This window comes from Lactuca sativa, chromosome 3, assembly GCF_002870075.4.
Source record: "Lactuca sativa cultivar Salinas chromosome 3, Lsat_Salinas_v11, whole genome shotgun sequence".
In the NCBI taxonomy this organism is placed as follows: domain Eukaryota; kingdom Viridiplantae; phylum Streptophyta; class Magnoliopsida; order Asterales; family Asteraceae; genus Lactuca; species Lactuca sativa.
The window spans coordinates 275,444,948-275,517,036 of record NC_056625.2 but is presented as its reverse complement, the minus strand read 5'-3'; the positions used below and the strand labels follow the sequence as shown (position 1 = coordinate 275,517,036).

Sequence of the window (72,089 nt, the reverse complement as noted above, 5' to 3'; positions counted from 1 at the left end):
AACAGTTTTCTCCCTCAAGATTTGGCGGAACTACCTCTATGGGATCTGTTGTACCATATATACGAACCATAAGAGTTTGAGGTACCTCATGGATCAGCCGAATCCAAACATGAGGCAGCGTCGGTGGCTGGATGTGGTGAAGGATTACGATTGTGAGATCCTCTACCACTCGGGGAAGACCAACGTTGTGGCCTATGCATTCAGTCACAAGGCAACCCCAATCAGAGACATTTGCTTGAGGATGATGGTAGTGACTCCACTTTGGGAGCGGATCAGAGAGGCGCAAGTTGAGGGTATGAAGGAGGAGCGTTGTAAGTGCGAACGGATCATAGGCCAGGTGGCCTCGTTTGACTATGACATTCATAGGCTACTGACCCTACATGGGAGGGTCTGGGTTCCATAATTGGGCGGACTGCAGCAGATTTTGATGGATGAGGCCCACAAGTCCAGATTTTCCAACCATCCCGGGGCGACAAAGATGTATAGGGATCTTCGCCCTGACTATTGGTTGTAACACCGTGAATTTCAAAATAATTTTTCGCAAAATATAAAAACATTTTTCATTTAATTTTCATAAACATCAAGTTTAAAACTTCAATTCACATCATTCAAAATCCCAATATCATATCACATAAAAATCCCTTGCGTGTGTACAATCAAGCCGGCGCCTTCCCACGGTCATCACTAGTACCTGAAACAAACAACACTAACACTGTAAGCACAAAGCTTAGTGAGTTCCCCAAAATACCACACATAACACATATTAGCCACTCGTGGCTATAACTCTGTGGGTCCGTAGACCCTACTCTGTGAACCCACTGGTTCTAACTCTGGGAACCTTACGGTTCCAACTCTATAAATATGCACAACATAAATCACATAGACATCATGCAGTACAACACATAACATACACATAACATACACATACTCTGTCACATAACTCTAATTACCTACTCAAGGTAAAGTATAGTGAGAAGACTCACCTCGTATATCTCGATAACCCGCGAATCCTAGAAATCACTCGTGCTCGATCCTCCGAGCTATAATCCTCCTATAACATCATACATCTCTAATTAACACTTTTACCACTAAGGTTGACTACCCCTATCAAGTCAACACTGGTCAACTCTGGTCAACGGTCAACGGTCAACAATCAATTTTGACCGGACTCGGCGAGTGCACTAGGGCGACTCGGTGAGTCTATACGTATTCACCAACTCTCTAGGATTCTCTTTTGACATGTCGAGTACTCCCCTGACTCGACGAGTTCCACCTGGCATGAATCGCGGGGCCACCACGACTCAACTCGCCGAGTCTCATGAATAACTCGGCGAGTTCCATCTCGACTTAGTCTATCTGTCAACCCTCTCTAACTCTCCCTGACTCACCGAGTCAACCCATAACTCGGCAGGGTACCACTCGCTGAGTGGTTAAGGACAATCTTCATGCTACTCACCGAGTCTATGCCATGCATCAACTCAAACTAGCTTCTGAGGTCAGATCCGCTCCATCCACTCATAGATTTGGCCCTCCTAAGCTCATTCATCACGTAAAGTTCATGTCTTGGTTACCATACAACACCTACAAGGCTCTTTTTGGAGAAATGACCTCTAAAATGGAAACCCTAGCCTCCAACCCAAAAGGAAGGACATAAAGCATGACATTAGGGACTCTCTGGACCTACTAAGGTCCAGATCTAAGCACCATATCCCCATGGGACCTCTCACACTTCAAATACAAAGCAAATAAGGCATGAAGAAACCCTAGATTTGACCATATCAACAAAAATACGGAAATAAGCTCTTAATGATACCTCAAGAAGCCTCCTCTGATGAAATGAAAGTAGATCCAAGCTCCCCAACTCTTCTAGCTTGACTTTCCTCTTCCTTTCTTGCAAAAACACACAAATTTGGTGAACAATGACCTCTTATCTCACTCACAAGAACCCTCAGCGGCTTTGGTGCTCTCAAGATCAAGGTAGCCGCAATGAAGGGCCATAAGGTCCTTTAAATAGGGCTTAGGACCGAGAAATTAGGGTTTCATTAAATAGCGAGGACTCGCCGAGTCCATTCCTTGGACTCGTCGAGTCCAAGCGCGAACCCGCGTCCTAAACCGCGATCCTACTCGGCGAGTTTGAGCTCCAACTCGCCGAGTCCCCTCACAAAACTCCAAAAATATAAGCATAAAAGATACCTAGAAATCCGGGCTGTTACAATTCTCCCCCACTAGAACTAGACTTTTCCCTCGAAGTCTCGCTCTGCAAACAGCTCCGGATGCTGCTCACGCATCTCACGCTCTGGCTCCTAGGTCATCTCTGATCCCTTTCGATGCTGCCACTGAACCAACAGCAGGGGTACCTCCTTGTTCCTCAAAACCTTGATCCTCCGATCTCTGATGTCCACTGGTCTCTCGGCATAATTCAGGCACGCATCCACTTGAATATCCTCTAATGGAACCACTTCCGACTCGTCGGCTATACACTTCCTCAGCTGCGACACATGAAAAGTGTCGTGAATCTGCCCCAACTCTGCTGGCAAATCCAAACGATAGGCTACCCGGCCTACCCTCGAGGTCACACGGAAAGGACCAATATATCGGGGCCCCAACTTGCCCATCTTCTTGAATCGAATCACTCCTTTCCAAGGAGAGACCTTCAGGAGTACAAGGTCGCCAACCTGAAACTCAAGCTCGGACCGGCGTCTGTCTGTATAACTCTTCGGTCGGCTCTGAGCGGTCAACAACCTCCATCTGACCTGCTGAATCTGCTCTGTCATCTGAAGCACGATCTCTGTACTGCCCATCACCTGCTGACCAACCTCTCCCCAACAAATGGGGGTCCGACACCTCCTCCCAAACAACAGCTCAAAGGGTGGCATACCAATGCTCGAATGATGGCTCTTGTTGTAGGAAAACTCTGCAAAGGGCAAATATGCATCCCAGCTACCCCCAAAATCCAACACACATGCTCGGAGCATGTCCTCGAGCGTCTGAATCGTCCGCTCACTCTGACTCTCTTTCTGGGAATGATATGCGGTACTAAAATTCAGTCTAGTACCCAACTCCTCATGAAACTTCTTCCAGAATCTGGAAGTGAAACGCACATCACGGTCTGAAACAATCGAGATCGGCACCCCATGCCGAGATACCACTTCCCTCACATACACCTCCGCCAATTTCTCTACTGAAGAACTCTCGCTGATAGCAAGAAGGTGAGCGCTCTTCGTCAATCTGTCCACAATCACCCAAATTGCATCAACTCCTCTGGCAGTCCTTGGCAATTTGGTGATGAAATCCATAGTGATCTGTTCCCACTTCCATTCGGGAACCTCCAATGGCTGCAACTTACCATGCGGCCTCTGGTGCTCAGCCTTAACCCTACGACAGGTCAAGCACCTCTCAACGAACCACGCGACATCCCTCTTCATACAGGGCCACCAATACTCCTTTCTCAAATCCAAATACATCTTAGTAGCCCCCGGATGGATCGAAAATTTCGACCGATGTGCCTCCTCCATCAAAATGGTACGCGTTCCTCCCACAAACGGTACCCAGGTAAGCCCCTGAAATGTCATAAGCCCCCGACCATCGGTAACGAACTCTGAAACCAAGCCAACAACCCGTTCCCTCTTCTGCATCTCAGGTTGCACAGTCTCGGCCTATGCCCCACGAATGGAGTCCAACACTGGAGCTATCACGGTCAATCTCAAACATACATCCTGCAGCGGGGTGCTCTCCGCCCTGCGGCTCAATGCATCGGCTACCACATTAGCCTTGCCTGGGTGGTACAGGATCTCACAATCATAATCCTTGACCACATCCAACCACCTTCTCTAACGCATATTTAGGTTGGGCTGATCCATCAAATACTTCAAGCTCTTATGGTCCGTGTATATCGTACACCGAACCCCATACAATTAGTGACGCCAAATCTTGAGGGCGAACACCACTGCCCCCAACTCTAGATCATGGTTGGGATATCTCGTCTCATGAGGCTTCAGCTGCCTCGATGCATATGCTATCACATGCCCTCTCTGCATCAGCACCGCTCCCAACCCCAAAATCGATGCATCACAGTATACCACAAAGTCCTCCATCCCTTCCGGGAGGGCTAACACCGGGGCTTCGCACAACCTTTGGCAAAGTGTCTCAAAGGAGGCCTGCTGCTCAGGGCCCCATGAAAAAGCAACACCCTTCCGGGTCAATCTGGTGAGTGGCACTGCGATCTTGGAGAAATCCTTAATAAACCTCCGATAATACCCTGCCAACCCTAGGAAACTCCTGATCTCGGAGGGTGAATTCGGCACCTCCCAACTCATCACCGCCTCAACCTTGGCCGGATCGACCAATATCCCTTCCTGGTTAACGAGATGTCCTAAGAACTGGACCTCCTGCAACCAGAAATCACACTTGGAGAATTTGGCATAAAGCCTCTCCGATCTCAGAACTCCGAGAACCTCTCTCAAATGCTCCTCATGCTGCTCTTTAGATCTCGAATATACCAGAATGTCATCGATAAATACAATCACCGACCGATCCAACATCGGCCTACACACTTGGTTCATGAGATCCATGAACACTGCCGGGGCATTGGTGAGCCCGAAAGGCATCACCACAAACTCGTAATGCCCATAACGCGTCCTAAACGCTGTCTTCTGGACGTCCTCATCCCGCACCCTCACCTGATGATATCCAGACCTCAAATCGATCTTGGAAAACCAAGATGCTCCCTGCAACTAATCGAACAAATCATCGATCCTCGGCAACGGGTAACGGTTCTTGACCGTCAGCTTGTTTAACTCCCGGTAATCAATACACATCCGGTGTGAACCATCCTTTTTTTTGACGAACAGGATAGGCGCTCCCCACGGCGAGCTGCTCGGCCGAATAAACCCCTTCCCCAGCAGCTCCTGAAGCTGCGAGGATAACTCTTGCATCTCTGGAGGTGCAAGGCGATAAGGCACCTTGGCGATAGGCGCGGACCCTCGGAACCAAATCGATACTGAACTCCACTTGCCTCACAGGAGGCACACCCGGCAACTCCTCGGGAAACACATCCGGGAACTCACGCACAACCGGAACCTCCTCAACTGAACTCGGCCTCTCTGAATCCACCCGCGTATCCATCACATACGCCACAAAACCCTTGCAGCTCTGCTGTAGACACTGCCTCGCTCTAGCGGCCGAACAAAACGCTGATCTTGAACGTGTACCCTCGCCATACACCGAAAGAACTGCCCTACTAGGGTCTCGTATGGTCACCAGCTGTCGCTCACAGTCGATAACCGCACCGAATCTACTCAACCAATCCATGCCCACAATGACACAGACATCACCCATCGCAATAGGAATCAGATCAATCGGGAACTCAACACCGAAAATCTCGACTATGCAACCTCGGAGAACCTCCGTGGCATATATCACCCTCTCATCAGCTATGGAAACTCTCAGAGGCCGACTCAACGCCTCACGACTAACACTGATATGCTGACTAAAAGCCAAAGATACAAAAGACCGACTCGCACCCGAGTCAAATAACACCAAGGCAGGTATAGAATTCACAAGAAAAGTACCTACACATAACATAACATAAGCATAATATCTCAACATCAAAATAAATACATGAAAGAATACATACCAGCCACGACATCGGGCGCCGCGCGGACCTCCTCTGCGGTCAGCTGAAAGGCTCTCCCTCGTGCCCTCGGCGCCTCGGCCTTCACTGGCCGACTCTCTGTACCTCTGATGGCGGCAGGGGCAGATCCCTGAGGTGCTCCCTGAGATGACCCTCGCAACTGCGGACACTCTGCCGTCTGGTGTCCAGTCTGATTGCAGTGGAAGCACATTGCAAACCCCTTGGGGCAATCCTTGGCCATATGCCCCTCCTTGCCACATTTGTAGCAAGATCCTGCTCTGCAGACTCCATCGTGACCCTTGCCACACTTACCACAAGTGCGGCCCTTCTGGCTCCCTGGTTTGGGATCAGCGGGCTTGGCCCGCTTGGCTGCCGGCTGAGACTGTGCCGGTCGCCGATCCCTCCCCTGAGACTCCGCCTCCTCCCTGGCCTGAGTCTCCAGCTCAATCTCCCTCTTCCGGGCATTTTCCTGAAGCTCAGCAAATGCCCGGTATGAGGAGTTCGCCCCGAACTCCCGAATGTCTCGCCTCAAAATACTTAAATATCGGCTCATACGTGCCTGCTCAGTGGACACGTGCTCAGGGCAGAACATCGCCCTCTCATGGAACATCCTGGTGATCGCTGTAACTGACTCAGTACCCTGCTTGAGGGTCAGAAACTCCTGTGCCAAATGCTCCCTCTCAACCTGGGGAACATACTCATCTCGGAACATGGTAGTGAACCTCTCCCAGGTCACTGCCGCAAGCTCAGCAGGCGTAAAATGCACCGTCACAAACTTCCACCAGTCCTTCGCTCCCAAGCGAAGCTGGTTTAGCGCGAACCGAACCTTCAAATGCTCAGGAGATGAGCAAGTGAAGAAACACCCCTCCATATCAGAAATCCACCTCATAGCTGCCACCGGGTCCTGGGTCCCATCAAACTCTGGTGGTTTTGTGTTGCTGAACTCTCGGAACAGCAACGCATCACCACCTTGCGGCCTCGCGGCAGCAATAGCTGCGGTGGCCGCTGCAACAGCAGCCTCAGAAAGAGTGGCATAACGCTCATCAAAGGTCTCAATCAGCATGGTCTTAATAGACCCGAACATCTCTGGTATCTCTGCCCTGATGGCCGCATCCACCTCCTCGTGGATGATCCGGCGGATCTCCTCATCACTGGTATCACTGCTCTCAGGCATCAAACGTGTCCTCATCATGATCTACCTCTGAAATACAACATACGAAAAATTAGAACCCCTTCGAGCATACTCACACTCGACAACTCATTCCTCCTTGATCCTTGGTATTCCAAAGATTCTTACTTGGGTTGTACACCGATCCGGTGCTTTCACTAGTACTGGCCCAATACTACTGTCTGCACCGTCTCAGAATACACCCCAAGTCCTCCTCTTCGGATCCCAACTTCCAAGTACTCTATCATGCACATGCTATTCTCTAATAGATCCCTCATAAGCCTCTCGCTGCTACCTACTCACTCTCAAGTATCTCATAGCAGCTCACCACTTCCTAGGCTAAGGCATCACAAATCAGGCCACGCTAGTCCTAATAGGAATACTTAGCCTACTCTAGCATGCGAATACATCATATCAATATCATTAGCACATAACATGAGGGTATTTTGGGAAATCACCGTTCGAGCGCGGACTGATCGTACACACAACTCTGCTCTGCGTTTCTTTTCAAAATCTTTTACTCTTTTTGAAAATACTTCTCAAATCCTCAGTTTGAGTTCAAATACACCCGAAGGTGTACTCGAATCCCTCAAACCAAGGCTCTGATACCAACTTGTAACACCGTGAATTTCAAAATAATTTTTCACAAAATATAAAAACATTTTTCATTTAATTTTCATAAACATCAAGTTTAAAACTTCAATTCACATCATACAAAATCCCAAGATCATATCACATAAAAATCCCTTGCGTGTGTACAGATCAAGCCGGCGCCTTCCCACGGTCATCACTAGTACCTGAAACAAACAACACTAACACTGTAAGCACAAAGCTTAGTGAGTTCCCCAAAATACCACACATAACACATATTAGCCACTCGAGGCTATAACTTTGTGGGTCCGTAGACCCTACTCTGTGAACCAATTGGTTCTAACTCTGGGAACCTTACGGTTCCAACTCTATAAATATGCACAGCATAAATCACATAGACATCATGCAGTACAATACATAACATACACATAACATACACATACTCTGTCACATAACTCTGATTACCTACTCAAGGTAAAGTATAGTGAGAAGACTCACCTCGTATATCTCGATAACCCGCGAATCCTGGAAATCACTCATGCTCGATCCTCCGAGCTATAATCCTCCTATAACATCATACATCTCTAATTAACACTTTTACCACTAAGGTTGACTACCCCTATCAAGTCAACACTGGTCAACTCTGGTTAACGGTCAATGGTCAACGGTCAATTTTGACCGAACTCGGCGAGTGCACTAGGGCGACTCGGCGAGTCTATACGTATTCACCAACTCTCTAGGATTCTCTTTTGACATGTCGAGTACTCCCCTGACTCGACGAGTTCCACCTGGCATGAATCGCGGGGCCACCACGATTCAACTCGCCGAGTCTCAAGAACAACTCGGCAAGTTCCAGCTCGACTCAGTCCATCTGGCAACCCTCTCTAACTCTCCCTGACTCACTGAGTCAACCCATAACTCGGCAGGACCACTCGCTGAGTGGTTAAGGACAATATTCATGCTACTCGCCGAGTCTGTTCTTCAGACTCGGCGAGTCCATGCCATGCATCAACTCAAACTAGCTTCTTAGGTCAGATCCGCTCCATCCACTCATAGATCTGGCCCTCATAAGCTCATTCATCACGTAAAGTTCATGTCTTGGTTACCATACAACACCTACAAGGCTCTTTTTGGAGAAATAACTTCTAAAATGGCAACCTTAGCCTCCAACCCAAAAGGAAGGACATAAAGCATGACATTAGGGACTCTCTGGACCTACTAAGGTCCAGATCTAAGCACCATATCCCCATGGGACCTCTCACACTTCAAATACAAAGCAAATAAGGCATGAAGAAACCCTAGATTTGACCATATCAACAAAAATACAGAAATAAGCTCTGAATGATACCTCAAGAAGCCTCCTCTGGTGAAATGAAAGTAGATCCAAGCTCCCCAACTCTTCTAGCTTGACTTTCCTCTTCCTTTCTTGCAAAAACACACAAATTTGGTGAACAATGGCCTCTTATCTCACTCACTAGAACCCTCAGTGGCTTTGGTGCTCTCAAGATCAAGGTGGCCGCAATGAAGGGCCATAATGTCCTTTAAATAGGGCTTAGGAACGGGAAATTAGGGTTTCATTAAACAGCGAGGACTCGTTGAGTCCATTCCTTGGACTCGTTGAGTCCAGGCGCGAACCCGCGTCCTGAACCGTGATCCTACTCGGCGAGTTTGAGCTCCAACTCGTCAAGTCCCCTCACAAAACTCCAAAAATATAAGCATAAAAGATACCTGGAAATCCGGGTTGTTACATTAGTGGCCTTGCATAAACCGGGATGTAGCCTGGTACGTCGAGAGATGTCTAACCTATAGGAAGGTCAAGGCGGAGCACTAGAGACCTCATGGCAAGACACAATCGTTGGATGTCCCTATGTGGAAGTGGGAGGATATTACTATGGATTTCATCACGAAGCTTTCCAGGACCACACGGGGAGTGGATTCGATTTGGGCCATCATGGATCGATTGACCAAGAGTGCCTATTTCATTCTGATCCAGGAGAGCATTTCGGCCGAGAAGTTGGCTGACATGTACATTAGAGAGGTAGTAGCTCCACATGGAGTGCCAATCTCCGTGATTTCTGACAGGGATGTGCGATTTACTTCCAGATTCTGGAAGAAATTTCATGAAGAGTTGGGTACTCGTCTGCACTTTAGCATAGCCTTCCACCCACGGACAGATGGTCAGAGCGAGCAAACCATCCAAACTCTAAAGGATATGTTACGGGCGTACGTCCTAGACTTTGGTGGTAGTTGGGATACCTACCTTCCCTTGGCAGATTTTTCCTACGACAATAGCTACCACACAAGTATATGATGGGTTTTGAGCATTCTAACACTCCTATGGTGTACATGCAACCCTAGAAACCTTGGATCTATGTTTGACTAAGATACATGCAAATAATTATTTTTCCAAGGTTCTTATCCTATCTAGCATGGCATGGGGAACTTGAATAATATAAAACTAGTAGAATTACTTACCTTGAAGTTGTAGTTGATTGCTTGGAGTTTTAGAGCCTAGCACCAATAGTGTGGATGCCTCAAATGGAAATCACAAATCACCACAAACTTTGGAACCTTGAGAGAATAGTTAAAACAATCTTGAAATCGGCCCTCTTACTTTACTCACCACAACTAGTGTGATTTCAAGAACAAAAGCCTCATTTATATAGTGTGGTGGATTAGGGTTACATCCATGTAAACCCTAAATACCCATGTCTCTTCATTTCCATGAGATCCATGTGTTAAAGCTCCATGGAGTATCCATGGACTTTCCAAGCAAGCCTAGCCCATTCCAAATAAGCATTAGCCCACACTATATAAATATAAGAGCCCATATTTAATTAGTAATACTTTTGATCTCTAAATTAATCCAAGATTAATTATAGATCAATACTAACTAAATAATATGATTTTATATTAATATATTAGAACTTATAATATATTAATAAATCATAACTTATACTATTCTCAAAAGATTATCCATAAATTGTTCGGGTGAAGTGCAACCCAAATGGACCATGTCGGGTCGGGTCAAGTACATACCAAATATAGTTATGGACTTAGACACTATATCCAACAGTATCGACCGTCCTCCCTTCGATATGTTGTATGGGAGGAAGTGCAGAACCCTGATATGTTAGGGTAAAGTTAGACAGAGGGTCATGGGGAGTACCGAAGTGGTACTCAAGACGACAGAGAGGATCCAGCAGGTCCAGAGCTGTCTTTAGACTTCTCAGAGTCGGCAAAAAAGTTATGCCGACAAGTGTCCTTCGGAACCAAAGTTCTAGGTCGGGGATATGGTCCTTATGAAGTTGTCGCCATGGAAAGGTGTAATCCATTTCAGAAAACGGGGCAAGCTGGGGCCCAGGTACATCGGACCTTTCAGGGTTGTAGCCCGGGTGGGCAAGGTAGCATATAGACTGGATCTGTCGTCCGAGCTTAGTTAGATCCACAGTACCTTTCATTTCTCCCAGCTGCCAAAGTGCCTGGTAGATGACTCTATGGTGGTACCTCTAGAGGATATTCAGGTGGACGACAGCCTGAACTACATCGAGCGACCGATAGCCATCCTTGACAGGAAGATGAAAGATTTGAGGAACAAGAAGGTCGAGTTGGTGAAGGTGCAATGGCAGCACCGCAAGGGCTCAGAATGGAATTGGGAACCGGAGGACGAGATGAGGGAGCACCACCCTGAGCTATTTCTAGGTACAGCAGACTTCGAGGACGAAGTCTAAAATAAGCAGCAGAGATTTGTAATGCTCGGTTCCTGGTATGTATTTTAAATTAAACTTTCATTTTTGAAAAGGGACTTGATGATTCGGAGGCCCTAGACTCGTCGAGTAGGAACGAAAAGCACCAAATAGTCAGAGGCCCATGCGAGGGGTACCACACCTTCTAGCATGCTCAGTAGATAGAAAACTTGAAGCGAAAAGCACTAAAGAAGTCTTAGAAGTCAGTAACCACCGAAGTATTCCCAGTAGATCTCATAGGAAGATCACTTGTACCGTAGGTCAAGTTCAAGAATAGAGACTAATAACTCATTAGGTTAATCTATCGCTGCTAAGTGTATATGCAAGAGTGGTATATAATTTAGACTCAACAAGATTTAGGATGTGTGATTCCGCACTATCTCCTGTTCCTTGTCTAGTTATGGACTTAGGGCAGAGCCGCCCATTTGAACGTTTTGTCAATCTAAAGTATATACGACTCATATACACGAGGTGATAGTGGATGAGCCAAGTATGAGTCTTATCATGAACTTCAGAGCAAAAGCTCGTAGGCTTACTACAACAACCGGAGATACCTAAGTGGAAGTGGTAGCGGATTACAATGCGCTTCATAATCAAGTTACCCAAGGCAACAGGTGGACTTAATACCATTTTGGGTGATCGTCGGCAAATTAGCCAAGTCTGTGCACTTCCTACAATTTTAAAGAAACAAGCAAAATAGAGAAGTTAACCAAAACGTGTGCCCGAGAGATTAGTTGGATTGCATGGTGTTCCAATATCTGTTATCTCCGTTAGAGATAGTAGAATCATCTCCCAGTTCAGGCAGTCACTTCAGAAATCTTTGGGAACTAGGATAGTCATGATGCATAACCTACCATCCTTAAACCAACAAACAGAATGAGAGAACGATTCAAGCATTAGAAGCCATGCTAAGTGCATATGTGATCGACTTTGGTAGAGCATGGATACCTATTTGTCAACTAGTCGATTCTTTTACCATACTAGTATCTAAAGTTGTTCCATTCGAAACCTTCTATGGTCACGAGTGCAGGCCCTTTCTGCACTGGACTAAAGTAGGTGACACGCAACCAGCTAGAGACCCATTTTCCAGACAACACCTTCGTTGGTTCGGAAATCATACGAGAAACTACCGAGAAGAGAGTACAAATCCAGGAGCGACGTGAAGCTTCTCATAGTCAGACAGAAAAGCTACGCGTTCGATAAGAGAAAACCCTTGGAATTCCATGTTGGTGACCTCTTCATGTGAAGGTCTCACCCCGGAAGGGCATGATATGCTTCGGAAAGCATGGAATACTAAATCCAAGGTTCATAAAAACCATTCGATATTTTTACTAGATTTGATCTAGTGGCTTATAAACCCTGACTACCCCGAAAATTCAATAACATACACCTTACCTTTCATGTCTTTAACTTGAAAAGTGTTTGTCTGTCGAGACTTTTGTTATCCCACTCGATTAGATCGAGGTAATCGAGAACCTCAACTTTGTGGAAAAATCCGTAGAAATCCAAGACATTGAATTCAATAGGACTAATCAAAATCCCTATCCCGATAGTGAGGGTCCACTTAAGTGCATAGAGAGGACCCAAATTCACTTAGGAGCGTGAGGATCATCAGAAACATAAGTATCTACCTCTTTTCCCTTCGTCCATGTGTATACCTTAGACTTCATTTCAGGACGAAATTCCGTCTAACCAGGGGGGAGGGGGGGTGATGTAACAACCCGAAAATTTTATTCTTGTAAAGTCAAAAATAGCAACCAAAGGTCAAATTTATAGGTTTCTAATCCTAGTATAAGTCAGGGTTGTGTGTTAGGAAGTGAACCAACTAGGAAAACGAGTTTGGAGTATTGCATTCGAGCCATAAATCTCATCAAATGAGGTTCACGACCGCAAACTAGGTTCACGACCGTGAACCCATGCTATATATAAGGGCTTGGGCTCATTTTCTCATCACTTCTTCATATCCTAGCCATGAACATCAAGTTTTCTCTCAACTATCATCAACCAAAAACTCTCTTTTCTCCTCAAAATCGTAAGTAACTCACTCCCTTGCTCTTTGTTCTTGTGAAACCCACTTACTCCATCCTTGATTCAACACTTCTTTTCATGATCTTCAAGAGTTCACGACTGTGAACCCTTCATAGGGTCGTAAGCCCTTAATACTTGGCTGTGAACCCTTCAAATGTTCTTGGGCCGTGAACACCCTACAGGGCCGTGAACTCCATTTCAGCCTCCTATCTTGCTTCTAACACTCCTTTGGTGAGTTATTCTTTCATCCTAGGTTGTTTGCTAAACACCTTTGTGGTTAGATTCATTACTTTCATGCCTATATGTATCATTATATGTTATTTAGGAATTGTTGTGCTTCGGGACTTCACTCGTGAAACTTATCATCCTATATCATCTTTTCAAACGAATCACCAACATAAGGTGACTTCATGCCCCTATTTAAGGGGGGAATACAAGTTGAACACAATCTAATTATGTTAACATTTACATGTGATATCAATCACATCAAATATTATCTTATGTTTTTAAAAACACTGTTAAACTCTTCAAAAACTATTAAACTCTTTTATGATGTTTTATAAACTCTATAAATTTATATGAATATAAAAGGTTATTTCAGTCGGTGTCGTTACCTTTATATCACGATGAGCAAAGGGGTACATTCATGAGAGATCATGCTAATCAGATAGAATATATAAATTATAATAGGTATAATTTATGAAACAAACGAGAAATCTATCTTCTAAATAAGTATACGAGGTTTAAACGACTTTGTCAAGAACAGAGTATAATTCGATCTTTACTTAAACCAAAATGTGATGGTATGTCTTCAGGACATAGCAATATACTTGCTATGTCACACTCTTGTAACTAGAGTCTCCAGGAGGGAGAGCGGGCATTGTGTGTATAGATCTATACGGGACCGACAATCCCACCTCCCGACTGTTAGCTATAGTTTAGCTGGCAGGCCAATGGGTGACAAATTTCACATATTTAGTTTCGACACCAAAAGGTTGTCGTGTTTATTCTAGTCTATCAGCATGGTTACAACTTTATCACATTTTAAACCCTAATTAACTAGTTTAATACTAGGGTAGTTATTACACTAGTAGTGTATTTTTAAGAAATATTACTGCACCAATCACTTTCCACAAGAAAAATGGAAAACATTATCCTTATAATTTTATGGTGAGATAAAATTATGTCAAACTATGTTATAAGTACAATAACACTTAAACGGAACGGTTTTACGGGATTAAAACTACTTTTCAGTTGTAAAGTGAAAAGTATAGGATTTCCTATGGTAAATATCATTATCTTTAGGTAATCAGTCTCCGATAGAACTTTCCTAAAACAATAACATTTATTACCGAAAACAATGTTTCACAATAGAGTTAGTGAAACTAGAAACTTATTTATTAAAGGTTTAATACTTCTTATTAAACTAATATAACATAAAGGACCTTAAATGGTTAAATGCTATAATTCCTTAGTTTATATATATATATATATATATATATATATATATATATATATATATATATATCCGATAAGTAGTGGAATGTGTGATTTCCGCCTTATTTCCTGTTCCTTGTTTGGTTGTGGGCTTAGGGCAGATTCACACATATAACGTCCGTTCGATATTAGATTATATATAGCTAGTATAAACTAATAAATTATAGTAAGAACTATTGTGGTTACCAATTTACGAAAGGAAATATATGACTTTCTTAAAAGAACATTTCCATCAAATGTCAAAGAACTATTATAGTTGACTCCGTAAGCACCTAGTAAACACGTCAGGGTTATATACAATGAGAATCTAACAAATAATGGGATGTGTGACTTCTGCCTTATTTCTTGTTCCTTGTCTAGTTGTGGGCTTAAGGAAGATTTACACAATCGATTGTCTATTTGATTCAGATTGTATATAACTTGTATTCATTATGTACTCATAGAAGGAATTGTAAGAGTCATTTTTACTTATCATTCATCACATCAGAAAATATAGGATTTTCTGGAGGTACAGGCGAACTTTTCCAAAGAACTTAGAGTATACTTTTTATAACAAAAATACTTATAAACTCACCAGCTTAACTTCTGATCCTCTCTTTCAAAATAACTTGTATTCTCAGGAATCCAGTAGACAGGTACACTCCAGAAGCTTTTGAGAAGACAGCCTAGTGTCGTATTGTGTCTTTTGTCTATTGTTATATCTACTTTTGATGTTTGAATATGTAATGTTTAAACACTTATGTAAAAACTTATACATTATTAATGCAATGTTTCTTATACTTTGATTACTATAATGCATGTGTTGTGGTACTTGACATGACGTCCTCTGCCCCCGAACGTTTCCACCGTTCTGGTTTGGGGGTGTGAAAACTACAGCCTCCATCACCTCCAAGCGTTATTCACGAAACCCTGATCCATTTTGAGTATTCTTGAGCCCTTGTTGTGTGTTCTTGGTGATTTAAAGCTTAAGAAGGAAGAGGAAAGAAAGAGATTCAAGATGAGGCAAGTAGATCCAAAGTTTTTGTTGCATTTCCAGCTCATTTGAGGTATAAAGTATATACCTTGTATATTCATCTATTAGATCCCTTCATGGAGTAGTTTAGGGATTTAAGGAACCATTTTTGGAACCATTCATGGATGCAAGCACGTTTGGGGTTAAGACTTCAAAACCAGAGTCCTTCAGGGACTCCATGGCATAAAGGTGCCAACTTTATGGCCATGGGAGTCCCATGCATCATAAGAGCCACTTTTTAAGGCTATTTGAGCTAAATAGCCCATGCATGAATGTAAAGTTTGTAACTTTACTTGATATATCGACCCTAGGAGGCCAGATCTATGTTTTGGATGCATTAAGCCCGAATAAAATCGGATGTATGGAATTAGAATTTGAGGGACTCAATGAGTCATTCTTAGGACTCGTTGAGTTGGGTAGTGGTTCCCCAACCTTTTCTGTTACTGAACAAACTTGTTGAATCTGGAAGAGAACTCGGCTAATTGGACGTGTTTATGGACTTAAGGATCAAAGAACTCGACGATTCCAAGGATGAAATCGGCGAGTTGAGGGAAAAATGTCCCAACTGATATGAATAGGAACTGAACGAGTTCAAGGATGAACTCGGCGAGTTATAAGTGAAATACCCCAACTCTATATGAAGGAGAACTCGACGAGTTCAAACAGAAAGTCCCGAATTTGTCATGAGGAGAAACTCAGCAAGTTAAAGGGTAACTCGACGACTTAGATCGCGAGTTTGAGATTCTCTAAATCATGGAACTCGATGAGTTGACAGACCAACTCGGCGAGTTGAGTTAACCAAAAATTTGATTTGGACCAGAAGGTTGACTTTGACTAGAGTGCCAACCTTTGACTTGAACTTTGACCAAAGTTGACCCTTAAGGGGGTTATAAGTATAAAAAGGGTAATTAAAAGATATTGTTATGTGTAGGAGTTTGAGAGGATTTTATCTCAGTACCGAGGATAGTTCAGCTACTTCACGACATTGAGTTGAGTTACCTTCCAGTAGGAGTGGGTCAAAGGTACCAATGTCGGCCCACTAGTAAGTGATTATAGTTGGGATGATTCTCTTTCTGATAATTGTATGGTATCTCATTATCTGTTATGCTTTATGTGCTAGTATGCTATGTCATTATATGTTAGTGGTAGGGGAAAAATTATCCCTGGTTACCGGTTGAAAGAGACCGAAGGGGAGGCCAGCACTCGGATATGCTAAGCTGTATATGATTTATATGTTTATGCTAGGGTATTATGTGGTAGTAGTAGGGGTGAAATAGTCCCCGGTTACCGGTTAAAAGAGACCGAAGGGGAAGCCAGCACCCAGATATGCTAGGCAGATACCGGTTGAAATTGACTGAATGGGAGGTCAGCACCCAGATATGCTAGGCAGTTACGGGTTGAAAGAGACCGAAGGGGAGGCCAACACCCAGATATTCTACGCATTATGTGATTATATGGTATGTGGTATGCCGGGGGAACTCCCTAAGCTTTGTGCTTATGGTTTTCAGTTTTGGCTTCAGGTACTTCTTCCGCGAAGGGAAAGGAGTCGGCGTTGTAGCAGCGCATCACACACACGATTTCCGCATATGAGATCCTTGGGATTGTACTGTGACATTGTTACTATGTTATGATATATTTTTTAGACTTATGATCTATGTATTTTAATGAAATGAATTAACTTGATTATGTTTTCTATAAATTGTTTTATGAATTGCTATATCAAAAACGAAATTCTAGGTCTGTATTTTTGGGATGTTACAAGTGCAGGTGGCTGGAAGTGGTAAAGGATTATGATTGTGAGATGCTTTACCATCTGGGTAAAGTGAATGTGGTGGCGGACGCCCTAAGCTACAAGTCAGCTGGACCTTCTTCTCCGACATCATGTATGAGGATTTCTATGGACTCTCCATTAGTGGGATTGGTCAGAGAGGCTTAGGCCGAGGGAGTGCGATAGGAAAATTGGAAGATTGAGAGGAACAGGGGCGAGATCACCCAATTTGTTCAGGACATTCGTGGGTTGTTGACCCGTTGCGTTTGAGTGTGGGTTTCGGTGTTTGGCGGGGTTAGACAGATTATACTGGAGGAGGCTCACAAGTCTTGCTTCTCTATTCACTTGGGAGCCACCAAGATATACCAGGACCTAAGGTTGAGTTACTGGTGGTCGTGCATGAAGAGAGATATCGTCTAGTATGTCGAGAGGTGCTTGACCTACAGGATGGTCAAGGCTGAGCATCAGAGGCCGCATGGCAAGCTGCAGCTTATGTAGGTTCCCATGTGGAAATAGGAGCAGATCACAATGGATTTTATCACCAAGCTGCCGAAGACAGCGAAAGGTTTTGATGCTATATGGGTCATCATGGACCGATTGAACAAGAGTGCCTATTTTCTAGTAATTCGGGAGAGTTCATCGGTCGAGATGTTGGCCGATGTGTATATATGTGAGATCGTTTCTCGCCACGGGGTTCCGGTCTCTATTGTCTCCAACCATGATGTTCAATTCACCTCCTATTTCTGGAAGAAGTTCCATAAGGATCTGGGTACGAGACTGCATTTTAGCACCACTTAACATCCGTAGACGGATGGCCAGAGCGAGCAGACCATTCAGACCCTCAAGGTTATGTTGAAGGCCTATGTTATTGATTTTGGTGGGAGTTGGGACTCCTACCTACCCCTTGCAGAGTTCTCCTACGACAACAACTTTCAGTCCAGCATTAGTGCCCCACCTTTCGAGCTATTGTGTGGGCAGAGATGTCGTACCCCAATTTGTTATGGTGAGGTTGGTCATCGGGTCATGGGACGAACCGAGGTGGCTCTGCAGTCTACCGACGCCGATTCGAGTTGGAGTTTTAGGTCGGCGATATGGTGTTGCTGAAGGTCTCACCCTAGAGTGGTGTGATCCGCTTCAGGAAAATGGGAAAGTTGGGTCCCCGATATATTGGACCGTTTCGGATTATTGCCAGGGTTAGCAAGGTGGCATACAGACTGGACCTTCTGGAGGAGCTTCGCCAGATTTATAGCACTTTCCACGTTTCGCAATTGCGGAAGTGCATATTAGACGAGGAGGCGGTAATGTCATTGGATGACATTCAGGTCAACGAGCGCCTTACATTGAGAAGTCGGTGGTTGTCTTAGGGAGGAAGATAAAAGGTCCTGCATAACAAGGAGATACCTTTGGTAAAGGTACAGTGGCAACATCGAAGGGGATCAGATTGGACCTGAGAGTCGGAGGCTAAGATGCGAGAGCATTACCCAGAATTGTTCACCGCAACAGGCTTCGAGGACGAAGAATAGTTCAAGTGGGGAAGAATTGTAACATCCCAATCTTCAGGTATGAGTTTAAGTTTTTATATTCATATTTTCAGGGCAAATCGACGAGTTGGAGGGCTCCAACTTGTCGTGTAGAGTTTTAATGCCCGTGCCTTTTCAGCGTCTACTCGACGAGTTAGAAGGCCCCAACTCGATGAGTTGAAGGTTGAACCTGAAAGCCCTAATTTTTAGAGTTTGCGCTATATTTAAAGGCCTTAACTATCATTATTAGCCTCCCTCATCGTCCCCTCAGTCCAGAAAAACCCTAAATCATGCCTCATCTTCCATTTTGAGTGTGTGAGAGTTTTTAGAGTGTTCTTTGGCGTTTTTCTTGAAGGAGTTGAAGTTGGTGGTGCAAAGTTGAAGGGAGAAGCTTTAGATCCGAGATTTTCAGTGTTGTTGCAGCCACTTGGAGATATAAAGTCGTTATCTTGATCATCTCTTTTTCTAGATCTCGTCTTTTAAAGTTATGGCAAATATTAGCTTGTTTTGGGACCATTCTTGGATTAGAGCATGTTATGGAGCCATGGTTTCAGATCTGGACATCTTACGGCCTCCATGGACTTAAAGTTGCCAACTTTATCAAGTCTTGGCCCTCCTTCATGCCCTAGGTCCCTTGATAAGCCTTATTGGGTGTTTTAGCCCTCTTGATGCCATGCATGAACGTAAAGCTAGCAACTTTTCGTGGTATTTCAGTCCTAAGGGACCAGATCTATAATTTAGGGCTTTGGTTTTGCTTAGAAGTGTCTGAATGCATTAAGTCTAGGAAAACTTGACGAGTTGCTCTGCTAAATAGACGAGTTGGATCAAGTTTTCCCGTATTTTTGATACTGAGTGAACTCGGCGAGTTGGCTAGGGTTTTTCCCGGTTTTCTAAACATTGAAGGAACTCGACAAGTTGCTAGATACACTCGACGAGTTGGGTCAACATGGCCTGTTGACCTTGACTGTTGACTTTGAATTTGACCATGGTTGACCAAGTTTGGCTTTAAGGGGTATTTTGGGTATTTCGGGAATTTGATGGAATTGGTCTGTTGGTGGTTGTAGGTAGTTGAGTTCGGATCTATGATTGAGAGTTGGATTTGTCAGTCAGCACTACTTGTGAGGTGAGTTTTCCTCACTGTATTATGGGTCGAAGGAACCAAGGCCGACTCTTTGGATTGTTATCTTGGTTATTGTATGCTTGTATGATGTTATGATATGTTAGATTGGTATCCTGGTAGATAGGATGTTGCTACATTGTTATGATCTGTTAGATCAGTATCCTGCTAGATAGGATGATATTATGCTTATTAGTTTGTATGATATGTGCTTGCCTGTTGATTTATTATGTGGTTATGAGTTATGTATATGTCGACATGTATATGTGTGGTCGGGTTGAGGCGGTCATGCTTTGTGCTGAAGGCCAACAGGCCCATGGCGGTCCGGATAGACTATAGGCCCTGCGAGGCGGTCCAGTCAGGCCGAAGGCCCGGCGAGCGGTCCGGATAGGCTGTAGGCCCTGTGAGGCGGTCCAGTCATGTCGAAGGCTCGAGAGCCGTCCAGATGGGCTGTAGGCCCTGCGAGGCAGTCCAGTGAGGCTGAAGGCTCAGTATGCAAGTTGTTATTTGTATATGTTATATGTCGGGTGTTGGTACTTTGGGGGAACTCACTAAGCTTCGTGCTTACAGTTTTGGTTTATGGTTTCAGGTACTTCAGATGATCGCAAGAAGGCGAAGGCTTGATCATGCACCTCCTCATATTTTACGTTATGATTTCTGATGTTAAACAATTTGTGAACAATGGATGGCTTTGGAATGTTTAAAAAGTTCAAATTTTTCATTAATTTTATGGATTTTACATCAGGGCTTGTTGGCCCTGAATATATAAAGTTATAATTTTTTATTTTCGTCATTTTCGTGTGTTTGAAGCTAGGAAAACTCTCTCAATGGAGCCTTCAATGAACAACCAAATTTTTCTTTGAATCTTTGACTTTTTTTTTTGTTTATGAGATTTAACAGATGGTTTTATTTGGAAAAAATAACAAAATCGTAGGCTTTATAAGAAACCTAAGGTGTACAAACATTTACTGCACAAAACGTACAATAAATGCTTGTACACCATAGGTTTTTTAATAACCTACGTATTTCGTCATTTTTCTTTGTTTGTAACTCATTATAATATATATTAGGTACAAAATAGTAGTCAGAATTCATAAATTAATAGACAACTTCTACCAAATAGTAGTCAAATAAATCAATAAATAACAGTTGGTCGTTTATGGTCTACGGTTTGGGATATAGTAGATCAATGAGAGGAAACAGTAGACCATAAAATGGTCTAGAGTTTTGTTTTGAAAAAAAAAAAGAATAAATAATCTTTATAGACCTAACACGAAACCATAGACCATTTACACGAAATAGTTGACAATTTTAATGGCTTACGGTTTCGATAACTATTTTTAGATAAACGTTAATTTTTGGCAAAAAACTAAAAAGTTATTAAGATATTATTAGTTAATTAAGATATATATATATATATATATATATATATATATATATATATATATATATATAAAAGAACTTTTAATTTATAAGAAAATAAAAAAAATAATAAATTATTATAATGGAAATGTTTTTTTTCTTTTAAATTTCAACAAATAATTTAAATAAATAAACAAAAAAACTAATGAGCTTTAATTCGGAAAATTTGAAATTAGAAGCTAAGTTCATTAATGAAATTGATATCAATTTATTACTATATTTATTATAATTATTACATAAAGCTATTATACGGAATTTAATAAAGTATGAAAACCTATAAAACGACATGTGGAAAAAAAATTAATTTAAAATAACTACAAAATCAACCGTTGAAGATTCATCAACCAGAAAAAGAAGTAAACAAAGACAGGTTAGAATTTGTTCCTAGCGTGTTGCCACATTAGCTTTTTTGTTTCCACGTCATCTTTAGATACAAAAAAAACTTCTTGTAATTATCAAGGAGTGGTGTGAGATGCATTTTTGTATTTAAAAAAAATTATAAAAATAAGATTGAAACATTTAAATGGTCAAAAAGCTATTCAATTGCCCACTTTTCCCAATTTTCTCTCCACTCCTCTCGCTACCTACCAGACGTGTTTGGCCTTAGCGAGGGTCAGGGGCGGTGTTCGATACGTTGGAGGCGAGAACAACTCCATCTAGCCTTAATGTTTTAGTTTAACTATTACTATTGTTGTTATATGTAATGATGAGGATTTTTACTTTAGACACATGAATCACTTTTATAGAATTCAAATACAGGAGTTTCACTAGCAATGACAATAGTTCATCCATCAATTCTTAAAAACAAGAAGTTCTTACCCAAATTTGATCAAAGTTTTATCAGCCCATGTTGCAAGTTGCAACTCTCCCTTAATAAATTATGTTCCCAATTTAAATATAAATGACGGCAAAATCAACCATTGAAAATTCATCAACCAGAAAGAGAAGTAAACAAAGACATGTTAGAATTGTTCCTAGGTTGACCTTTAGGATAACGACATCAACATGCAATCAAATTCTATCATCTCCAACAACAACAAAAATAAATAAATAAATAAATAAATCTTTCGAAGTAGTGATTATAAAAATAATCTAAAATTTGTATCGATTTATCTCTTAAATTAAAACATATTATGAAAAAAAAATGAGTTAACTCGTATACCCTTTATCATAATTCTCTATCTTCAGTTAAAATAAAAGATGTCAAAATTGAAAAAATATATTTTTTTAAATGGATGAATCAAAACATAAGCTGAAATATCACCTCCCATAACCTTTGTAGAATTTATTCGGACCCAAAGAAAACGAAAATTATCTCCTTGAAAATTTCCAACTTTACTTCAATATAGGATGAAGTAACATACATTGTCGACTATTAACCAAATGACAGAAAGAGCCATCATCGTTTTAAGTAAACCATGTAGGTTAAAATGAACAATCGGTTTAGCAACAATCATAAAGGAGCATATATATGTAATTTCGCTAAAAAAAAACCTCTAATAGTTGCCATTCTAATCTAAAACAATCACATAGACAATCAAAATATAGAAAATTATTCCAAGGTTCTCACATCATTGATTACAAGAATTCATTTCGGATTTCAATCACACAAAGATTTTCTTTTGTTTTTGAAAAAAAGTAGATTGTAAGCGATTCATTACATGATAAGAAGATATAGTTTCACGGACAACACTTTGGAATTAGAAGATGTATTCCGGCAACAAAAGAGGAAATTTAGCAACTTCAACATCAAAAGTACTTCCTTTCGGATCTGCCAATCTACAAACACAATGTGCAAATCATTATTATTATACTCTCTATTGAAAACTTAATTTTTTTTTTTTAAAGTTAAAATGAACAATGAAATAGTAATACCCACTTTTAATGTTCTTTTATACTTCTTTTGATCGTTTAAAAAACATTTTCCCCCCTACTCCAAGAGCAAAATATAGAAAAATGAACAAATTTGTTTTTGTCTTTAAAGAAATGGTACTAGAGTTTTTGGATTTACTATATTCCATGACAAAATGAAATGAAAAATTAAAAACATGGAAATTCCAATCGATTCTAATTTATTTTATGCGTAATTTTTTTTTTTTTGTAGAATTTTCTTTAAACAAACCTTCCAGGGACAAATGTGAAAGAACCCTCGATAGATCCCGGTGATGATGCGGACATTGTGCAACTCTCGTAAACAAATTCTTTCTTCCCAGGACGTAATAGTGGAAACTGTAAATAAATAAATAAAGAAAACAAACTTTTACTTTCTAGAAACTTCTAGAAGCCTTTTTCAAAGTACAATGTATCATTTACTTTCGACATGTATTTTGTACTTTGACAAGCTTAATTTGTTCGATTTTTTTTTTTTTTTTTTTTTGCATTTCCTTTGTCCTTACTAGATTCTTGAATCTTCACTTTTAATTATAATAAAGTTTAATTAAAAAACCCTTGATCATTAATATAACAATTTAAGGATGAATACCTGGCCTATCACAGCTTCTCCATTGATATCTGCAACAACATGATCGTTTGCTTTGATGATCCAATGTCTCCAATAGAGTTGACATGAATTGAAGGACATTCCATGGATAAAACATCCCTCAGGTTTAAGAGACATACGGATAGAATAAGCAAACATGTATTTCTCTTTTTCTTGCACAAGGTCACTGAACTCAGGCACAAATACAGCAGAAGCACGAACCTAAATGACCATTTTACCCTTTATATACTAGCTGTTTGATTTGTTGCTTTAAAGTTGTTGTTTCTTTTTTCTCATTGAGTCGTGTATGGATAAAGTGGCTGAATGGGTAATGATGTTTGTCTGGATACATAAAGGCTGTTTCTAAATTAAAGAATATGACCATTTTACCCTTGCATTCCAGACAAACGATTTTCACAATATTTATCAATTGTAACTTGAGAGGAGTTTTGGCTTAATTCATTAAGCCACGTTTTTTTGGCTTAACCCATTAAGTTATTCTGTCTGGATTAAGTCAAAAAGAAACAACCATGTATAACTATCCAAATTACATGCATAACCCATTAAGCCCGTTTTGTCTAAATTAAGCAATGCTTCTACTAAGTTCATTAAGTCAAAAAGAAACACCACCTGAACACCACCTGTGGTAGCTGAAGAACAAAGGGGAAGTTGTTCAGGGAACAAACTAATGCTTCTAATATTTCCTTCTTCACGAACTTTAATATATCCAGTTTCAAGACGATGAACATGTTCTTCCAACCATAACAACATACCATCTTGTTGAAAACAACTTTTGGAATCATGAACTGAAGTTATCAATCCATTCGGAACACACGGCATTATCTCTCGACTCACTAAGAGATTCTTGGTGCCAACATAGAGTTGACCCTCCTCACAATCAAGAAAAAAGATCTTCTCAGTGTAAGTAGAAGAAGTTGCCACAACAATGTATTTGTGTTTACTAAATCCAAGATGGCGTACAATATCATTCGTCTCTTTGATTATAAGATCTAATGGCAACAAGAAAACATTCACGAGATATTCATAGAAAGAGTAACCTCCGATTAAACCACATAGATTTTGAAGTGTAGTTGTACTTCCTCTTGATGAAGGATTACATTGTTCTTGTCCATCACAAAATCGGTAGAGGACCCTTGTGGGAAGAGGGAGTTTTACTTTCAAACACTTTTCTAACTTGTTTATTTCATCTTCAGAAGCACCCTTACGAAGGGTGGGTAACACCTCTGGGAAATTTTTTGTTAACCATGTTCTGATTCTGTCCCAAATATCTTTCACTCGTTTAACAAGAGACCATGGGTACATACCATAAGCTTCCCTCCATGCCCCATAAGCTGCCTAAAATGTTAAAAGAAAACAAAATTAAACATAGTGATCATATAATAGGCATCAATTTTTTGGTTTTCTCATAAGAGAAAAGCAAATTCCATAAAACATTAGCATATATGTCATGATTTCTTCTCATTCATTTAAGACTTGATTGAAACAAAACACGAGGGTCTTCATACAAATAATTTCCTTGAAATCGCATATCCAAATAACCCCAAATGTGAGGGTTAGCCGTATAACACCACATTTGGGGTTATTTGGATATGCGATTTCAAGGAAATTATTTGTATGAAGGTGTTATATGGCTAACCCTCACATTTCATATACATTTGACAATTAAGTTCCCTCTATTCAATTTCAATTTCAAAACTGATGTGTATTTGTTACAAATATGACACCAATATTTTACAATTTGAGCAATATGATGACATATAAAGTAATTAACCGAATTTTCCCCCAAATTGATCAACAACCACAGAAAACCTAGCTAAGGTTTAGGCCAATTTTTTTGTTACGATAACGGCATAAGTAGATAACAGAAACGATTTTCTTTAATTTCACATCAAAAATATAGAGAACCCGACAATCAAACAGATTGAGTATCCATATTCACTGTGAATATAAAACAAAACGTGGAACTGAAATTCACTGATCTAACCTTAAAAGAGGGACATGGATTGCCCAAAGGATCAGTAGGGGAAGAGAGTTTCAGTTCTTGCGCACAGAAAGACGACCATAGAGATTCATCCGAGGCCCAATCTTTGAAGCGTTTGTTGACACATGCGACAGCTGCTGCATCAGAAGGTCCGAGTTTCGATACAATAACGTGAATAGCTAACCCACCAATAATCTCTAACCCTGTCGGTTGTTTCGTCGCCATAGTTATCGATCACAATCTGCAAACAGGAAAGGATTCTCAACGAAAGGGATTGAGATACGGACTACGGGACAAGTGACTCGACATGTCTAGAATTCGACACGAAAATAGAAATTCGACATCAAACTTTTTCTTTTTTTATTTTTTTTTTTTCTCTTTTTTTTTAACCTTAGAAAATTGGAGTTTTTAGGTGTTTTTAAAAGGGTTTTTAATCTAAAAGTCCTTAAATTTATCATGTTTTGTTTGTTAATGTTTAAAATTTGTCAATTTTTTTTTATTTTTGTCTTTTCTACAAATCTTTTATGTTTTTACCTTAATTATGTTTTTTAAATTTGCAAAAAACCCCTTAAGTTTATAAATCTTATATGTTTTTATCCAAATTATGTTTTCTAAATTTGACATAAAATTCTTTAATTTTGTTCAATTTTTTTGGTTTTATGCCTGGACACCTACTATTATAAAAATGAAAAAGACCTTACAAAATTTGGACATTAACGAACAAAAAATCGTCACAAGGACAAAACCAACAAAACCTGACAAACTTAAGGACTTTTATGTCAAAAACCCTTTTTAAAAAACTTATATACCATTACATATATTTTTAAACTTATTTACCAAAATGAATTATTGATCAAATTATACTATATATCAAATTATACTATATATTAAAATTCTCCACCCTTAGCTACAAAATTCTCCGCCCTTAGCTACAGTAAAACCTTTAGCTACAGTAAAGTGGCTAAGGGATTGGCAGAAATAGTCCCTTCTCTTATACAAAGTTGTCAAATGTGGTAATTTTCAAAATTTGTTGGAGTCGGATGGTCAATGGTGGTCGTCGCCGGACAGTCTTACTCATAGATACGTGTCCGCTTCTTCTTCTCCACCGTTTTGTTCTCCAATCAAAATGTTACAGATTAATCTCTCTCTCGATCAAATTGTTCACTTCTAACCGCTTTGCAATTAGAGCATCGTCCCTCTTTCCTTTTTTTTCTCTATCTCCACCCAATTGTTCACTTCTACATGTTCCTAATTTTCCAGAGACCACCAACGGTGGCGCTTCTCTGAAGTTACCTTTTGACTGATGTGTTCAATCAGTCGGAAGGAAAGGGAACCAGAGGCCACCTCCTTGCCGCCGATTGTGGCTGCACTGGAGAAATCGACTGATATGGTCGACTTCTACTACTATTGGAAGTCTCGAAGCCGGTGCCTCCATCGACCGCTACTGCATCTTCGTTCCATCCCCGGACCAACAACGACAACACCACTTTTCTCAGCAAACGAACCCTAAATTAGTACTATACGTGTTCCTTTCATCCGTTCTTCTCCTTCTATGTGTTCGCCTCCTGTAAATTCCCTTCACTTGACCCCGAGCTACGTGCTATGTTCATGTCATTCCCACTTGCTCCACTATTTATCATTCCACGTTTCCTCCACCGCTTGAATTCTCTCTGAATCTATCATGGTCAACACCTCCAAATCCTTCCACATTGGCTCTCTGAAATACCCCCACCTTACCGTCTCCACCTCTTAAGCCTCCATCTAACCCTTTCCATTACGATTCCTAACCCTCGGATTCCTCTCTTCTCCGGTTACCACAGATCGACAGCCGCTAACACCTCCGGAGAGGCTTCTTCGACCTCTATAATTTAATCTCTCTTGTGCTATTTGATCTAAGAATTTCTTTTTCCCGTCGCTTAGGGCTTCTTTGGTGCTAATTCAGCCATCAATTTCGCTTTTTATTCTTCTCCCTGCGAGGTTCCACCCGAACCTTCCACCTTTACAAACAAGGGGCCCTACCGATCATCTCCAGTGAGGTCGGTAACTCCGTCACGGCTGTCGCTCATCGTCTCCATACATCAACAACAATTGATTTGAATATTTCAATTGCTAACTGTCAGTAGGAGTCGATGGTCACGTGGCATGTGAACAAAACCACCAAAAGGAAACTCTACATGATTCCTGATTTCTTCATTCTCTCTGTTTCAGATCCTTTTAATCAGATCTCGAAGACGCGTAGAGGACAAGGTATGTCGATTGTTTTATTCGTTTTTTGAATTTCATTCATAAACAGTTAACAAAATCGATCAATTGATACGAATTCTGTTGAAATATGGTATCGTAATAATCAAATGCACCAACTTTTTATGAAATTATATGTTGTTGCTACGATAACGTCCTTCCAAATAGTAGAAATCCAAACAATTAGTAGCGGTTGTGACAAAGAATCATGTATTCTTGCCATTTTTTTTGGGATTTTTAGAGTTTCTTTTTGGGTAAGTTATGGACTTTTATTTTGATTTTATTGTTGTAATAGGTAATACGTTGCAAAAATGGTAAGAGGGGGACATGGCACCACCAAAAACAGAAGAAAAATGAAAAGGAAAATCAGATGTTTCAGATTTTGATGCGTACAATTGTTGTGTCTGTTCCTGCAACCTGCCTCCTTCGTCCCTCTCCTTCTTCCATCTGTTATCTCTGATATGCTAATACAATTAGGTAAATTGATTGTTTTTTTTTTCATTTTGGTGCACTATTGTTTAGTACTCAAAACTTATGGTACGCTTTCAAGAAACATGAGTCTTACACACATATGCATGTATGAATCTTTGAATCTGAACAGAAAATGTTGACAGTGTAAAGTTATAAAAAATTGTATCCTATTACAGCCATAAGAGGTCTTTACTCCTCTTATAGTTATTTATATGTATATGTGTATCTATTTATATGTATTTATGTATTTGTATGTATTTGTCTTTGAAGCTGTGTATTTATATGTTTCAATTACAGGTAAATAATGATCATAGCCCTTCTATATGTAAATAATACAAGGTATGATTTCTAAAATTTGTTAAATTTTAATGCACTCTATATGAATATGAGAAAATGACTACTTTACCCTTCTGTATATGTATATTTGGTTGATTCTAAACATGCATTGTCGTTCAATTTGTTTTTTCTGAAATTGGTTACTTTTCAAAATTTTAGTTGCTTCTTCTTTCTTATGTTTCTCAACCAATCGCTTCAAACTCCAAGGTAAGATCTTAATTCTCTACAAGCTGAGATAAATTGATTAAACTCACCAAAAGAAAAAACAAATTGAGATGCAACTGATTAAGGATTGAATAAACACAAAAGGATGCTTAATTCTCTGATTGTTAATTAAGAATTTGGTAAGCATCAATTCTTAATCAGTCATCACCATGTGATTATCTATTTGATCAACAGGCGGGGGTAAAACTGTCATCTTTAAAGAATTAAATAATTGGAAAAACAGTTCTATAATTGAAGGAATTAAAAATATTTCGCTATAATAAACAAATAAATGGAAGTACGTTACCATTTATGTTAATGTAACACAAATGCATAAAATTTAAAGAAAGAAAGACATTCAACTAGATGAGTTCCTTCAACAATATGGTGCACATAAACTTGTAAGTCAATTCATTTAATTCAAAAAGTTATCTGAACTTTTATTTTTATATTATTTGATTCAGAAAGTTATGCTATCTTTCTACATGTAGGTTCTAATTTCTGGATTGGCTGTTACTTGGGCTGCAAGAAAAACCTGGACTCCTGAACAGCTATTACTCAAATATGGAACTACCCCTTTCAGCATCTGCCAAAGAAGTGCTAAAAAACTATCCATGAATTTTAAGGTTTATGTGTCCTACATGCAAGAACAACATGCTGCTATATTTGCTTTAATGGTAACACGTGTAAATTAAGTAGTTTCATACATCATCTTGCTTTATTTTCTTGGAAGATTATGAAGTTACCATTATGGGAGATAAAGGTTCATGCCATAATCCAATAACCTATATGTGACTTTGTTCTTATGTAACATAGAAAAATGACTTCAGGTACTTCTGTGTTGTTTATTGTAAGCATGCTTATATTTCATTTTAACTTCTAAAAGAACTTTACTTTTGAATAGATGTTCCTTATGTTGATAGTCTAATACTAATAATGAATTTGTTTTTTCTTGACTATTTATGAAATCATGACGTTTTCTTTGGCGGGCCAAACCCCGCAAAGCCGGGCTCTTCCTTAATTTTTAAGAAAAGGTGTCATATTCCTTTTCTTTCTTCCACACGGTTGATGAGAAAAAAAATCCATAACTCACAAAAATTTTCACTGTAGTTAATGTTTACTTTTTTAATATAACTTTTTTGGTTTTTTTTTTAGTTTTGCTATTAATGTTAATCATTCTTTCTTATAATTTGATCACCAATTCGTGATGCATATTTCTAGCACCAAAATATAGCAATAACTTAGAAAGCAGTTAAATTTCCTTACAACAGTACCCTTGGATACTTCCTCTGTATTTATGCAAAAAGAATTTTGTTGTTAAATAAGGAACACACACTCAAGATAAAATTGATGAGAAATTAAATATCTTCCTACATTTTATTCCTTCTTATCTTCCTACCATATCAAATGTTGACATGTGTCATGTTTATTGACACATTTAATGAAATTAATTTAAATTTTGTCTATTTGTCAACATTTAATGTGGGTAGGAGGATAGTAGGAATAAAATGTAGGAGGATTTTTAATTTCTCAAAATGATACATGGAAGTCCAAGCCAACAAACATGGTCGGGGCTTTTGTTTCCTTAATATTTCATAAAAGGAACAAACAACCAACTTTCAACGACCCTTCAATTCAGGAACGGGTTTAGGAGAAACAAATCATAATAACTTAACAAATCATAATAAATAAGGATTAAGGAGGAGATATTCCTCCACATTAATTGCAAACATTTGTGATGATGATTGACATGCTCGTAGAGCAAGTCTTCCATAATCTTGAGTGAGAACAGCCATCCTAAACATCAATTTGGTATTAGAGAGAAATTACAATCTTGATATAGTTATGTACAATATAAACTGATACAAATTTCATGTCTTCTTAAACCCAATTAGCATCTCTGTTATATTTAAGCAATCAAAAATCAAACCTAAGTTCATTCAATTCTCAGAAATCAGTAAACGGAATTCAAAATTAAAAATTCAAAATTCTCATAAATCTAACATAAGCAATCTAATCAAACAAAACTTCTACACCAAAATTCGAAATATAATCATCTTCTTGTTATAACCAACACCTATTCCATACAAAAAATCAAAGATGGAGTTCAATTTCGAACCAGAGATAGAGTTCAATTTCGAACAAGAGATGGAATCACATGTTGGAGGATTGACTGAGGTGCAGTCCAGTATGGCCGGAGGTTGAATGATGGTCGGGTGGAGCGGTGGCCGGCGATGGAGGTGCAGCCGGAGAGATGAATCATAGATGGTGTCGTGCGTCGTTGATAATTTCTTCCCGCTTGCAACTTCCCTCGTTGTGACAACCCAAGTTGTCCTGTTACATTTCCCCGTTACCGTTAATGGAATATTCCAGTTTATAAAAGTTCCGTTAATTAGAGGTCGTTAATGAAATAAACATTTCAGTTGTTTATGTTTAATATGTCGTTAAGTCGTGATAAAAGGAAATAAAAACACATAACACATATTTCCATTTAATTGGAAAAGTTAGTTTTTATTATTACGACCACTAAATCGGGCGCGACCAAAAGTCCCGTTTAACGGCAATATTGGGTAGAATCCCACTAAGCTCCAACTCCCACCCATATATAAAGGGGAGTAAACTCCATTTGGAGCTTTTCCACCCTCTTTCTCTATACTCTCTCTCTAGACTCGTTTTCGCCCCGAATCCGCAACCAAACGCTTCCAAATCGTAAGTCCGCTTACCCTAACTCATTCTAAACATATTGATTCATGTTTATAGCTTAGAAATCGATCATAGAAGCTGTGAGAGAGGAGTTTACGGCCTAAGCTCCTCCTTAGGCCGTAAACCCCTAAATAAAGGCCAAAATGACCCCCAAAAGTCCCTAAAAGCTTGGAAATAAATAGAGGAATTAGCCTAGGAGTGTTTGCACATTTAAAACAATCATTTTGAGGCTTAAAAGAGAGTTTACGGCCCAGGCATATGCCAAGGCCGTAAACACCTCTAAACCTTGCAAAAAGCCCCAAAAACACCCTAGGGCTTCATACATAAATTAGGGGCTTATCATTTCGGGTCTAAACCATTTAAACACATCAAAATGGAGGGACAAAAGGAGTTTACGGCCCAGACATGTGTCAAGGCCGTAAACTCCCCAAAACATGCCCAAATATTGGTTTTTACCCCCCAAATGGCCTTAGACTATTTTTATAAAATGCTAGGAATGATGTAAGGGCTTAAAACTTCATTAAATCCATGATATAGGAGTTCATGGCTGTGAACTCCCTTAGGGATGGTTCATGGGCCGTAAACTCCATAATGGTGCCCTTAGAAGCCTTAAACTCATCCATACCACTTAGATTTGGACCTAGAATAATTCCATGATCAAGCTTGAAGCCTTAAACACACTAGAACCCTTCACCATGAGTTTACGGCCGTAAACTCATGGTGAGTAGTCCCTGGGCCGTAAACTAGGTAATTAGAGTTTACTCTCGGCGAGTAAACTCCATTCCTAAGCCATACACACCTTCAGACGCTACCCGGGACACCCCAAACACTTAACCAAAGTGTTTTCCGCTCCTTTGAGCGCGTATACTTGTTTAATTAGTATTAAATATACTAATTGTATGTGAACATATGTTATCATATGTTAAATAGGTCATTGTGTGTGTTCGAGTCCTTACGTGACACCGAACGCCCAAACGACACCTTCGTCGGACCTACTTACACCAGGTGAGTTCATACCCCTGAATGAACCTTTTAATGTTTTTACATGTTTTATAGGGGGAATACAAGTTAAACATGCCAGTTATCATATCAATCACATGTGATTGATAACCCGCATGCACAAGATTTTACCACACTGTATACTGTTTTACCGAATAGGACACAATAATGACTTTCAAAAAGTTTTTCAAACTGTTTCAATCTCTTATTTATAATGTTTTATTCAAAATCATTTCAAACCGATTTATTGTGACAACCCGATATTTCGAGACAATGTAATGTAAAACCAATCAAATCTAGGTCAAAATATAACTTTCCTAAAATCTTATTTGGGTTAAATAAAGTAGTAGGAATCATATCAAGGTTTTCGTACATATAAAGAACCCTAAAATCCGAGTTATAACGAAGAAGTTATGACCAACCGAAGATTCTCGGCAAAACCGGCAACAACGATTAAACGAAAAACGCGAAGTTTCAATACAATAGTTTTTAGCCTTAAGTATCTAAATGAAAGTTATAGATAACCTCAAACCGTGAGCGTACATAAAAAGAACGTCCAAATCTGACTTCGGATGAGGAAGTTATGAATTTTTGAAGAAATTCCTTAATCACGTCATTTTAATAAATAAATAATAAAAATAATTTCATAATTTGCCAACGGAACCTAAACGAAAGTTGTAGATCTTAGTCTCACCTACGTGTGGATATAAAGAACGTCGAAAACGGAGTTCGTATGAAGGAGATATGAATTTTAGAAGTTTATTTAAAATAAATATAAATTTAAATATAAATTCTTGGTAATATCCGAAGGGGAGTCAGCAGATAGGACCGGAGTACGCCCCGCGTACTCGAATCAAGGGCCTCGGATCGTCCACGTTGCCCTATGCGAAGCTACCGACCCGCCCCGTCCGACCCGCCCCGTCCGATCCGTCCCATCCGAAGCCGAGGCAGTCAGGGACTCGCTCATGCATGACATACGCGTACGTGCTGTGTACAAGCGTACACCCCGCGTACCGAGGCGGTTCAGCACCCGTATAAAAGGGATGCGAGGGTTTCCGAAAAACTTGCCCATTTCTTCTCTTTTCTCTTATGTTTTGCCTCGTTTTCCGTGCCCGTTCAAACCTGAAGCCCTGGTCTTTTTGCTCAAGTCCCGAGGGTCGATTTTACTCCCGAGATTCCCGAGAAAAAAATCCGTCTCCCAAGACGAAACTCTGCCCGGTTTTCCATCTCGCTATCTTCAAACTTTCAAGTGAGTTCATACCCCTACATTTTCATGTTTTATTCAAGTTTTATGGGGGGGGGGGGGGGAATACAAGTTAAATACTTATAGTTATTACTTCAATCACATATGATTGCTTTAATCACATGTGATTAATAACTAGGGAAACCAGTGATTTTATCACTGTTCAAACTGTCTATCAAACTGTTTTACTTCAAAATGTTTACAAACCCTTTTACTTTTCAAACTTATTTACAACTGCGATTCAAACAAATGTTCCTTATACTTAAACTGTTTTATCAAACCTATGCCTTCAAATTGTTTTATAGATTGACATCAAGTCGATCTTTTCTTAAAATAATACTTATGTTTCAAATGTCTTATAAAAACTTATTTCTGCTTTTATATTATAAATTGCATGCCCATATATGTATAGATGTATAAATAATGTTTAAAGGGCTTAGGAAGGCCATCCACCCTATTTCCTTTTTCTCGATTTGGATGTGGTCTGGTGGGTTTTCGGGTGACCATCCGAAGGTCGTTTCAATATTAATTATATGTCAAATATACCTATATAGACATAAAAGTACTTCCATATTCATACGTACTAGACACACCATTAGTAAGTTACCATCGGGGTAACACACGATCATACTATTACAACTGCTAGATCGATGAGTCAGTTCATTCATGAGTCCATATACAACTATACTAGGAAGAGAACATATACAACTATACTATGAGAACATATACAACTATACTATGAGAACATATACAACTATACTAGAACGAGAAACATTACCCTTACATTAATACGTTAACAATTGTGATCCACTGTATCGGAGCATGCCTTAATGTCATGGCCCGAGTTGTAGCCAGAATTCTCTTGGAGGGAGAGCGTTGAGTTTGCGTATAGATCTATACTGGATTGACTATCCTACACCTTGCTACTAGCTACAGCCGGACCTGCAGGTCTGCGGGTGCCAAACGTCATTCCATTATTACGACCATTCGTATGTCGTTGTTACCAGTCGATAGCATGGTGCAATTATCACATTTTACCTTAATATAAATCCGGTTTAAGGTAGTTAGTACAACAGTAGTTACTATAAAACTAAGCTACAATACTACAATGATTTACCCATTACATATTTTTAGTGATAACCTCACTTGAACTTTAATGTACAAACTATATTTTGTTAAAAGATAGTTGCACTTGGGAAATTACACACTTTTACAACAAACGAACATACAAAACAGTTAAGCCTTGGTAGAAGGTTACTTTAATAGAAAATATAGGTTTTTCTGAGAGATTCAAACTTTTACAAACACTTACATACATTTTACAAATTTATACTTGAGACACGTTCAAACGTTTTAATAGCAAACACCGACACTAAAATACTTATGAACTCACCAGCTTAATGCTGATAAACTCTTTCAAAATAACTTGTATTCTCAGGTCATCAGTAGACAGGTACCGATGCCAGCTTTTGAGAAGATGGAGCGCATTCAAGACTCATCATATTATTATTTTGATTTACGTTATATTTTTGGTGTCTAAAACTGTACATAACACGCTTGTATTAAAATTATATATTTAATGCAATGGATGATGTTGTTTGCTTATTTACATTTACTGTGTTGTGATACTTTACATGACGTCCTCCGCCCCAGAACGTTTCCGCCGTTCTTGGTTTTGGGGTGTGACAGATTGGTATCAGAGCATTGTTTATAGTGAATCAAGTATATCAACCCATAAAAGATATACTAAACTATAAACCCAAAAGGGATTAAAGCACTCTGACCCAGAGTCTATACTTTAAATAATAAAATCTTTAATTAAGTATACTAGTCTGCATTCATACTAAAATCAGTGTCACAATGACAAGAACAAAAGTATTACAATTGCTAAATATCACAAGTGAGCTCGGGGATGTATGGTCAGTCCTGGGAATGGCATAGCCTGATCAACTATGCTGGTACTAGGAGTGATTAGCATATGCCCTAGAATGGTTGTGATAGGTTAACAAGTCTAAAAACTTACCAACAATACCACGAGAAGATCAGTAGAACTTAAAACTTAAAATACTATAGGTGTATTTTGTACTACTAGTTACACGTATACTATATTCTTATACCTCTCTTCTCGCGTAAATCTAAATGGCTGGATTCCATCACGGCGACCCGTACTTTCCAAATGAAGGCAATGCCGGGTGGATCGATGAAGAGCCCGAAGATGAGCATCCAATCCCTTTGGATGATCACCTCGCAGAAGGCTTTTCTAATAGATCCGACTCCGAGCCTGAAGTCAACAACCTACCGCTCGTAGGTCAAGCCCCGAACAACAACCCTCGACCAGCTTTTCCAGGTCCTACTCCCTTGTGGGCAAACAACTTGAATCGCTGGAGTGATGAACAGGGTCAACCCTTACCATACTTTGGGGACCGAAGCTTTTACAACGTCAGCGATGGTGGCTCTGCTGACCGAGCTCTGCCTTTCATTATCCGCAGAATAACTCGTAATGTCGAGCAAGGTCGAGCAGCCATCGACCGGGTCATAGAGATTGATGCCAACTCAGGTGTCAACACAGTCCGCATCCGCTGTCTTGAAGAAGACACGGAACGGACCCGGAGAACCAATGAAACCCTGCAGCAGCAGCTGGCTGCCTCACGAACTGAAATCTTGGAACTTCGAGCTCGTCAAAGGGCTCAGGATCGACACCTTCAAGAGGTGTTTCGTCAAGTGTCCGACCTCAGGGCTCGCCCGAGGAATTCCCATCGCCGTTAGATGATGTCTAGTACATCTCTGCCTTTTGATTAAAGAATAGCCTTTAACATCTGTGCTCTAAGTAGCACTTGTCTGTAAAATATTCCTAACTTTCAGTACTCTAATTAGGAATCTAAGAACTGTCAAACTTTTCAATATGGTATGATGTAAGACCTACTGTTAGGTCGATTTTCCTTGAACTTATTACATCAGTAATACCAGTATTATTGAAATCTATCTAATCTGTGGGAAAAATCTATACACTTGTGCTTTCCTACTAATATTTCTTATTGTGATTTCAAACACTCATTCAACTGTTGGGCTATGGTTAGTTTGTCCATGTGTCACTCTCACGCTGCTTACAAATTGATTCTTACCATTTTTTCTTATCTTTATAAACTTATAGCTGAAAGATGCCTCCTCGCAAATCTCCCAGGAATAATCCTGCACCACCACCTCCTCCGCCTCCGGTCATCGATACTGTAGCCCTGAATGCTGTCGTAGCTGCAGCAGTGGCAACTGCCATGGCTCAGTATCACTCTTCTGATGCCAGCAGAGGTGGAACCCCTGTGGAATCAACCCCAGTTGAAACCCCTGTGCGCTCGAGAGAGTGCTCCTATAAGGATTTCACCAATTGCAAGCTGAAGCCTTTTTACGGCACCGGCGGAGTCATTGCCCTCTCGCAATGGCTCGAGAAGACTGAATCAGTCTTCGAAATCTGTTCATGCCCTGCGGCGAGTAAAGTCAAGTACGCCGCATGCACCTTTGAAGGAAAGGCCCTGACATGGTGGAACGGCCATGTCAAGGCACTAACTCTCGTCGTAGCCAACGACATAGGCTGGGAAACAATGAAAGACCTCATGACAGAGGAATACTGCCCGAGGGGCGAGATCCAGAAACTGGAGCATGAACTTTGGAACCTGACGATGAAGGGCACCAACGTGGTCGCTTATACTGCCCGATTCAGCGAGCTGGTGGCCCTCTGCCCCAATATGGTTCCCATCGAGGGGAAGAAGATCGAGAAGTACATATGGGGGCTAGTGCCTCCGTATCAGGGGAATGTTCTAGCATCAAACCCCGCTACCTTCGACAGTGCCAAATGATTGGCACAACGACTCATTGACCATGGAGTCAAAACCCCTGCAACCACAACCACCCTAGCCATCCCGGGACCCTCCAAACCCGTTGATACTAAGCGGAAATTCTGGGATGAAAGGAAGAAGCAACAGGCTGCCAAAAAGCAGCAAATTGTGGCAATGCATGCTGCAATAACCCCTGCTGCTGCTACTACTGCTCCGGTGGATCGGTATGCTGGAAGTTCGCCCAAGTGCAACAAATGCAACTACCACCACAACAGCCCCTGCCGTGAAATGCAGTGCTCTAACTGCAACAGGAAAGGACACACCGTCCGTTTCTGTAAGTTCCCGGCACAACCTATCAACCAAGTCCCTGGCTTTGGCGCGAGCCCGACCTGCTATGGATGTGGCGAAGCAGGCCACTATAAGAGGGACTGCCCCAAAGCAAAGAATGCTGGTGGAGCAGGAAGGGTACTAGCTATAGGCCACGGGGAAGCAGTTGCTGACCCGACAGTGGTGACTGGTACGTTCCTACTCGATAACTCCTATGCATGCATTCTGTTCGATAGTGGAGCGGAGCGAAACTTCGTAAACCATAAATTTGCTCGCATGCTTAATCAACCACTGCACGCACTCAAGGAACTATTCACAGTAGAAATGGCTAATAGAAAAACTGAAAGTACGAGTAGCATATACTTAGGTTGTACCCTAACTCTAGATAACCATTCATTCCCAATCGACCTCATGCCAGTCTCAATAAAAAGTTTCGACGTTATCATTGGCATGGATTGGTTAAGCCTTCATCGCGCCGACATCATGTGCTACGAGAAAGCAGTCCGTCTAAACCTTCCGTCTAACGAAACCCTTATAGTCTACGGCGACAAACCCGATGCAAGTCTTCGCATCATATCAAGTATTCAAGCACAAAAGTATCTGCGTAAGGAATACCATGCATTCCTTGCTCACGTCGTCGACACGAGCCTCGAAACGAAAGAACTAAAGAACATCCCAGTAGTGAGCGACTTCCCTGACATTTTCCCAGAAGAACTACCCGGGTTACCTCCGCAACGACAGGTCGAGTTCAGAATCGACTTAGTCCCAGGAGCTACCCCAGTAGCCAAGTCGCCCTACCGCTTACCACCAGCAGAGATGCAGGAACTCTCTGGTCAACTTAACGAACTGCTCAGCAAGGGCTTTATAAGACCGAGTTTCTCACCTTGGGGAGCACCGGTCTTGTTCATTAAGAAGAAAAACGGATCATTCCGTATGTGTATTGACTACAGAGAACTCAACAAACTGACGGTCAAGAATCGTTATCCTCTGCCTCGCATAGATGATCTATTCGACCAACTACAAGGGGCGAACTATTTTTCTAAGATTGATCTGAGATCCGGATATCACCAGTTACGAGTGCTAGAGGAGGATGTGCCGAAGACAGCCTTCCGAACTCGTTACGGACATTACGAGTTCGTGGTGATGCCATTCGGATTGACCAATGCGCCCACAGTCTTCATGGATCTGATGAATAGAGTATGCCGACCTTACTTGGATCAGTTCGTCATCGTTTTCATTGACGACATCCTGATCTACTCCCGAAGTAAGAAAGAGCATGGCGATCACCTGCGACAAGTTTTAGAGACATTACGAAAAGAGAAGCTTTATGCGAAGTTCTCGAAATGTGAATTTTGGATCCGGAGAGTCGAATTCTTAGGACACGTGGTAAGCGAAGAGGGAATGCACGTGGACCCATCCAAAATTAAAGCCATTGAGAACTGGTCAGCACCTAAGACGCCTACAGAAATTCGTCAATTTCTAGGTCTAGCTGGCTACTACCGCAGATTCATTCAGAACTTCTCTCGAATAGCGAAACCTCTTACAACCCTAACCCAGAAAGGCGCGGCCTTTGACTGGGAGGAGAAACAAGAGAGAGCGTTCCAAACGCTCAAGAGAGCCTTGTGTACTGCGCCAATACTATCCCTTCCCGAAGGAATAGAAGACTTCGTAGTCTATTACGATGCATCAAATCAAGGGCTCAGATGTGTTCTGATGCAGCGAGGTAAGGTCATCGCCTACGCCTCGAGGTAGTTGAAGACACACGAGGTTAACTACACGACCCACAATCTTGAACTAGGAGCAGTAATGTTTGCTCTGAAGATCTGGAGACATTACTTGTATGGAACGAAGAGCACTATCTTTACCGACCACAAGAGTTTACAACACATTTTCGATCAAAATGAGCTCAACATGAGACAACGACGGTGGGTTGAGCTACTCAGTGATTACGAATGCGATATTCGTTATCATCCGGGTAAAGCCAATGTAGTAGCAGACGCCCTAAGTCGGAAGGATTATTCTGGTCGCAAAATAAAGTCATTGTCAATAACCATCCATTCACACTTGTCTAAGCAAATTCAGGAGGCTCAACTTGAAGCCATGAAACCTGAAAGTGTGACGAGCGAATCCCTTAGAGGAATGGACAAGAAATTAGAAGCCAAGGGTGACGGAGCCTTATATTTCATGAACCGGATCTGGACACCGAAACACGGTGGTTTCCGAGACTTGGTCATGACCGAGGCGCACAACACTCGGTATTCCGTCCACCCAGGTTCAGATAAGATGTATATGGATCTTAAAAAGCTATACTGGTGGCCTAATATGAAAGCAGAGATTGCTACCTTCGTAAGTAAATGCCTTACTTGCGCAAAGGTTAAGGTCGAGTACCAGAAGCCCTCTGGGTTATTGCAACAACCAGAGATCCCGGAATGGAAGTGGGAGCGGATCACTATGGATTTCATAACCAAGTTGCCCAAGACAATGGGTGGACTTGACACCATATGGGTCATTGTTGATAGATTGACCAAGTCTGCACACTTCCTGCCTATCAAAGAAACCGACAAGATGGAGAAACTTACGAGAACATACATTAGGGAAATCGTACGGCTACATGGTGTACCTATGTCCATTATCTCCGATAGAGATAGTAGGTTCACCTCAAGATTTTGGCAATCACTACAACATTCCCTAGGAACAAGGTTGGACATGAGCACAGCCTACCATCCTCAGACCGACGGACAGAGTGAGAGGACCATCCAAACACTGGAAGATATGTTGCGAGCCTGTGTGATTGACTTTGGGAAGGCATGGGATACTCATTTACCCCTGATCGAGTTTTCCTATAATAACAGTTATCACACGAGCATCAAGGCTGCTCCATTTGAAGCTCTCTACGGCCGAAAGTGCAGATCCCCTCTGTGTTGGGCTGAGGTGGGTGATACCCAATTAGCCAGGGGGCAAGCTTCCGACAGTACTCTCACCGGTCCGGAGATCATTCGGGAAATGACAGAGAAAATCGTTCAGATCCGTGAACGATTGAAAGCCTCTAGAGACCGACAGAAGAGCTACGCTGATAAACAAAGAAAACCTTTGGAATTTCAGGTGGGAGACCGAGTCCTTCTCAAAGTCTCACCCTGGAAGGGCTTGATACGCTTCAGCAAGCGTGGGAAGCTTAATCCGAGGTACATAGGGCCTTTCGAGATTCTTGCAAGAGTCGGCCCCGTAGCTTACAAACTCGACCTACCAGACGCCCTTCGTAACGTACATTCTACATTCCACGTATCTAACTTGAAAAAGTGTCTATCCGGCGAGACTCTTGTAATCCCACTCGACGAGATCGAGATCAACGAGAGCCTCAACTTCGTGGAAGAACCTGTAGAGATCATGGACCGTGAGGTCAAGCAGACAAAGCAAAGCCGTATCCCTATCGTGAAGGTTCGCTGGAATGCCAAGCGAGGACCGGAATTCACTTGGGAATGTGAGGATCAGATGAAACTGAAATACCCTCACCTTTTTGCTTAGTTATTTGTAATTTCTTACTTGCTTAAATTCTAATTTCGGGACGAAATTCCTTCTAACGGGGGGATGATGTGACAACCCGATATTTCGAGACAATGTAATGTAAAACCAATCAAATCTAGGTCAAAATATAACTTTCCTAAAATCTTATTTGGGTTAAATAAAGTAGTAGGAATCGTATCAAGGTTTTCGTACATATAAAGAACCCTAAAATCCGAGTTATAACGAAGAAGTTATGACCAACCGAAGATTCTCGGCAAAACCGGCAACAGCGATTAAACGAAAAACGCGAAGTTTCAATACAATAGTTTTTAGCCTTAAGTATATAAATGAAAGTTATAGATAACCTCAAACCATGAGCGTACATAAAAAGAACGTCCAAATCTGACTTCGGATGAGGAAGTTATGAATTTTTGAAGAAATTCCTTAATCACGTCATTTTAATAAATAAATAATAAAAATAATTTCATAATTTGCCAACGGAACCTAAATGAAAGTTGTAGATCTTAGTCTCACCTACGCGTGGATATAAAGAACGTCGAAAACGGAGTTCGTATGAAGGAGATATGAATTTTTGAAGTTTATTTAAAATAAATATAAATTTAAATATAAATTCTTGGTAATATCCGAAGGGGAGTCAGCAGATAGGACCGGAGTACGCCCCGCGTACTCGAATCAAGGGCCTCGGATCGTCCACGTCGCCCTATGCGAAGCTACCGACCCGCCCCATCCGACCCGCCCCATCCGACCCGCCCCGTCCGATCCGTCCCATCCGAAGCCGAGGCAGTCGAGGACTCGCTCATGCATGACGTACGCGTACGCGCTGCGTACAAGCGTACGCCCTGCGTACCGAGGCGGTTCAGCACCCCTATAAAAGGGATGCGAGGGTTTCCGAAAAACTTGCCCATTTCTTCTCTTTTCTCTTACGTTTTGCCTCGTTTTCCGTGCCCGTTCAAACCCGAAGCCCTGGTCTTTTTGCTCAAGTCCCGAGGGTCGATTTTACTCTCGAGATTCCCAAGAATCCCGAGAAAAAAATCCGTCTCCCAAGACGAAACTCTGCTCGGTTTTCCATCTCGCTATCTTCAAACTTTCAAGTGAGTTCATACCCCTACATTTTCATGTTTTATTCAAGTTTTATGGGGGGGGGGGGAATACAAGTTAAATACTTATAGTTATTACTTCAATCACATATGATTGCTTTAATCACATGTGATTAATAACTAGGGAAACCAGTGATTTTATCACTGTTCAAACTGTCTATCAAACTGTTTTACTTCAAAATGTTTACAAACCCTTTTACTTTTCAAACTTATTTACAACTGCGATTCAAACAAATGTTCCTTATACTTAAACTGTTTTATCAAACCTATGCCTTCAAATTGTTTTATAGATTGACATCAAGTCGATCTTTTCTTAAAATAATACTTATGTTTCAAATGTCTTATAAAAACTTATTTCTGCTTTTATATTATAAATTGCATGCCCATATATGTATAGATGTATAAATAATGTTTAAAGGGCTTAGGAAGGCCATCCGCCCTATTTCCTTTTTCTCGATTTGGATGTGGTCTGGTGGGTTTTCGGGTGACCATCCGAAGGTCGTTTCAATATTAATTATATGTCAAATATACCTATATAGACATGAAAGTACTTCCATATTCATACGTACTAGGCACACCATTAGTAAGTTACCATCGGGGTAACACACGATCATACTATTACAACTGCTAGATCGATGAGTCAGTTCATTCATGAGTCCATATACAACTATACTAGGAAGAGAACATATACAACTATACTATGAGAACATATACAACTATACTATGAGAACATATACAACTATACTAGAACGAGAAACATTACCCTTACACTAATACGTTAACAATTGTGATCCACTGTATCGGAGCATGCCTTAATGTCATGGCCCGAGTTGTAGCCAGAATTCTCTTGGAGGGAGAGCGTTGAGTTTGCGTATAGATTTATACTGGATTGACTATCCTACACCTTGCTGCTAGCTACAGCCGGACCTGCAGGTCTGCGGGTGCCAAACGTCATTCCATTATTACGACCATTCGTATGTCGTTGTTACCAGTCGATAGCATGGTGCAATTATCACATTTTACCTTAATATAAATCCGGTTTAAGGTAGTTAGTACAGCAGTAGTTACTATAAAACTAAGCTACAGTACTACAATGATTTACCCATTACATATTTTTAGTGATAACCTCACTTGAACTTTAATGTACAAACTATATTTTGTTAAAAGATAGTTGCACTTGGGAAATTACACACTTTTACAACAAACGAACATACAAAGCAGTTAAGCCTTGGTAGAAGGTTACTTTAATAGAAAATATAGGTTTTTCTGAGAGATTCAAACTTTTACAAACACTTACATACATTTTACAAACTTATACTTGAGACACGTTCAAACGTTTTTGATAACAAACACCGACACTAAAATACTTATGAACTCACCAGCTTAATGCTGATAAACTCTTTCAAAATAACTTGTATTCTCAGGTCATCAGTAGACAGGTATCGATGCCAGCTTTTGAGAAGATGGAGCGCATTCAAGACTCATCATATTATTGTTTTGATTTACGTTATATTTTTGGTGTCTAAAACTGTACAGAACACGCTTGTATTAAAATTATATATTTAATGCAATGGATAATGTTGTTTGCTTATTTATATTTACTGTGTTGTGATACTTTACATGACGTCCTCCGCCCCAGAACGTTTCCGCCATTCTTGGTTTTGGGGTGTGACATTTATAATGGTTCCAAGGATTTCTAAAGGTTTTCACACTGATTTTACCAAAGAATACAAAAATTCGATTTTCCTAAATATAAAGGTTTTCCAAGGGTTTCATCAAATTTCTCTTTCACGTCGAATACTTATACTTGTTAGTTACCGCTACTTCACTTTCACTTATTGTAAACTCCTACTTGATAACGCTTTCACTTCCTGATACGCTTACACCTGTTATCGTCTCTATTTCACTTATACTTGTAGTCGCTTATACCTGATAGACACTCTTACTTCACTTAATGTCGTCTCTACTTCGCGATACGCTTATACTTGTTCGACACTCCTACTTCACTTACGACCGCTCCTACTTCACTTGTTAGACACTCCTACTTTACAAGAATCACTTCTACTTGATACACACTCAGTCGTAGTTAGATGTATGTCTGTGCTTATATAGGTACATATAAGTAATGATTGAAAGACTTAGGAAGGCTCGTCCGCCCTATTTCCTTTTCTTCGTTGAGATATGGTCTGGTGGGATCGGATGGCCGTCCGAAGGTCGTTTGATTCATTAGTTATATATTATGTATATGAGTATGGACATACAGGAATTCTCTAGTCAGTTCAGTTAAGAGTCTCTACCTCTAGTCTACACTTACATTAGAAACACACTACCCACTATTTGGAAGTCTCTACCTCTAGTTCAGCACTTACACACTACCCACTATTTGGAAGTCTCTACCCACTATTTGGGATGCATCTTCAGGACACGGCCTTCTCCGTCGTCTAGTTGGTAACCAGAATCTCCTGTAGGGAGAGCGGACATTGTGTGTATAGATCTATACGGGATTGACAACCCCGCACCCAGACTGCTAGCTACAGTCCCGGCTTACCAAGCCAAAGGGTGACAAATGTCATATTTTAGACGCTTGTAGGGCGTCTGGTACTCTAGTCAGTATGGTTATGAGTATCCCGGGTTACCTTATAATTCATTGGCTTTAAGGTAACGGTATTTCACCGGCAATTTACACTGTATGCTGGTAATTCATTTTCAGAGTCACACTGTTTTGACCTTACAAGACGTATCTTTCATTTGATATTGTCTGGGGTCTGTTTTCTCTGTTTTGACCTTACAAGACGTATCTTTCATTTGATACTGTCTGGGGTCTGTTTTCTCTGTTTTGACCTTACAAGACGTATCTTTCATTTGATACTGTCTGGGGTCTGTTTTTCACTGTTTTAGACCTTACCAGCTGTACCTTTCATTTGGTACCTTCTGGGGTCTGAGTCTCTACTTGTTAGACTGAACCAGGCATGTCGTTAGTTCGATACTCTCTTGGAGTCTATGATTCCTTTGCCTTATGTTATTTCCCTGTAGTCTCTCGCTTTCTTTAATAATCAAATTCAGTATTTTGATAATGATAGCAAATAAGGGAAAACCACTTTTTACCACATAACACTGACCAGTCTTGGTAGAAGGCTGCTTTTATTAAAGAAAATATAGAATTTTCTGGAAAGAACTCTAATGCACTGTAAACACTTAAAATATTACTTTATAAGGCTATTTGAACGAAATGTCACTAAATACTTATGAACTCACCAACATTTGTAAAAATGCTGATACTCACTTTTCAAATAACTTGTATTCTCAGGTTAGCATTAGACAGGTACACCCCCGGAGCTGTTGATGAAGACGGCTTAGTACCTTGCTGTACTTATTATATTTGTTTGTATACTTTGAATTGTTGTAATGTAACCATGTAAAATTATTACAATTAATGCAATGTTTTGTTGTACTTGATTACTATAATGCATGTGTTGTGATACTTGACATGACGTCATCCACCCCAGAACGTTTCTGCCGTTCCGGTTTTGGGGTGTGACACTCGTGCTTTAGGGCAAGGTTATTTTTTTATAATGAAAAAATCAGCAGTTTGGTAAATACTTTGAAAACTATACCCATTGAGTAAATAAGTTTATCAAAAACACTCTTTTGGTTAAAAACTCATAAAATTGTTAGTACTCTTTTCCTATTTTGTTGATGAATTTGTTACAAGAAAGAGATAATAAGATTAATATATTTTTTAATTTGTATGTAACTTTTTATTTGTATATATATATTTACTTAGTTTTTTTTATATATTTATCTTCAACTTGTTTAACTGTATAGATTTAGTCTTTATGACTGGTTATTTCAGGTAAACCGAAAAAAATGAATTAAAAATGTAATATATTTCTAATTTTGTACACATTTAGTCATTAATATTTTTTTTTGTACATTTACTCTTTAATGTTTTTTGTTGCAAAATAAGTCTTTATTGTTTTTGTACACATTCAATTCAATACTTACGATCGTTTTTTTTGTCACGACATATTACGTGAGACAATCAATAATAAAGTGTTTGAGGATGTTCATGATTACGGTCACCACGACATCGACCATTTGGTTGTTTAGTTCTTATGGTTTGGATTAGGTCTTGTATTCTGAACATCGTAACTTATTCTGTGATCATGGATTTTAACGACCATTATATTCACATGTTTGTATTTGAGTCTACTACAATTTTCGTTTAGATTATTCCCGTTAAAAAAAATATATTTTCAATTGTGATTTTTTTAAAAAAATAACGTTCATACAAACATTCATAAAGAACGTATGAATATAAACATCGTAAGTAAAAAAATAATAATTTTTAACGGAAGTAATCTAAATGAAAATTGTAGTATATTCAAATACATACGTGTGGATATAAAGATCTTTAAAATCTTTAATCGTTTGAAAACGTTTTGACATTCAAAGCACAAGACCTAAGTTAAACTACAAGAACTAAACAACCAAGCAGTCGAGGCAGTGGTGGTCATAAGCATGAACACCCCCTAACACCATATTAATGATTGTTCCGCGTAGGATATTGTGAAAAAAATCTAAAAAAAATCGGTCATAAGTACTGAATGTGTAATAAAACAACAAAGACTTATTTTGCGACAAAAAATATTAATGACTAAATATGCAAAAAAAAAAATTAAAAATATATTAATGACTAAATTTGTACAAACTAAGAAATATATTACCTTTTTAAGTCATTTTTCCGGTTTACCTCAAGCAACTTGTCATAAGGACTAAATGTGTATAGTTAAACAAGTTGAAGGGGTAAATGTGGATGAAAAACACTCAATGATTAAATATGTACAAATCAAAAAATATATTACCCTTTTAAGACATTCTCCCTATCAGAAAATCTGCAAAAAAAAAATAAAAAAAAATCCTTACATTTTGGTTCTACTAACAAAAAAGTTATTTCTGTTTTTTTTGTAACCACAAAAATCGAGTATAACTTGTAATTTGCCTCAATTTACAGGTTACCAGATACAATAACAGGTTTCGATGGTTAAATTGTAAACAAATTTTTTTTGTCAATATATTTAATTTTGGTTGAACCAAGTATTTTGTATGTGGGTATATTTCATATCAAATTTTGATTTAATTTCATCATCAAAAACTGACGATACATTTCATAACAATATATTTTTATATTTTATATTTTATTAAGTAAAAGTATAATTAAAAATTATATTTATTTATTATCATATATTAAAAATCAAACAAATTGTAATGGTTGTTTCAAAAAAATAAATTATAATTGACAAAATTTCACAATTGGTCCCTATGGCTTACAAAATATCGCACTTTAAGGACTTCCTAGCAAAAAGTCACGCGACTGGTCCTATGGTTTGTAAATTACATGAAAGGTCCACATGCCGTTAAATCTAACTTTTTAGTTGTTAGATTTTAATGAAAAATACTATTTTGCCATTGTACCAATATTGCAATACACTACAAAGCTCAAGGACCGTTTGTGTAATTATCTAAATTTGAAATTTTGTGTTTGTGTGTGTCTATATATATATATATATATATATATATATATATATATATATATATATATATATATATATATATATATATATATATATATATATATATACGAGAAGATTGCAAAAATGGTCCCTGTGGTATGCATTTTTTAGGGGTTTTAGTCCAAACCCCGACTTTTTTGGATTGATGGTCATTTTGAGCTAGTTTGCTTGCAGTTTTGGTCCCTGTCCAAACTAAAAAGACTATTATACCCTTAATGAGTTTATTTTTTATTTTTCTTTCACTTTTTAATAATAATAATAATAATAATAATAATAATAATATTATTATTATTATTATTATTATTATTATTATTATTATTAAATATAAAAATAGGCCCATTTATCCTTCCCACCTCTCTCTCTCTATCTCTCTGTCTCTCTCTCTCTCTGTCTCTCTCTATCTATCTCTCTCACACACACATACCTACCCCAGACCACTTCATCTTCAAGATTCAGCAACCCATATCCCGTTTAGACTTCAATTTTTGGTTCCCCTGTCCTTGTTCTTTCTTTGTTTCATTTGGGTATTCAAGATTTCAATCGTCGGGGCTTAAGAAATTGAACTCCATTCTCACCGAACTTCATAGAACCATTGGTAATTGTCGTGAATCACTATTGTTGGCCACCATTTGGCAACCAACAACCCTAACCTCCTCTCCTATTCAGATAATCAACCACCACCACCATTTATGTTGCAATGAAGGCTGGAAACCGCCATCCACCACCTTTACCAGTGAGAAAACCACCCACAACCACCGCCACTGTTGATTCCGACCACCACCGAGTTCCCCCTCCTCCCCCACGCGTGTCTCCATCCAATTAAAACAAAAGTGAAGCAGTAGAAGGCCGTCAGAGCAGCCCCCTGCCGCACGCCACCGCAGATCGCTGCCATTTGTTATTGTTGCCGTCGACAACCTCCAGACACCGACGTCTGCTGCTGCTGCCGTCACTGGTAAGCCATCCATCCCCTCATTCCGTGTAGATTGGTCGTTTTCCCTTAATCCATTTCATCAGTCGAATCGAGGGACGAAGGTCTCGATTTTTTTCTTGTGTGTTTAAGACAGGTTTGTAAATCACGAGTTGGAGAATAGTGATGCAGGTAAGGAAGAAACAGAGAGAATGTTCGAGAATGGTGGTACAAGTAAGGAATAAGAAGAAGAAGAAGAAGAAGAAGAAGGGGTGGAGAAGTGGGTTTTTTTTTTCACACACACACACAAAGGGTAGGTGGGTCCCATTCTTGATTTGATTTAACATTTATAATTAAATAAAAGAAAAAAATATTAAAGTAAATGGAAAAAACAAATTAAAAGGGCAAAATAGTCTTTTTAAGTTTATCAGGGACCAATTCTACAATGAAAGTAGCCCAAAAGGACCACGAAACCAAAAAAATCATGGTTTTGACTAAAACCCCCAAAAAAATACATACCACAGGGACCATTTTTGCAGTTTTGTCTCTCTCTCTCTCTCTCTCTCTATATATATATATATATATATATATATATATATATATATATATATATATATATATATAAAATTTCAACAATTTGATATTTTTTTTTTTATCTTTTTAACATTTTGTTTTTTATTTTTATTTTATAATTTTAGTTATTTATGGTTTTTTATTATTTTTATTTATTTTGATTCAAGTAAATAAACTTAAATTCGATAAACCATATTAAAACCTTTGTTTTTTCTTAATTGTGAAATGAAACGTCAATGTTTTTTGTTTAATTTTACGTTGTTACGGTTTATTTATTTATTTATTTTTTACTTTGATGCTCCATAGTTAATCTCGTTAGCAACTTTATGTTTACATTTATCATTATCATTATTTCACATTTTGTTTTCTATCTTTTTTATATATATTTAGTTTTTTATTATTCTTTTATTATTTTTATTTATTTTGATTCAAGTACTGAAAAATAGAAAAAAAAACATAAAAATAAAAACTCAGACACCAAAGTTGTAATATTGTAATATACTATAATATATTAATACATTTTACACTTTTCATATTTTTTGGTTTTTTCGCATTTTTTCATTAATTTTGATTATTGGTTTTTGTAACTTTTTTTTTTATTTTGATTTGTGTAAACAAAAAAGTTATGTTTAACTTCTTTATTTATATTCGTAAATATAACTATTTTATTTACGCGAATCAAAATAAAAAAAAGTTACAAAAACCATATATAACCAAAATTATATATAAAAAAACTAAACAAACTCAAACACCAAAATTGTAATACACTCTAATATATTCATATATTTTACACTTTTTGGAAATGGTAAAAAAAATTATCAAGTTGATGAAAAATAAAACGAAACAACGAAAAAATAAAAATAGGGCTTAAGCATACAAGGCCCAAATCTTCTTCTCTCTTTTTCTTTTCTCGGCCTAGGAAGAAAAAAAAACTAGTGAAATAAGGAGGGTTAGCCACCTCCTTATTACCTTGTGGATTCCTATGCATCATCACATCCATGCAACTCTCCCTCTCTCTTCTTCTTCTTTACATATTACTCTCGGCCAAGGGGAAACACACACACACACACACTCACAAAATTCCTTCCAACTCTTTCCAAATCCTTTCAAGAACACTTGCACTCATTCTTCAAAAATTTCGAGACTTAGAGCTTTTCAAGGAGTTTCTTCCACAAAAATCATCATTCAAGGTAAGTTGGTACTTGAATCCATGATCTAACTACATCATTTCATCAAAAATCTCTTCTAAATCTATTCAAACTCGTGATCTTGCATCTTAGAACACATCTAAGCCAAAGATCCTCCAAGAAGCTTACTAGTCCGAGATTTTGCATCAAACTTCTTCCATTCTTCTTCAAAACCGAAACCACAAACTCAAGGTGAGCTTCATACCCCTCTCTTTTCGGTTTTCATAAGTTTTATGGGGGAGAATACAAGCAAAATGTGTAGATCTATGTGTATGTGTGTGCTATGTATGATTTTATGCATGTATGTGTGATTTTATGTGTTTTTGTGATGAATATGTAATCAAAAGGGAGGATATTTCGAGATTCATACCATAAGAAGGAAAAACAAACATGATCTAAGTTATATTATACTAAACAAGTCAAGAATAATAACTCATAAGATTGTGATAAACATATTTCAACATAAAACCCATTTTTGGGCTTAAATTGTCAAATAAAAAATGTGGGGTAAAAAATTGTCATTTACGGTTTCTTAAGGGTCAAAGGAGTCAAAACAGTTACAATAAATGTTTTTATGAATATTATGCACTTCAAAGGACTTAAAATGTATATATTAGCTTAATGGGCTAATTTTTGGGCTTTTCAGCCCAACAAGCCCCAAGTTGTGAAAATTCCGAATTTTAAGGGGCTAAACTGAAAGTTTTCTCAAAACAGAGGATAAAAAGAGTAAACAAAATCATTTCAGGGTTTAAAATGTTTTTCTTTACCAAAAAGGATAAAAAAATGTAAAGTTTTTGGATTTTGGGTCAAAACTGTAAAAGTTGCATAAAGTTTGGATTTTAGCCGTAAAATACTTTTCTGGAAGGGCTGAAGCAGCCAAAGAATAAGTTTTGGAGCTAAAAATATCACTTGAACAAGTTTATGACTCAAAAGTGTCAAGAAAAGAGTTCAAGGGCAAAAATGTCTTTTTCTTTTATTTAAGGGACTAAAATTGTCGTTTTTTATTAAAGTAGGACGGAAAAGGTCAAACCAATATTCTTAAGTCAATTATTTTGTTTCTAGAATATTGAGTCAAAAAAATGCTCAACTACGACGTACAAAAACTGAAAGATGAATACACGCATAACTCCAAGCATCGTTATAAACAAATCGATCGGTCTCGAGTCGATACCAAAAATAACAATCGTTCAATCAAACCCACTAACAATCGTACAATTCCTAAGACAAGTAAACATTCCAAAAACCTTCGGCAGAAAGTCTCAAATCATGCTTGTTGGATCTTGAAGTCTATAAACATGATCTTTGGGCCCAAGGGGATAATGGTTATATGTTATTGGGCCTTCTATGACCCAATTCCATATAAAGGGACCTTCAATGGCTTTTAAGTGCTATTGGGCCCTAGGGAACCATTAGTATTGCCAGTAAGGTTAATGTAATCAAATGCGATATGAGCCAACATGTCTTTCGCATCCCCGACAGCCTAAAGTAAACTCACAGAAGTAGCAGGACTTTGTATTCCTCTTTTCCTCATTTGCTAGGCTTATGAGTAATCAAAGTAAACAGATTCAGGCTGATAATCGATAGTAATCAAGGTGGTTTGGATTTAAGTGAGTGATAATGGACGACACCTCTAAGGATCGTTCGTAGTTTGGAGTTATAACTAGTCATTGTCATGAGTGGTTATAACGACTCACAACCATTAATTAATCCAAAACCATCCGAGTAATCAAGGAAGAGTAATCAAAAATCATTCATTGTGGCAGTATATCAATTTGAGAAATCACTGTATTTTATGTATTAGGAAAACATCGGGTTTTCCTGGGAAGTTCAACATTTTCACTTGTACGCTTAATACTAATTCCTACAATTATACATGTTTTTGAAATCATCATGCATATATGTACGGATCTTCACACCTTTTTTTTTTACAAACAATGGTCTATTCAGAAAATATCGGATTTTCTGGGTTGTTCTCATTCAAACTACACAAAACATTTTTCATATCAAACATACTTATGAACTCACCAACATTCCATATGTTGACCGTTTTTCCAAAATAACTTGTATTCTCAGGTAACAGGTAAGCTGAGGAATAAGTACCAAGTATGTTAGTGTGTTTGCTTTTGAAAACTATCAAACAATTTATGTATGGATTTGTAATGTTTAAACAATGTACTTGATGTGAACAATGTCGGTTGTAATATATTGATGCATGGTGATGTTTATGTTATGATTCATGTATATTCGTTGTAATGATATTCAATTTAAGTCACACGAGCCCTCAGACGTTTCCGCCGTCTGGTTCGGGGGTGTGACAATGCAATCCTCCATGATGTGACTAAAGTCCTTATGATATGCACACCATTTAGACTTGTCCTTCTGGGCATTTGATTTTTCTCCTTTCCTTGGCCTACTAGCTTTGTCTCCAAGATCCTACATGGCAAAGATTATACCTAAAATGTCCACAGAAAAACAATAGTAAATCATCCTAGGGAAATCTTCTTCCTCCCCATCATCTTCAAGGGCATTAACTTTGTGATGGTCAGGTTTGGAGTAAGGCTTTGATTTATAGGATCTTTGGGCCAAGGAGTCGGCCTTCCTATTGGGGTGATCATAAGAGCTTGGTGGGTTGCCCCGTTTTTGGATCTCCTTGTCTTCTTCGAGTCTGATGAATCTCAATGCCCTTCTCTTAACATCCTCCATTCTCCTACATGGGGTCATTACGAGATCTTCGTAGAAGGAAAAATCCTTCTTTAAGACCATTTTAAAGGCTTCGACTGCGGTTGCCATATTGATGTTGGGGATGCTCAGAGCTTCCCTGCCGAATCTGTAAACAAAAGTCCAAAGGGATTCCTTAGGATCTTGAACCACTAGATAGAGGTCGCTAGTGATCTTCTTGAATGTTCTACTACAAGAAAATTGATTGTTAAATAAATTAATCAAATAATCGAATGATGTGATCTAATAAGGAGGAACTTTAAGAAGCCATTTTAGAGCGGATCCTATGAGGATGGAGCCAAAGCCCTTGCACAGGCAGGCTTCTTTCAAGTGAGTGGGGATGGGAATAATCTCCATCCTCTCCCTATACTGTGCCACGTGTTCCTCTACATCTGTAGTTCCATCGTAGGGCTTCATGCTGGGGGTCTCGAAGCATTTTGGAACTTCAGTATCAACTATCGCTGGAATGAATCTAGAGATATTGTGACTTGTAGGGGATACTTATGGTACCGGTTGAACTACTCTAGGTACGCTTGAGATCATCTGCCTTTTTTGTTGTAGCTTTTTAACCATGATAGGGCTTAAACCTGTGTCAAGATCCATTGAGTTAGTTGTAAAATTATTATTATTGATAAACTTACCAGGATCCCTGTTATTGGGAGTAACAAAGGTTTCATTAGTATCATGAATCTCACGACAAATTGCTGAGGATCTTATGTTTTCAAAGTTCAGGACCTTGTGCTCTAAGACCGAGGGCGCTGCCTCATGAGCCTTGTGGAATTCCGTCCTCATTCTCTCCACTTCCTTAAGAATCATCCTGTTATCCTCCTGCTGTTGGGCGACCTGTCGCTCCAATTTCTTCATCATAGCCAAGATCTCGTTGTTAGAAATCAACACATGAGGATCCTAGACTCCCGAAGTGACCGAGAGGTGTTCTTCTTCAGAGTCTCAAAGATTTTATTGGGAGCTCCAGTCGGTGGTGGTGGAAGGTTTTTAGAGGAAATTGGAGGAATCAAGGAGGAGGAGATAGTCGATTGAGTAGACATGATTTTCTGAGAGGTTTTGAACACCACGGCCCCACGGTGGGCGCCAAATTATTTGGTCATAAAATAATTGAATTGAAATGGACCAAACTGTTTAAGAGGATGTGATGTCCAATATAAAGAAAATAAGTGAATGAAAGCAACACAAATCAATTACAAGGAAAGCCTTGACCCTTGTTAGGATCTCCAACATAAAACCGTGGGAGGAGGTAACGATCACCTGCCTTGATGTTTGTATTGATTGAAATGAAAATTACTCAGAAAATGGAATGAGTATGAGTACAAGTGATAGTATTCTGCTAAGTCTCATGTGTAGTGTGATGAATACAAGTGTTTTATATAGTTAAAACCTAATAACTAGAACTCCGAAAATTTCGGGATCCTCCGAGATTACTTATAGTTTTTTGCTTGACTTGGTCCTCCGGGTCTTTTGCATGGTTGTGATGACTATACATTGAGAATTTGACTTTGACTGGTTAGTTCTGCACATGTGAGAAAGACAAAAGAACATATAGCTGTTTAAAATAAATAAAAAAATATTAGTCAAAATTCTATAGTATATTCGGGATCCTGGGGTTTGAGGATCCTTAGATATGAGGATCTCGGTGTAGCTCCGGGAGCCTGTCCCTAACATAATTAGTATTTAATCAGAAACTATTTGGAATTAATTTTGTGATTAAAAGATTTAATTAAAAATGCAGGGACTGAATTGTAATTGTTCAATAGTTGAACAAGAGGCAATCTAGAACCCTCCATAGGCCATGGATGGTTTTCTTTTGCTTTAGGGTTTCTAGAATAGTCTTTAATAGATAAACAGGAAAATGGATAATTACCCGGTTTAAGATTATCTTGGATTAGGGTTTAGCTAGGGTTTCCTGACCTCACTATATAAAGAACCTAAACACTACAATTTTCGGCCACTTGTTGTTTGGAAGATCTATCCGAAATGTGCAACCTCTCTCCTCCTCCTAAATTGTTTTTCATTGCTAGTATTGGGTGTGAGCCATTAGAGGCATGTCAATTATCCCGATTGCTTTCAAAGCTTCTTCAATACTAAGGATTTAGATTTCTACATTGTTGTTCATATTGTATGTTCAGTTAGAGAAAACGTAGATCAAAATATAAGGTTACATGCACACATAGGATTATATGTTTTGCGTAATACCCATCAGTGGTATCAAAGCATATGTTTAGTTTTCTATTGAATTGATACAAATGTGAACTTGAATGAGGAGAAGCAAAATAGAATCATCATTCTGTTCCACCACCACGTCGTGGTGACTTTCACCATGACATGGTGCCTTACGATTTTGCTCTACCACGACGTAGTGAGCTGTCAGGTTCAAAAATTTTGGTTTTAAGATGTATTATGAATAGATTAGGATAACTACCTTTAATACTATTTTTGAATTGTATAAAATTGAATATTTTAAAATCTAATTTGATATCCTTATCTAGAGTTCATAATTGGTTTTATTTTTCCAATTTAATTAGCTGAATATTAATTTCAAAATTTTAAAATAAAACCTAGTATTTTTGAAAAAGTTTTAAAAATACACTCTTATATTATATCTAACATTAAAAACCTAATATATATATATATATATATATATATATATATATATATATATATATATATATATATATATATATATATATATATATATATATATATATATATATATATATATATATATATATATATATATATATATATATATATATGAAAGACAAGTTAGGCGAACGGGTTTGATAGGACAACTTAATCCTCATTAATAAGTATATTGATCTATAAAGTAACTAAACACATTTTTATAAGAACAATTCACAATCTTAGTTACTTTAGGAAAAATGTGAACCTTATGCTAATCCATGAAATTACACATTGCACTTTATGAGTTGTTTGTGGAGCGTATGTGGTTAGTCGACACACTAATAGGGACGAATAAAGAGTGGCAATGGGTGTCTCATAAATTATCATTGATTAATGGAGCGCGTGTGGTTAACCGACACATTAAAATGAGATGATAAATGACATCAAGAGTACCAAGTTAATTTGCATGATATTCACATTTTGTTTGTGATCCTTGGTATCCCAGTCACAAATGGAAGAGCATAATCGAGATTAAACATGCCATTGAAAAGTTCAATGATTCTCAAAAGGTATAGGAATTTCATTCAAAACTGAACTCATTAAAATTTCGTTTTTCGATGGTGAAATTGCATTGAAAAGTTCAATGATTCTCAAAAGGTATAGGAATTTCATTCAAAACTGAACTCATTAAAATTTCGTTTTTCGATGGTGAAATTGGTAAATTGTCATTTACATACCTTTATAATGTTCATTTAGATTACAAAATCCTTTTTCTAAGTTGTAAATTATTTACTTGGATCCTAGCCTTGATATTTCATTTCAGTGTTATATTGAGGATTGTTCTTATCTAACTAAAACTTTCCTTTCTACTCTTTCAGATGTCTACTCCTACTGATGCTTCTGGTTCCTCCTCCTCCAACAACAACTTCTCTCTGTTGAACATCTTCGCAAATGTGCAATTGGATGGCACCAACTACAATGATTGGATGCACAACATCAAAATGGCACTTTGTTTTGAGGATAAGGAATATGTCCTTGACAAACCACTCGATGAGATCGATGAAATGAAGACCATTCCTAAAGAAATAGTTGCCTTTGAAAATCACTACGAGGATGCAACAAAAGTTGCTTGCATCATGGTGGCCATGATGACTACACCAATTGTAGAGACACTATGAGAATTACTAGTTGTACGAGATGAACAAGGACCTTATAGTAAAGTACCATAAGCAAGCTCTTCAAGAGAAGTACGAGGTGGTAAAGTCCCTCATGACATGCAAGATGAAGGATGGTCAGTTTTTAAGCAACCACGTTTCAAAAATGGAATGATACGTGGATAGACTCATCAAGATGAATTTGAATTTGGATGAAGAGTTAGCAATCGACATAGTGTTGAACTCTTTGCTGAGTAGTTATGATCTATTCGTATTGAGCTATCTTTGAACAACAATGAAACTACTTTATCACAATTGCACAACCTCATGCGAACAGCTGAAGCAGGAATGAAGGGAAAAGGTGTTGCCTCCACTCCTACTGCTGGTCTTGTTCTAGCCATTGGTCAAGGAAAAGTAAAAAGAGGAAAGGTCATCCCAATATGAACTGGAAGGGAAAGTCCCAAGTTGGGTCATCTAGTAGTGGACCCAAAGGAAAGTCTAGTTCCGATGCTCCCCCTATTTCCGACCCAAAGGAGGCCACTTGCTTTTATTGCAATCACAAGGGGCATTGGAAACGAAGTTGCCCAAAATACTTGCAGGATATCAAGGATGTCAAGGTGAAGCCAACCTCATTAGGTATTTACACTATTTTATCTAATAAATCATCATATTCTCATTCATGGGTCCTTGACACAGGATGTAGATTTCCCATTTGTTCTGATTTTCATAGAATAAGAAGTGGGGATGTGGAGCATGGAAGGATGAACTTGATCATGGACAATAGGCAGTCTTCCCCTATTACCAAGATTGGAGTTTATAGCTTAGTGCTTAATAGTGGGTTAGGGTTAGATTTATTGAATTTTTGCTCCTCGTCAGAGATGACACGAAATATCATTTGATTTCATGTTTTATTTAAACAAGGTTTTAGATATTCCTTTTATGACAAGAATGGTTCTATTTATGCTTATAAAAGGGTGTGTTTTATTTTGAAGCTTTACCTTGTGATTGTGTGTATGAAACCACAATGATTGTAGACAATTTAGGAAATAGTGTTTTTCATATTGATTCGTCTAATGGTATAGACAAAGCGTGCTTGTAGCATTGTCGTCTTGGACATGTCAACCGAAAATTCATGGCCGAACTCCAAAAGGATGGAGTGTTGGAATCATTTGACTTAAGGTCAGATGATACATGCGAGTCTTGGTTGCTAGGTAAGATGACAAAATCACCTTTCACTAGTTCTTAAGAAAGAGGTGAAGGATTGTTGGATCTCATTCACACAAATGTGTGTGAGCCCTTTAGATCCACCACAAAGGATGCAAATCGATTCTATATGACTTTTAATGATGATTATAGCAGATATGGCTATATCTAATTAATCAAGCATAAGTTAAAAACTTTTGAAAGTTCAGTGAGTTTAAAAAAGAACTCGAGAATCAATTGGGCAGGAAAACAAAGATGCTTAGATCCGATAGAGGCAGTGGGTATCTTATTATCGAGTTCCACGACTACCTCAAGGAATGTTGAATAGTTTCACAATTGACACCTCCTAGGACACCACAACTTAATGGTGTGGATGAGAGGCGTAATCGAACCTTGTTACACATGGTTCATTCCACGATGAGTCGAGCTTCACTTCCAATCTCTTTCTGGGGGTATGCCTTAGAGACTAACACCCACATTCTTAATCTTATCCCAACAAAGAAATTTTCTAAAACACCTAACGAGATGTGGACATGAAAGGTTCCCTTGTTAGCACATATCAAGGTTTGGGTTTGTAAAGCTTTCTTTAGACGAGAGACTCACAACAAGCTTGAACCTCGAAGTGAGAGATGTATTTCATCGGCTACCCACATAAGTCCTTTAGATATTTGTTCTACTGACCTAGTGAGAACGTGGTCTTAGTAGCACGAAGGGGATTCTTTCATTAGAGAGAGCTCATATGCAAAGAGGATAGTGGGAGTACCATTGATCTTAAATAAATTCAAGAATCAAACTATGAAGGAACTTCTAAAAATGCTAGCACTCAACATGAGGAAGAAATTCCAGTTGAACGAATTGATTAATCATTACCTCTTAGGTGTTCCACTAGAGTTAGATTACAACCAGAGTTGTATGGTTTCCATAGTACTATAGATGGTGATACGTTTATCAATGATAGTGCACTGGTAAATTTAGATGAACCAGCTAACTAAAGGAAGCCATGGCAGGCCCTGAGTCAACCAAGTGGAAAGAGGCAATGGAAAATGAGATCAAGTCCGTGTATGACAATCAAGTTTGGAATTTGGTTGATAATGTACCAGGTTATAAGACAGTTGGGTGAAAATGGATCTTCAAGAAGAAGACCAAAATGGATGGAAATGTACACACTTTTAAGGCACGACTGGTTGCAAAAGGCTTTACTCAAACCCCAGGGGTTGACTATGATGAGACTTTCTCACCAGTGGCCAAGATAAAATTTATTTGGGTAATACTAGCCATAACTGCATTTCATTATTATGAAATTTGGCAGATGGATTTCAACACTGCTTTCCTTAATGGGATGTTGCCTGAGGATGTTTACATGAGTCAACCAGAGGGTTTTGTAGATGTAAAGTATCCAAATAGAGTGTGTAAGCTTGAAAATCAATCTATGGATTGAAACAAGCTTCTCGTAGATTGAATATTTGCTTTAATGAGATAGTCCAAGAGTTTTTTTTCTCTAGAAGTGAAGATGAATCTTGTGTATATGTCAAAGCTAGTGGGAGTATAGTAACCTTCTTGGTTTTCTATGTTGATAACATACTTCTTAAAGGAAATTACATTCCAACTTTGCAAGAGGTTAAGTCTTGGCTTGGAAAGTGTTTTGCTATGAAGGATCTGAGAGAGGCTAATTATAGTATGGGGATAAGGATTTTGAGAGACAGGAGAAAAAGACTAATTGGACTTAGTCAAATTACATATTTGGATAAGGTACTAAAATGTTTTAGTATGGAAAATTCCAAGAAGGGAGAAATGCCTATACATAGTAATACAATACTGAGTAAGACTTAGAGTCCAAGTACCAATGCAGAGATAGCAGAAATGAGTTGAGTTCCATATGCTTTCGTCGTTGAATCTATCATGTATGGTATGACATGTAGTAGCGCTGATGTGGCTTTCACTTTGAGCATGGTCAGTCGTTATCAGGGGAATCCAGGTAGAGCTCATTGGAGAGCAGTTTAAAATATTCTTAAGTATTTGCGGAGAACTGAGGATTGGGTCCTTGTGCTTGGTGGCAGTGATAACTTAAGAGTAATTGGGTATAGCGATGCCAACTTTCAGACAAACATAGACAACTTTCGTTCTCAATATGACTGGGTTTTTACCTTTAATGGAGGAGCGGTAACATGTAAAAGTTCCAAACAGGAGATGGTGGCTAATTCTACATGTGAATCAGAGTACATAGCAGCTAGCTAAACATTAAAGGGGGGCTATATGGTTAAATAACTTCATCATAGACCTTGGAGTTGTTCCAGCCATCAAGGAGTCAATGGAGATTTTTGTGATAACGAAGGAGCGGTTGCCTTAACAATGGAGCCAAGAGACCATGGTAGATCGAGACATATTGAAAAAAATACCATTTTATCAGACACAGACTAGAAGAAGGACACTTTGTCGTGAAGAGGGTGTCATCAGAATAGAATCCTACATATCCTCTCACAAAGGATCTGAGTAGGATTAAGCACATTCAACATGCCAGGGGCATTGGTCTGAAGGATGATATTAGTTTTGGTAGTTAGATAGTTGTTTAGAAACATGTAACACAATAAATGTAATTGACTCTTGATGATTAAGTAATGGAGATTATTTATGAGTATTATTTACCATCTTTTTTCGATTGCTTATTATTGTGTTTTTGTAACGTCTGGTTCCTGGCATGCATTTAAATTATAATTTATTCATTTTTGTAGAGCAACTCGACGAGTCAGGAGCCCCAAACTCATCGAGTAGAGATCATAAGAGACGTGGGTTTTAAGTAACCTAATCGACGAGTTGAGAGCTGTCAACTCGACGAGTTGGCTGGCAGGGGTGGAACCCTAATTTCGGGGTTTGTCACCCTATTTAAGCATCTTAATCCCCACATGTTGGCCTCATTTCAAGCCTCTAAGTCCCAAACCCTAAATCACGAAACCTTAATGCTTTGTATGAGCTTGTGAGATATTTTTGAGTGAATCTTGCGTGTTTGAAAGTTGTGAAGGAAGGTGAAGCTTGGGGATTTAAAAAGAAGCTAGTAGATCTAGAGATACCATTCCATTCTCATCATTTTATGGTAAGCAAGTCTCAGACTATCTTAGTAAATTCTTAGATCTCCTCATTATCTTTTATGGGATTTTTGGTCCAAGAAGCATGAGCTTTAGGAAACGAACATCCCAAGTGAGTATACCATCCGATTTGGAACCATGGAAGGCTTTCATGTCATAAAGGTGCAAACTTTATGGCCATTGAAGCCCCATGCAAGCTATAGGATGTCATTTTGGTCTTTTAAGCTCCAAAAGGCCATGCATGGAGAGAAAGGTGGAAGTTTTACATGTTCATGTAGTGTCTAGGGTCCAGATCTTAGTTTGTATGCTTTAGCTTGGAGTATTGATCACTTGTGGACCAAGATCTAGGTCCTAAAGAGTTAGGGTTTGAGCTAAACCCATTAAGTAACGATATTAACGGGTAAAGTTGAAAACTTTACCCTTAAAAGGATATTTTCAGTATGTATGTGAAGTATGAAGCTCAGATATGAAGATTAGGGGCTTAATCCATTGAGATGAAGCAACAGACTGAAGAACTCATCGAGTTCATAAAGGAACTCAATGAGTTGAGTTAAGTTGTCCCGATTCTGTAAAGGGTAGAACTCGACGAGTCTGAGGAGAGACTCGATGAGTTGACTCGTTTTATCACGATTATGAGTAGCAAGGGAACTCGGTGAGTTAGAGGAATGACTCAACGAGTTGAGTCAACTCGGAGTGTTGACTTTAACATTGACTAGACGTTGACTTTGACCTTGACCTTGACTTTGACCAAGGTTGACCCGTGAAGGGGTCTTGAGAAAGGAATGGAATCTAAGGGGTTGTTTATGTATAGGGCGTGAGTAGATCCGGTTGCAAGAGTAGATATGTTCAACTATTTCACCCGACATTTGAGGTGAGTTTTCTCCTGTAGGAACGGGTCGAAGCCACCAATGTCGACCTGTTTATGTATGTAAGTATGTTCCAGACTAAGGTCCAATGTCGGGCAGGGCCCGATGTAGGTTTATATGTTTTACAGGTTACGATCCGATGCCAGGGCGGTATCTGAAGAACGTTTGTATGCTTGATCTCTTTATGATTCCTGCATGTTTTTCTATCTGTATGTTTCCGGACTATGGTCCGATGCCAGGGCGGTTTGTCACACCCCGAAACCGATGATGGAAACGTTCCGGGGCGGAGGACGTCATGTATAGCATCACAACCAATGAATAACAACAATCATAGCAACACAACCATTACAGTGAATATTTGAATAAAAATGTTTACATCTATTTGAAACTCAGTTTGAAATAGATTCAATAGTTTTGCAAAATAAAAACTTAAAAACTCTATATGCTTTGGTTCCTCGAAAATCCAGCAAGTACCTGTCTACTGATTTCCTGAGAATACAAGCAGTTTGAAAAATATCAGCATAAAGCAGGTGAGTTCATAAGTAGTAATTTGTAATGAAAACTTATTGATGAGCGAGCCGAAATGATTGTGTAATTTCAAGAAAATCCGATATTTTCTTTACTGAAAAACGTAGTGTGATCGATTTCGTATACAACCATGAATGTTCGTTTCTGAAAATCATATAGATATGCAAAATACTACTTCATGTGACTAGCTAAAGCTAATCATGAAATATACGTATTCAAATGTAAAACTTTAGCATAAATGATTCAGTTTTTGAAAACCCTAGCTCGGCCAGTATGCATAGCGTGTTTAGTTCTATTTGGTATAAATAAAACTACTGAAGGAAACCAAGTTGGTAAACTATCGGTGATTTATACATAATGTGAGTCATATAACCATGCTTGATATGACTAGAGACCTTTCCAACGTTCTTCAGGCGTTGACGTTAAATGACATTTGTACATCTTAGGCGTGCCCGCCAAACTGTAGCTAACAGTCCAGATGTGGGATTTTCAGTCCCGAATAGATCTATTCACAAACCTCACACTCTCCCTCCAGGAGACTCTGGTTATACAGTGGTAGGATTTAACCATGTACACCTAAGGGTACAGTAATGAAGTAGCGCCTCACAGTATCGTACAATCTAGTTTACAAGTAAAGTAGTAGCGTTCTACCGTAATGGAAATCCGAGTGTATACCACGTATAATGATAAATTACAGTTATGAAAAAAAAATCATGATAAAATAATGATATAAACTATAAATGGTTTCTATTCCAGTGCATATGTTTAGTAGAGAAAGTTTTCATGCTTGATAAGTTCTTAGAGAAATTCCTAACAATACCGATTATAGTTTGTATGAATAATGAAGCGAATAACGTGTCTGGAAAACTATGAAATTTTTTGAAAACGTCCCTTATGCTCGACATAGTATGAAAGGGAAATAAAGTATGAAATCTTGCATAAGTTTTATGTGTATTTCAGAAAACGTTTATGTTTAGCTTGTATTCCCCCCTGAAAACCTTAAAAAATACGGAAAAATGTAGGGGTATGAACTCACAGCTGGTGCGTGAAATCGTTGACTGAAATGAAGACCCTCGAGTTGTTGCACGTGACACTTAACGAAATCCTATTATCAAATAAATACATATATGTATCTAAATTAGCGATTTCGAATAAATAAAGTGTCATAAGAACACTTGAATTCGGTTGAGGAATGTTACCGAGACTTGCTTGAATCGAAGAAATGAGTTTCAGCCTTGGAGCTCGAGTTTACGGTCTCTAAAGATGGGTTTACGATTTCTGAAATGAGTTTACGGTTTCAGCAGGTGGCTGAGTTTACGGCCGTAAACTCAAGGACTGAGTTTACGGTCTTTGAAGCTCGGACCGTAAACTCGGAAAACGAGGTTTTAAATGTAGATTTCGATGCGAGAAGTGATTCCAGACGCTCCAAAGTGGTCCAAAAGGTGTTCTTCGACGTTTCCCAGAGTCTAAAAGCGTTTTTGTGAGTTTACGGTTGATGAATCTTAGAGAGAGGATGAGAGAATGCGGCTAGAAACATCCCAATGAAGTCGGAGGCATTGTATTTATAGGGGTGTGGTGAGGGGTCCACTCGTCACTGACCGTAAACAGGTTTACTGTCGTAAACGAGTTTACGGCCGTAAACACGTTTTCGGTCGTAATCCAATTTAGACCAAAAATGTTGATTTTTCGTGATATTCGGGTTTTCTCGCGATTTTTGGTTCCGAATCGTAAATAATTTAATTAAATATAACTAAATTATTTTTATTAAACCAAAATTTTGACGGAAAAGTTAACGGATCCGAAATTTCATTAACGGAAATCACGTAACAGAAACGGAAAAAGTTTCAGGTTGTCACATCATCCCCCTGCTATAGGGAATTTCGTCTCGAAATTTGAACCTAGAATACAAATCATGGATTAGGAAAGAGATGCGGATACTTTTGTTTCATCTGATCTTCGCGCTCCCATGTGAATTCAGGCCCCCACTTGGCATTCCGGCGAACCTTCACTATAGGTATGCGACTTTGTTTCGTTCGTTTGACTTCCCGATCCATGATTTCGACAGGTTCTTCCACGAAGTTGAGGTTCTCGTTGATTTCAATCTCGTGGAGAGGAATCACAAGTGTCTCATCGGACAGACACTTCTTTAGGTTCGATACAAGGAAAACAGGATGAATGTTGCTAAGTTCTCGCGGTAGCAGGAGCTTGTATGCTACGGGACCGATCCTAGCAAGGATCTCGAATGGTCCGATGTACCTTGGGTTTAGATTTCCACACTTTCCGAAGTGTATCATGCCCTTCCAGGGTGAGACCTTCAGAAGGACATGGTCACCAACCTGGAACTCCAAGGGTTTACGTCTCTTATCGGCGTAGCTCTTTTGCCTGTCTCGTGAAGCTTTCAGTCGTTCCCAGATTTGTACAATCCTCTCAGTTGTCTCTCGGATGATTTCAGGACCGGTGAGAGTACTGTCGAGGATTTGATCCCTGGCTAGCTGCATGTCGCCCACCTCAGCCCATCATAGAGGGGATCTGCACTTAAGGCCATATAGGGCTTCAAACGGCGCATCCTTGATGATGGTATGGTAGCTGTTGTTGTAGGAAAATTCAACCAAAGGAAGATGAGTGTCCCATGACCTGCCGAAGTCAATGATGCAGGCTCTCAACATGTCTTCCAAGGTCTGAATTGTTCTCTCACTCTGTCAATCAGTTTGCGGATGATAAGTTGTGCTCATATCCAATCTAGTTCCTAGAGCCTTTTGCAAAGACTGCCAGAACCTCGATGTAAACTTACTGTCTCGATCGGAGATAATGGATGCAGGTACACCATGAAGGCGGACTATTTCTTGAAGGTAGATCCATGTGAGTCTCTTCATCTTGAAACTTTCTTTGATTGGTAGGAAGTTGGCGGACTTCGTCAACCGATCGACAATTACCCAGATAGCATCGTGCCCACTCGGAGACCTGAGTAACTTGGTGATAAAATCCATGGTTATCCTTTCCCACTTCCACTCAGGTATTTCTGGATGTTGAAGTAAACCTGAGGGTTTTTAATATTCAACCTTCACCCTGGCGCAATTCAGGCACTTGCCCAAGAAGGTAGCAATCTCTGCTTTCATGTTTGGCCACCAATAGAGTTGTTTGAGATCCAGGTACATCCTATCCGAACCTGGGTGAATGGAGTATTTAGTCTTGTGCGCCTCATTCATGACAACCTCTTTGTAACCCCCGAACTTTGGGGTCCAGATTCGTTTCATGAAATAGTACACTCCGTCTCCTTTGACCTCTAAGTTCTTGTCCATTCCCCGCAAAGCTTCACCCGTCACGTTCTCGGGTTTTAGGGCTTCCAGCTGAGCCTCTATGATCTACGCGGACAAGTGGGAATGGATGGTCATTGTTAGTGCTTTCACCTTACGCCCTGAATACTCCTTTCGACTGACGGCGTCTGCTACCACGTTGGCCTTGCCGGGATGGTAGCGAATTTCGCACTCGAAGTCACTGAGTAGCTCGACCCATCGTCGCTGTCTCATGTTTAAATCCTTCTGATTAAAGATGTGCTATAAGCTCTTATGGTCGGTGAAGATAATGCACTTGGTTCCATAGAGATAGTGTCTCCAGATCTTTAACACAAAGACCAGTGCTCCCAACTCCAAATCATGAGTTGTGTAATTGACCTCATGTGTTTTCAACTGCCTCGAGGCATAGGCGATAACCTTTCCTCGTTGCATGAGCACATAGCCTAGGCCCTGATTGGATGCATCGCAGTAGACCACGAAGTCTTCCGTCCCTTCAGGCAGGGACAAGATAGGTGCGCTGCACAGGGCCTGCTTCAATGTTTGAAACACAGTGTCTTGCTTGACTCCCCAACTGAAGGCTACACCCTTTTGTGTCAGGGTAGTTAAAGGCTTAGTGATTATGGAGAAGTTTTGGATGAACCTACGATAATAGCCCACGAGATCCAAGAATTGCCGGATTTCTGTGGGTGTCTTTGGTGCAAACCAGTTCTCAATCGATTTGATCTTGGAAGGGTCCACGTGTATGCCTTCTTTGCTAACCACGTGACGAAGGAAATTTACCCTCCTGATCTAGAACTCACATTTCGAAAATTTTGCGTATAGCTTTTCCGCCCTTAATGTTTCCAACACCTGCCTCAAGTGTTGCTTATGATCATCTTCACTACGCGAATAGACAAGTATATCATCGGTGAACACAATCACGAACTTGTCTAAGAAAGGGCGGCACACTCGATTCATCAGGTCCATGAAAGCTGCCGGTGTATTAGTTAGACCAAAGGGCATTACTACGAACTCGTAGTGTCCATAGCGAGTTCGGTATGCTGTTTTGGGCACATCATTCTCATGAACTCGCAACTGATGGTACCTTGATCTTAGATCGATCTTTGAGAAATAACTGGCTCCCTGAAGTTGGTCGAAGAGATCGTCGATTCTGGGTAAGGGATATCGGTTCTTGATGGTCAGCTTATTCAACTCTCGGTAGTCAATGCACATCCGAAAGGATCCATCTTTCTTTTTAGCGAATAAGATCGGAGCTCCCCATGGTGAGGAACTCGGCCTTATGAATCGTTTGCTGATCAGCTCATTGAGATGACTGGATAATTCTTGCATCTCAGCTCATAATGTGAGTCGTATAACCATGCTTGATATGACTAGAGACCTTTCCAACGTTCTTCAGGCGTTGACGTTAAATGACATTTGTACATCTTAGGCGTGCCCGCCACACTGTAGCTAACAGTCCAGATGTGGGATTGTTAGTCCAAAATAGATCTATTCACAAACCTCACGCTCTCCCTCCAGGAGACTCTGGTTATACAGTGGTAAGATTTATCCCTGTACACCTAAGGGTACAGTAATGAAGTAGCGCCTCATAGTATCGTACAATCTAGTTTACAAGTAAAGCAGTAGCGTTCTACAGTAATGGAAATCCGAGTGTATACCATGTATAATGATAAATTACAGTTATGAAAAAAATCGTGATAAAACGATGATATAAACTGTAAATGGTTTCTATTCCAGTGCATATGTTTAGTAGAGAAAGTTTTCATGCTTGATAAGTGCTTAGAGAAATTCCCAACTATACCGATTATAGTTTGTATGCATAATGAAGCGAATAACGTGTCCGGAAAACTATGAAATTTTGTGAAAATGTCCCTTATGCTCGACATAGTACGAAAGGGAAATAGAGTATGAAATCTTGCATAAGTTTTATGTGTATTTCAGAAAACATTTATGTTTAGCTTGTATTCCCCCTTGAAAACCTTAAAAAATAAGGAAAAATGTAGGGGTATGAACTCACAGCTGGTGCGTGAAATTGTTGACTGAAATGAAGATCCTCGAGTTGTTGCACGTGACACTTAACAAAATCCTATTATCAAATAAATACGTATATGTATCTAAATTAGCGATTTCGAATAAATAAAGTGTCATAAGAACACTTGAATTCGGTAGAGGAATGTTACCGAGGCTTGCTTGAATCGAAGAAATGAGTTTTCAGCCTTAGAACTCGACTTTACGGTCTCTGAAGATGGGTTTACGGTTTCTAAAATGAGTTTACGGTTTCAGCAGGTGGCTGAGTTTACGGCCGTAAACTCAAGGACTGAGTTTACGGTCTTTGAAGCTCGGACCGTAAACTCGGAAAACGAGGTTTTGAATGCAGATTTCGATGCGAGAAGTGATTCAGACGCTCCAAAGTGGTCTAAAAGGTGTTCTTCGACGTTTCCCAGAGTCTAAAAGCGTTTTTGTGAGTTTACGGTTGATGAATATTAGAGAGAGGAGGAGAGAATGCGGCTAGAAACGTCCCAATGAAGTCGGAGGCATCGTATTTATAGGGGTGAGGTGAGGGGTCCACTCGTCACTGACCGTAAACAGGTTTACGGTCGTAAACGAGTTTATAGTCGTAAACACGTTTACGGTCGTAATCCCATTTAGACCAAAAATGTTGATTTTTCGAGATATTTGGGTTTTCGCGCGATTTTTGGTTCCGACTCGTAAATAATTTAATTAAATATAACTAGATTATTTTTATTAAACCAAAATTTGACGGAAAAGTTAATGGATCCGAAATTTCATTAACGAAAATCACGTAACAAAAACGGAAAAAGTTTCAGGTTGTCACACGGTTCCCGAGGAATGTTTGTATGCTTTCCGGACTATGGTCCGATGCCGGGGCGGTTCCCGAGGAATGTTTGTATGCTTTTCAGATATTGGTCCGATGTCAGGTGGGGCTCGATGAATATTTATATGTCTATGATTAGGTGATTATGCTTATGTTTATGTGTATTAGTAGATATTATCATACGTATGACGAGCTTTGCTAGACACCGGGCGAGGCCCGATGTCGGGCAAAGCTGATGCCAGGCTAGGCCCTATGTAGCAGGATGGGGCCCACAATATGTTGTTATGTGATTATGTGATATGCGTATGGTATGTGGTAGTGTGGGGGGCTCACTAAGCTTCGTGCTTACGGTTTTCACTTTTGGTTTCATGTACTTCTAGTAACAAGGGGAAGAGCTCGGGATGACTACATGACACACACCATTTATATTTAGCATGGGATGTTTTACTCTGATTTATTTGACATGTAATTGATATGGATACACTGCTTTGATACTTGATATATTATGGTTCATGTTTTGATAAATGATTTTTAGTAAATCTTGTTTAATTAATGATTTAAAAATTAAATTTTTGGTCCGTATTTTTGGGATGTATCAGTTTCATTTTGCATGTTTTACTTCCCGAATAATTAGATTATTCAAACATACACATTTGATCATATTTTTGGAAGTAAGTAGTGAATCAATACTATCATGAATTGGATTGTAGATTGTCTAAAGAGTTTTAGACATAACAAATGTAGTGCTGCAATATTCATGACTACTTTGAAATAGAGAATTTGGGTATTGGATTAACCTACGCTCAGAGAATTACTTCATGGAATATATCATGATTAATTTTGAGATGATAATATCTTATAATCTTTAAATGAAGATATATGAGTCGTGGTTTACAAATCAATTGTGCATTGATAATATGTAAACGCATCAGTAACTTGATGTTATAAAACGTATTATTGTGCGTGATTTGTTGATTAAATGGCACAAGCATATAAATCAAAGTTTATCTGTTCCTTTTTTCCTTTATGGGAAAAGCGATATCTTTGGGACCCTTTATGATTTGGTGTTGACTTATAGTGTTGGACCCGACCATGACTAAATTGATGTGTTCGATTAGTAGTTCATTTCATTACAAATCAGAAATTGGGAAACAATGTTTTGGACAATGAGATTGATTATGTTCCATGTATCATATTTGCATGATATCTTGTAGAATGGAGGATTATATGATCACTTATCTTAGGACACATTTTTGACTAGGTCAGAGTTCGACAACGATTTTGAGAGCTACAATTTGGTAATCAGTTTTGAAGAATATACTGATAACTATAGCTATTAGACTTATCCAAGTGAGAAATTGTTGGATTAGGTATCTAAGCCCATAACTATAATTGATATATACTTGAATTGATAGTAGCATAGTCCTTTTGGGTTGCCCTCAAGACTAGCAACTAGACTTAATGATTTTGGAGAAAGAGGTGGATTTATTATTTGATTAATAAACTGAAATAAATTATTTGTTAATACATTATAAAAATAGTATATTCATTAAAAATTGTAATATTTAATTAGTATTTAATTAGAAATTAATTAGAATTAATTTTGAGATTAAAAGAATTAATTAAAAGTGCAGGGACTGAATTGTAATTGGTCAATAGTTGAGCAAGAGGCAATCTAGACCCCTCCATAGGCCATGGACAATTTTCTTGTGCTTTAGGGTTTCTAGAATAGTCTTTAGTAGTGTTTTTGTTAAAAATCACACAAGTTTATGTTGGATAAGGTGTCTAAGTCTATAACTATTTCTGGTATGTACTTGACCTGACCCGGCATGGTCCATTTGGGTTGCATGACACCATGTATTTGAATAGACTAAACGAGAGAAATAACACTTGTGGTTTATTAATATATTATAAGTTCTAATATATTAATAGTATTATTTAATTAGTATTGATCAAAAATTAATCTAGAATTAGTTAAGTGATAAAAAGATAACTAATTAAATATATGGGATTGATTATGTAAATCATCCATAACTTATATAGTGGGCTAAGAGGCTCCATGGATTATCAAGTTGGGTTCCACCCATAGGATGCTCCATGGGAGTTACAAACCCATGGGTCATGGAAATGAAGAGTCATGACACATTAGGGTTTACATGGTGTAACCCTAGATGTGTCAACACTATATAAAGAACATACTATCCACCAAAATCGGCTACACATACACAAGAAACAAGAGGGCTAGGCCGATTTTAGAAGTGTGTATTCTCTCTAAAGTCATTCCAAAAGCATTGGTGTTGTGTGAAGCATTTGAGGCATCAAACTTGGGGTGCTAGGCTCTCAAGGTTTCAAGGAATCATAACAACTACAAGTATGTACTTCTAACTATCTTTTATATTATAATGTTCCCCATGTATGCTAGATAGGTTTATGAACCTTGGAAAAAGTATTTTGCATGTATCTTAGACAAACATAGATCCAAAGTTTTCTAGGGTTGCATGTACACTTAGGAGTGTTAGAATTGCTCAAAACCCATCAGTTTAAATCAACCAAATTGAGTGAGAGGCTGTGATGTTGGAATT

At 39.0% G+C, this 72,089-nt stretch overlaps 1 protein-coding gene and 1 long non-coding RNA gene across 3 annotated transcripts; one reads left to right on the top strand and one right to left on the bottom strand.

Annotated features, from left to right (window-relative positions):
* Window positions 1-23,031: 23,031 nt before the first annotated feature.
* LOC111889541 (F-box protein SKIP16) lies at window positions 23,032-26,311 on the bottom strand. The gene is made up of 5 exons (XM_023885688.3): window positions 25,986-26,311; window positions 24,611-25,336; window positions 23,984-24,202; window positions 23,624-23,730; window positions 23,032-23,280 (listed from the first exon to the last, which is right to left on the bottom strand). The coding sequence occupies exons 1-5, from the start codon at window positions 26,205-26,207 to the stop codon at window positions 23,202-23,204; spliced, it is 1,353 nt and encodes a 450-aa protein (XP_023741456.1). The 5' UTR covers window positions 26,208-26,311; the 3' UTR covers window positions 23,032-23,201.
* Window positions 26,312-26,927: 616 nt separating this feature from the next.
* LOC111889542 (uncharacterized) lies at window positions 26,928-30,139 on the top strand. Of its 2 annotated transcripts, XR_002849571.3 has the most exons (4): window positions 26,928-28,229; window positions 28,519-28,700; window positions 28,992-29,635; window positions 29,726-30,139. It is a non-coding gene; the product is annotated as an uncharacterized LOC111889542 (long non-coding RNA). The 2 variants fall into 2 exon arrangements; XR_006189647.2 differs by having other exon boundaries at window positions 26,942-28,229; window positions 28,992-30,139.
* Window positions 30,140-72,089: the final 41,950 nt, after the last annotated feature.

Excerpts from the sequence above, each read along its gene's own strand:
- LOC111889541 (XM_023885688.3), bottom strand. The coding sequence starts at position 26,207 with ATGGCGACGAAACAACCGACAGGGTTAGAGATTATTGGTGGGTTAGCT. Across the intron at positions 24,203-24,610 it reads CTACCACAGGTGGTGTTCAG|GTTCGTGCTTCTGCTGTATT; the intron begins GTGGTGTTTCTT and ends ATGGTCATTTAG. Across the intron at positions 23,281-23,623 it reads TTCACATTTGTCCCTGGAAG|ATTGGCAGATCCGAAAGGAA; the intron begins GTTTGTTTAAAG and ends TTGTGTTTGTAG.